This window comes from Pongo pygmaeus, chromosome 17 (assembly GCF_028885625.2).
Source record: "Pongo pygmaeus isolate AG05252 chromosome 17, NHGRI_mPonPyg2-v2.0_pri, whole genome shotgun sequence".
Taxonomy (NCBI): domain Eukaryota; kingdom Metazoa; phylum Chordata; class Mammalia; order Primates; family Hominidae; genus Pongo; species Pongo pygmaeus.
The window spans coordinates 30,025,251-30,097,339 of NC_072390.2; the positions used below are offsets into that span (position 1 = coordinate 30,025,251).

The following is a 72,089-nucleotide window of genomic DNA, read 5'->3' on the forward strand; positions in this document are numbered from 1 at the left end:
TCATTTTGTATAAACATAATGCAAAATATTAACTATTCTAATGAAATTTTTTTCAATAAGAAAGTTTTGTTGATGTTTTACTTTCAGAAAATATAGCTCTTTTATATTCTCTTTTAAAGCATCCAGCAGGACTCATAAACTGCTTCATAAAATGCAAACCTACAGAGACATTGTCCTATTCTTCAAGTCTGCAATATGCTTTAATATTTTCTATTTTTTAATGTAGTAAGTTATTATTTTTATTCCCCATTCCTCTATATCCCACCTTCTATCTTTGTTTTTATTTTCTGTTCATGCCATTTCCCTCTCTATATATATTTTTACCTCACTTTCTTTAAGTCTTTATAGATTGAATAGCACAAAGATTAGTTTTTCAATGTCTTCTTCCTTATTCGGTTTTTCTATTTCCATCTCTCTGTATACCACATTCTCTCATTCTTTTTTTATATTTCTGTTTTACTTCACTTCTGTGTCCTCCTTAGGCGCAATTCAACATCTTTCAGCAGCTTTTAGAAAAAGAAAATAGTTATTTTCGATCATTTTATTTCTGTAATCATTGAAACCTATAAGCCAAAACATTTTGGAAACAATTATAGTTTAATGCTTTATAACAAAAACGCCTCTTTTAAACCTATTTCAACTTCCTTAGGGTTGCTAAAATTATTTTTAAATTTAGTGGATTGAATGATCTATTTAAAATAAGCATAGAGTGGAAAGACTCAGGGAATGGCTGGAGTCAAGGTATGTATGTTACAAATAACTGGGGCAATTGGAATGTTTCGGGATGTGTTTTCAACATTTTTTATTTGCTTAAGCTCAAAAGAGAGAGTATAATAAATGAATGTTAGAGTGAATGGATACAGACTTGGGGAAATCTGAGAGTTATAGCTCTAATCTCCCTGTGGTGATTTCTTTAGGGTCTCCAAATTAATGTTTATATATCACATACATTTTTATTCTATTTTATAATGTATCCATGCTCACTTTTTAATTAAAAGTTTTCCCAAATTTCCAAGTAAAATCATTGGTTCCACAGGAAACTTTTTCCTCCTGTGCTTTCTCATTCATTCAGCACCCCGTTAAGCATCTGGTGGAAGCCCCAACTGTTTGTTTACTATCTTGCTTCCTATCACTATTCCCATAATTGACTAGAAATGACAGTGCTGAAAGTCAGAATGGGGTACATGGTGGTGGTAGCTGACTCTCTGACAAATGGCTGTCTTCAAATGCAGTGGACTGTTTGAGTAGAGAGTGAGTCATTCTGAGTGGAGGTGTTAAAACAGAGAGCAAAATATTATTGAGAACCTCATTGTGGGGTAAGACTGGATAAATGGTCTATCAAAGAGAATCTGGTTCTTATCCTAGCAGAATAAAAGGAGGCTTTCATTTTCCTATCAGGCATTCTATTGTTAAATTGATCATTTATATTAAGATGTAAAGACATAAGAAAAAATCTAAGGCCTGGGGCAGTGGCTCACACTTGTAATCCCAGCACTTTGGGAGGCTGAGGCAGGTGGATGGCTTGAGCTCAGAAGTTCAAGACCATCCTGGGACACATGGCAAAAGCCCGTCTCTAAAAAATGCTAAAATTAGCTGGGCATGGTGGTGTGCACTTGTAATCTCAGCTACTTGGGTGGCTGAGGTGGGAGGATCTCTTGAGCCTAGGAGGCGGAGGTTGCAGTGAGCTGAGATGGCACCACTGCACTCTAGCCTGGGCAACAGAATGAGACCTTGTCTCAAAAAAAAAAAATCTAGTAGCATTATTGGGGTGTTTCAATAAAGCTAACAGAATAATAACCCAAGTAGTAGTAAACATTGGAGATAGTATTGTTGACTGTAACATTTACTGGTGAAATAAATGAAACTGTAAAATAGAAAAATCATTGAAATGCCTTGGTTTTATTGGAAATAAAACAATGGTTCTGACTAAAATATATGCACACAAAAATTGGATTGGGAATATATTGTCCTCTGGCTAGTGGTGTTGGGTAGAAAAAAATGAAGAGATGATTGGAGGATGAAGGGCAGAAAAGAGCTGAGGATGGAGGTGAGAACAGTTGTTTTTTTTTCTCTGTTCTTGACCTGTTGAGCTGGATTCTTACTACCTCCTATTGCTAATCAAATAGCCCAAGGAGCCCTAGGACCATTTTCGGCATGCTTTCTTTCTATTACCATCTTGGCGACTGTTTATCTTGGTAGTCTACGGGAATCCATCTGGGTTCCTTCTTTGTTTAAAACTCAAAAAGATAAGCTCTGATGTTGGGAAAGATACAAGTAATTTCCTTCTTTTTAAAAGGTGATGCCTCTAATACCTTGCTGTCCAAGTTTACTCCATAGACCAGCAGCATGGACATTACCACGGAACTTGTTGGAAATTCAGAATCTCAGGACCTAACTGCTTGTATTAGTTTGTTTTCATGCTGCTGATAAAGACATACCTGAAACTGGGAACAAAATAAGGTTTAATTGGACTTACAGTTCCATATGGCTGGGGAGGCCTCAGAATCAGGGCTAGAGGCAAAAGGCTCTTCTTACATGGCAGCGGCAAGGGAAAATGAGAGAGAAGCAAAAGCGGAAACCTCTGATACTGATAAACCATCGTATCTCATGAGACTTATTTACTCTCACGAGATTAGCTTGGGAAAGACTGGCCCCCATGATTCATTTGCCTCATACTGGGTTCCTCCTACAACATGTGGGAATTCTGGGAGATACAATTCAAGTTGAGATTTCATGGGGACACAGCCAAACCATATCACTGCTGAATCATAACCTTTATTTTAACAAGATCTCCATAGGATTCTTACGCACATTGATGTTTGAGAAGCACTGATCTAACATATTTTGTTTGCTTTCCCATAGGGTGTACTCTACTCCCAGGGTGCCAGTGATTTCCTGGAGTGAGTTTAATTGAGGCTGTTCTCTCTCTTAATTAATCCATTAATCCATCTCACAGCTAATCCTTACAACAAACCTTCAAGATACCTTAATCCTTATATTGCAGATGAGACAGGACAGGTTAAGTAACTTATTTAAGTTATGCATCTAGTAAATGGTGAGAATGTGGTGCCTGGGTCTCAGTCTAACTGATTCTCAAGTCTTTTGTTGTTGTTGTTCCTATACTGTATTGCTTTTCCTTCAACTTAATCATGGGTAACTGTTTATGTATTGGGAGATGAAAGCCCATTTAAACATAAGGGCTGTAAAAGAGAGCCCTTTTGAGTGTGTTAAAAGAAAAACACCTTTCATTCCAAAATTATTTTAAATACTGTTTTACACTTCCCGTGGGATGAAGAAAAGAAGACAGAGTGAAGCATCATTGGAGAAACTTGGCAAAATGGGAGAACTCCATCCTGTCGTGCACACGTTTAATTCTGCCCATCAGCTGACTTGCATCTTGTTGCTGCTGGGGTAGGCCCCATATGTTCAAGCCTGTGTTGAGCCAGGTGCTAAGAGCAGTATTGATTGTATTATGTTGAGGCTGCCCATATGCCTCCATGCAAACTGTAGTTCAAAAGCTGTAAAACTATTTGCATTTTCAACCTATCGGATGGCTTTGAAAAAAAAACAGTGCCAGTCAGGCTATTTGGTTGCTTTATATTTGCCAAAAGACTGTAGAACTTATTGCCATCAACCAATTATTAGGAAATACTTAATTTTCAGAATAGTTACATTTTCCAGGGATAGTTGCAAGTGAAGAAACCCCATAAAACACTGGAGATGACCTTGATTACCTTTGTTCTTGGAAAACCTTATTTAGCTGGAAAAATAGGGGAGAGGCTGGAGGATTCTGGGTGGCTTTAGCTTTGGGTTTGTAACCCACATGGACCTGTTTCAAGCTGGGTGACATCTAGTGTGGGCTGTTCACACTGCACAAACATTATTAGGGAATAGATACCTAAAATGAGCAATGATTAGGAGGATGAAGTGAGCATAAGGCAGTCCCAGTACCTTTAAGGTAGAACTGGGTGTATGAGCAGGGGATGCAGACACAGTTTTCAGCTGGGTGAGGATAGGGGAAGAACTGATATTTCTTGATGATCTCAGGGCTGTTCTCACACTTGCAGGGGGCTCTGTTGGCTCATCCTTGTAAAGGGAGTATGAGTTATCTTTCCTGTGCCCTGGCTGGCCTTGCTTTTTCTAAAGTGATGACCTGGAGGACCTTCAAGCTTACGAGTTTTCAGTGCCGGATTTGCCACCTGGGAGCGGAACCTGATAGTGGCGCCCTCCTTGAGCGCTCCATAGTCACTCTGTCCTTCCCTCTTGCTCTCTTCCTGACGTTAGCAGAGGACTGGGACTCGCGAGAGAGGACTCACGGACCTCCAGGACCTATTAACTTGACAGACCAGCCCCTCTATTCGAGCCAGCCCAACTCGGAGAACTCAGTCATCCTCGAGAGTAAAGAAAGCTCTTACAGTTTTTTTTTTTTTTTTGACAAATCTATCTTAAATGTCAGTCCAATATCCACGGAGGAGAGCCACAGCAGGTAATTAAAAGCAATTAGCTGTCCCCTGCCGGGAAGTTTACCTTTCTCTCTCTAGCTCTTCCGTCCTTCTTCGTCGCGTGAAAGCGGTGGAAGTGCTTTGCTCCCTAAGCAGCAGTGTACGCCGCCGAGCTGGCACAGGAATGAGGGATGGACTGAGCGGGGATTCACTCTCCTCCTCCCGCCGCCGCTGTGGCCGCGGGCGCAGCGGTGCATTGTGGAGGCAGAGCGCGCCGCGGCGGCTGGAGCTACGGCCCCAGGATCTAGTGGCGGGAGCTGTCCGGGGTGCTGACCGTCCCGCCCGCAGCCCGCCCAACGCGCCCTCCTGCACCGGACTCCGCCAAGTCCGGCCTTCTTCCCATCCTCCGTCTGCCTGTCTTTCTCTCTTAATCTAGGGGCGTAGCGGCTGGAGGAAATCATGGTGTTCGCTCCAGGTACACCACACCTTGCTTTTTCACCAAGTGTCTATGAGGGGAGCGGGGTAGAGGGCGGAGAGGAGAGGGAGAAAAGGCCTCTTTACCTTAGGGCCCATCTGCGCGTTTTGGAGTTACTGTCTGTGCTCAGGGGGCAGAGGTGTGCCTCGGCGCGTCGCCTTCGCCCCTCTCCCCAGTCCCGCTCCATCTGTCCTCTAACAATCTCCAGCCCTTCCTCGCCCTCGTCCCACTGCTTCTCATCCCACCTGGCTCCTCCACACCCCATCCGAGCTCAGGCGCCTTAAGAACTGGGACTTTCCCCAGCAGCACCGGCACCTACACTGGCGAGAGAGTGGAGAGGTGGGGCAAAGAGTAGTGGGCTTCGGGCTACTTGCGTGGGAATCTCCTTCACTGCTACTGCCCCCTCCGCAGAATTGGCAAAGTGACCCGGGTCCTCCTGGCCTCCTGAGGAGAAGGAGGCGAAGTGGGCGAAGCCAAGGGGAGTGGGACGAAGGGCAGAGGAGCGGTACTCCTTAAGGAATTAGACCTGAAACTCCGACCGGAGGCTGCAACACAGAGGCAGCTACTGCGGCGCCGCTGGAGGTTGCAGCGTCTTTTTGGAGCAGGCGGTGAAGGACCTTGGTCCCTTTTCTGCTCTTCGTGGCTACTAGTTGGCGAAGAGTCAGATTTGTCTGCGGTTGACCGGCTTGGCGGCGTGTGCGTGCGTGTGCATTTGAGTCCGCCCCACTGGAGCAAGGGAGGCCAGGCTAATCGACGAAGCGGGGAAAAGCGTGGTCATTGTGAACGTCCGACGCTGTCTCTAGGGGTAGATCCAAAGTATTTCTCTCTCACACATTTTAGGATCTGATTTCGTTAAAGACTGCTGTGGAAAACAGGGAGCGGGGAAGGCTGGAAGGGCCTAGAACTCTCTAGCTTTGTTCCTGGGGTCTTTAACTTGAAAGATTGGCATGCATTTGCTGTGGTCCTGGGCTTCAGATGGCTGAGGAGAAAAGGCATAACGCATTTTTTTAAAGGGAAGAATTGAGTCTTTTCTTCAAAAAATTCAATTAGCAAAACTTGAGAAGAGCAAGTCAGTCCCCTCCCCCTCCCCCTCAGAATGCTAGCTGGGGAGGGAGGGATGAGTTTCTGTAGGCTCTGGCTTTACCACAGGCAGTGGTTTTTAGAGGAACGCCTTACAGGAATGCCCAGGAGCTCTTCCCATGCCCATCCTAAATAACTCAAGGGAGGAAATTGTTCCGTATAATGAAGGACATTCAATCAACACTGGAGCAAGGAAGTTGGAAAACAGCTCTTTGCTGCATTTATACAGCACTTAACACTTTACGAAGCAGTTTCATGCTGCTATCTCATTTGATCTCCTAATTACCCTGAGAGTTAAGGAATATCATTCCTACTCTACCATCCCCAGGGAGGCTGGTTCCAGATAATCTTGCTAGTGCCTAATGGAGTTTTCTGACCTCGCATTCTGTCTTTTTCTCCCACAACCTTTCTTCCTGACAAAATGTCTCACTGGCTTCAGGGATAGATGATTTTTGGTCCAAGGTCAGATGTAGCCAGAGACTCAGCATATCCTTTCCATTCCAAGGAGGGGAGGGATATGGTGCTGTCCAAGAGTTAGGGTTGTTGGGTGATGTTAACTAGGCATTTCCTAAAAGCAAGATCGTGAGTGATGGCCAGTATAATGAACAGTGGGGAATTTCTGGAGTAGACTGGCTTGGTTTAAAGAGCCCACAATTTGGGCAGGACTTTACTTTTCCATTTTACTTTCAAGTTTTGTATTAGTGTTTTGTTCTGTATGGAAAGCAGAAGTTATTCATAACTGTCAGAGATGGCATAAATTGACCTGGATAGGATAGATACAGAAACCTCTGGAGAAACTTTTTTTTTGCATTACTTCTTCAATTTTGGGGTTCTCTTGAAAAATCATAAGCATTTGGGACAATAAGAACAGGGTGCTAAAAATACTGTGTCAACTTACCTTCTCATCTATGGATCATTTGTTTTCTAATTCGTATAGTCATGTGTATTATTCTGAAAGAAAAGCAGAACAATGAATTGCTTTTGAACTCCGCCAGATTTTCAGCACTGCAACCTCATTTCTTGCCTATTGCTTTTCTAAATCTCTATAATAATCTGGGAATCCAGATGTTTTGTACTAGTTAAAGGAAATACACTCCCACCCCTTTCTTCCAAGCTAACCTAACACTCAGAAAGGGAAGAAACAGGGTCATGTGCTAAGATCACTCCAAAATTATTAAAAGGGTGTTATATAAGCCAAGATGAATATAACAATAAATTAACAAGGAGCTATTCATAAAATTGGGTCAGTGGGTACTGTGCCCTTCAAAACACATTGTAGCTTTTTTGGATTTTAGCACAGGAGGGCAAGAACCCTGAGGTACAGTTCTGAACTTGCCTCAGCTGACTGGTCTCTCTTTGAATGATTCTCCTAGCTCTTCACCTTAAAGGTAAAGGTGAAGAGCGACAGATATTTGCAGAACAAGTTCTAGTCCAGAAGTACAATGGAATGAGGGGGAATTAGAATGAGACTTTATTAACCCTATTTAGGATTTAGTCTTATTTGCCATAACATATTCTTACATTTTCTTGTTTCAGTTAGTCTATAAATTGTAAAGAATACAGCTTAAGTTGGACAGGGTATTTGGGTTGTTTTTCAGTTTGCATGAGGCAGACAGTTCAATTCTATTTTTTCCTCTTTCCCTTATTATTAGTAGACTGTAATTTAGGAGGGTTTTAATTTTGTGCATGCCAGTTTTCAAACCCCTTAAAGATAAGGGGCATGACTACTAATTTTTTAAGGATTTAATTACTTGAAGCCCATCATTTATTTATGCTTCTGTCTAAAGGAACTATACAAAATTATTAACAGTCAAATGAGGTATAAAGTATACATGTATATTAATTTCTGTGTGAGTACCATATATACCTAAATAGAAGTTAAACTAAGCTAGGCTACATGACTTAGGCTAAAGACTAAAATGAGGCCTCTTGCTTCCTTTTCCTAAATTGCTTTATTCCTCCTCCTCCCACCCCCATAAACTGAAAGTAGAAAATTTCAAAAGCAATATGAGAAAGCTAAGAAGCATACTACCAGGGCCAAAGGAAGGGGGGTGACACAACCAATATGGAGAAATATATTTGTCCCATAATACTAAACTGGTCCAGGTTATTTGGGCTGTGGCTATAGCAATATCTTACATTCAGGAGGAAAAACATTTCTGGGAGGAGTTCTGTACTTCTAATACAGTGCTCTTGGTTTTGTGGGGAAATATCAAGGAATTATTACTAATTTGTAGACAAAGTCAAAGAGGAACAAGGAAGAAAGACCACTGACCATTGGTATTAAAAGTGACAAAGTATGCAAGAGAATGTCAGGATATTTCTTGGCCTAATTCCAGGAAGAGAAAGAGGGAATGTTCACAAATTCAAATGGCTTTTCAGTACCATGGTTTCACCCAAAGAATTCCAGACTCTGAACAATCAGGTTTCTTTTCCTAAATTCCTTCTTCCTTGAGGAAGAGCTAATAAGAAACAGACTGTGAGGTGGAAAGTGAGGGCAGAAGTTACCTTATCCCTGGGCCATTCCCTACTTTCTTTCATGATTAATATATAATTCAGGGATTAGTCTATCTTTCTTGTGGACAGGCCTAATATATACTTGATTTGCTTGGATTGCCTTCAAGTCAGGTGAATTGCCAACATAAAAATATTTCTTTTCTTGCATAAAAATTAGGCAAGTTATGATAACAAGGATTTCATGGAGGAATAAAAATGGTGTAATTGTAAGCAAAAAGACAGCCAGTCTCTTGACATCTAAGCTTCATCTGAAAAGTATTTCGCACCAATATTTCTAGAAAGAACTTCCAAATACATATAAGAAAATATTTATTGCAAGGTATTTATAACTTTTATTCATTTACATAAGCCTCTTAACAAATTCCTGACACATTGATAAATAAATAAATTATGTATTTGACTGTCTTAACTGTGAGGTTTACAATGTGCCAACACAATAAATTCTTTTCTGTTAGCATAGTCTTTCAACTTCTATTTATGTATTATTTTAAAAATTAACATACAGTAAAATTGGCTTTTTTGGCATAGAGTTATATGAGGTTCAACATATGTATAGATTCATGTAATGACCACAAAACAGTTTCATTGCAACTAGTTTTTCTCTTGTGCTACTCCTTTGTAGTCAAATCATTCCCCTTCCCCCTCACCCCGCCAACCTCTGGTGACCACTGATCTCTTTTCTATACCCATGGATTTGCCTTTTCAGACTGTTGTACAAAAGAAATCATACCAAGTTTTAGACCACCAGGACTGCTTCAACCAAATACCATAGACAGAATGGCTTATAAATGATAGAAATCTATTTGTCACAGTTCTGGAGGCTGGAAGTCCAAGTCCAAGATGCTGGCAGATTCGATGTGTGGAGAGGGCCCACTTTCTCATAGACAGCACCTTCTGTAACCCCAGTACTTTGGGAGGCCAAGGCAGGAGAGTTGTTTGAGGCCAGGGAAATTTTAGAACATAGTCCTTGTCCCTACAAGAAAAAGAAAGGAAGGAAGGAAGGAAGGAAGGAAGGAAGGAAGGAAGGAAGAAAGAAAGACAGAGAAAGAAAGAAAGAAAGAAAGAAAGAAAAAGAAAGAAAGAAAGAGAAAGAAAGAAAGGGAAAGGAAAGGAAAGGAAAAGAAAAGAAAGAAAAAGAAAGAGAAGAAAAATTAGCTGTGTGTGGTTGAACATGCCTGTAGTTCCAGCTACTAGGGAGAATGATGTGGGAGGATCCTTTTTGAGCTACGATTGAGCCACTACACTCCAGACTGGGAGACAGAACAGGATCCTTTTTCTAAAAACAAACAACAAAACCTAATTGACTGTATTTATGAGCATCTATTTTTAAACATTTTAGTCTGTTGAATTAATCTATATGTGTGTCCTTTCATTAAGACCACACTGTCTTTATCACTATAGTTTTATACAGGCGGAGCATGCCTAATCCAAAAATCTGAAATCCAAAATACTCCAAAATCTGAAACTTTTTTGAGCACTGACATGATGCCACAAATGGAAAACTCCACACATACTTAACACAAACTTTGTTTCACGCACAAAATTATTTAAAATATCATTTAAAGTTACCTTCTATGTGTATAAGATGTATATGAAATAGATGTGTATAAGAAATATATGTGCATAGGCTATGTGCATAAGATATATATGAAATAGGAATGAATTTTGTATTTAGATGTGAGTCCCATTCACAAGATACCTCATTATCTATATGCAAAGATTCCAAAATCTGAAAAAAATCCAAAATCTAAAACACTTCTTGCCCTGAGCATTTTGGATAAGTGATACTTAACCGGCAGTAAGTCTTAAAACCAAACAGTGTAAATCCTCCAACTTTTTTTTTCAACATTATTTTGGCTACTGTAGTTCCTTTACCTTTCCATCTAAATTTTAGAGTCAGGTTGCCTATATCTACATAAAATCCTGCCTAAATTTAGATGGAATCTCCTGAAATCTATGGATCAGTGTGTGGAGAATGAACCTCTTAACTATGTTGAGCCCCAATTCATAAACAGATATGTCTCTTAGTTTATTTACCTCTTCTTTATTTCATCAGAATTTTGTAGCTTTCAGCATACAGATCTTGCATATTTAGCTATGTTATACATAAGTGTATCTTTTAGGGGGAGCTATTGTACATGTAATTTAAAAACAATTTGATGTCCACACATTCATTGCTGGTTTATACTAGGTATGGTTCAGTTTCGCATGTTGACCTTGTTTTCTATGTTCTTGCTTCACTCTCTTATTAGTTGTAAGAGACAAGTTGTAGATTCCCTAGGATTTTTAAATGTAGGCAGGTACTTTGAAAAAAGTTTTATTTCTTCTTTTCTCATTTTATGCCTTTTTGTACAGACTGGTGCTTCTTATACAATATTAAATAGGAGTAATAAGAAGACATTCTTGCCTTGTTTACAATCTTAGGGGAAAGCATTCAGTCTTTTACCATTAAGTATGATATTAGCTGCAGTTTTGTTTTGTTGTGGATACTTTTTCTTAGGTTAGAGAAGTTTCCTTCTATTTCTAGTTTGCTGAGAGATTTTATCATCAATAGATGTTGAATATTTTCAAATGTTCCCTCATCACCAATTTACATATTGAAACCCTAACCTCTAGTGTGATGGTATTTGCAGTAGGGCCTTTGGAAGATAATTAGGGTTAGATGAGGTCATGGGGGTGGAACCCTCATAAATGGAACTAGTAACTTTATAGAAAGAGACATGAGAGATATTATCTCTTTCTCTGCCATATGGGAATACAGGAAGAAGGCATTCATATGCAAGTTAGGAAGAGAGCCACACACCAGGAACTGAACTGGCTGGCACCTTGATCTTGGACTTCCTAGCCTCTAGAGCTGTGTAAAATAAATGTCTAAAGTTTGAGCTACCCAGTCTATGGTATTTTTATTATAGTAGCACAAACAGATTGGGCTACTATTAGAAAATGACGTGAATTTTTCAATGTTTTCTGCTTGTATAAGACCGATTATATAATTTCTTTTTTAAATGTTTCCTTCACCAGTAAAATCATATGGTTATGGAGTTTTGTTCATAGGGAGGTCACTAACTACAAATTCAATTTTTAATAGATATAGGTTTATTTTGTTTATCTTGAGTGAATATCAGTAGTTTTTTAGTAAATTTGCCTATTTCATTTAATTTGTCGAATTTTCATGAATACAGTTGTTTGTAATATTCTCTTTTCTATTTAATGTACATGGGTTCTGTAGTAATAGCCCCTGCAAAACTCATGTTGAAATTTAGTTGCCATTATAACAATATTAAGAAGTGGACCTTTAAGAGGTGATTGGGTTATGAGGATTCTCCCCTCATGAGTGGATTAATACCACTATTGCAAGAGTGAGTAATTAGTTATCGCAGAAGTGAGCTGTTGATAAAAGGATGATTTCAGCCCCATTACTCTCTATGTCTCACATGCTTGCTTTTGCCTTCCACCATGGGGTGACCCTTGCCAAATGTGAGCACCATACTCTTGGACTTCCTGGCATCCAGAATCATGAGCCAAATAAATTTCTTTTCTGCATAAATCACTAAGTCTGTTGTATTTTGGTATGGTGACACAAAATGAACTAAGACAGAAAATTGATATTGAGAAGTTGGACTGTTGCTATAAAAATACCTGAAAATATGGAAACAACCTTGGAACTGAGTAATGAGTAGGAGCGGGAAGAATTTGGAGGAGCAGACTAGAAAAGTCTGTATTGCTGTGAACAGAGCATTAAAGGTGATTCTTGCGGGGGCTCAGAAAAAAAAGAGAGCTGTAGGAAATGTCTGAAATTCCTCAGAGATTATTTAAATGGTTATGACCAGAATGTTGGTAGAAATACGGATGGTAAAGGATAAGGCCTCAGATGAAAATGAAGAACAAGGAGTTGAAAATTGGAGTAAAGGCCATCCTTGTTATAAAGTAGCAAGGACATGGACTGAATTGTGTCCATGCCTGAGGGCTTTACAGAATGCAGAATTTAAGAGTGATGAGTTAGGATATCTGGCATGGTTACTTTTAATAGCATACAGTGAGATGTAAGAGGAAAGGAATGACTTAAAGACAAAATTTATAATTAAAATGGAAGCAGAGCAGAAAAATTTGAAAAATTAAGAGCCTGGCTATATAAAAAGTGAGAAAAAGTGTGTTTGTTAGAGAATGCTGAGGGCAGAATGCTGTGGCCAAGTCATCGTTTGCTAGAGAGATTACAATGGATAGAAGGATGCCAGTTGCTATTCATAAAGACAATGGGAGAAAGATTACAAAGGCATTTCAAAGATCTTCTAGGTTGCCCATCTTATCCCTGGCTCAGAGCTTTAAGAGGGCAGAATGGTTTTGAGGGATGGGGATGAGGTGCCCTCCACAGGCTTGCTACACAGAGTTGTCTTGGGTCTCTGCTCCCTACATTTCAGCATAACTCTCCTTGGCTGCTCCAGCCATGGCTCAAATGGGCTCAGGTGTAGCTCTACCTGCTGCTCTAAAAGGTACAAGCTGTAAGCCTTGCTGGCATCTACATGATGCTAATTCTGCGAGTGCAAGAATACAAAAGCTGTGAAGGCATGCCTTTTTCCACCTAGATTTCAAAGAAAGTCATAATTATAAGGTCAGCTGAGAGAGAAAGGACAAGAGAGAGAGGGGACCCAAGTTCAGGCAAGCCTTTATTAACCTGCTGGCTGCCCTCTTAACAGTCAGAGAAGGAGCTCTGAGCTTACAAAATGAGGGGTTTATATTGGGAAGGGGAGTTTGGGGGAGTTCTTTGGTATGGCCACATCCCGGAGTTGTTTGCTGGTTAATTTTGCCACATATCACTTTGTAACATTCATGTGAGAATTTACAGGAGGGTGTAGGTAAAATTTGTTTATGCTTCCCATGACATCCCCCTGTGCAGTCCGGATGGCTTGTAATTAGGGTTTGCTTTTTGCAGCAAGGCCTGATAGGTAAAGTCTGCTGGCTTCACTGCGGCACCTAGATAAGAGCTTAGAAATGTAAAGGGGCTCAGGGGGAAGGGTGGGTGGCACAGAGAAGAGTTGCAAAGCATAATGGGGAGGGGTGGGCAGCACGGCGAGGTTTAGGGGAAGTGTCAGCAGTACCAAGAAGCTTTTTGGGGGCAGTTTGTCCCTAACAATAATCAACCTTGGTGCCCAGGAAGAAACTTGTCAATGGGTGGAGCTGCCATAGAATTCCTCAGTAGGGCAATGCCAAGTGGATCCATAGAAGTGAGGCCACCCCTGAGACCACAGAACTGTAGGGTTACCAGCATAAAATGCCATCCTGGGAAAGATGCAGGCAAAAGACTTCAACCCAAGAGAGCTGAAGCACAAACTGAGCCCACCAAAACCATGAGGGAAAGGTTGTCCAAAGCCTTGAGGCCCAACTCCTGTCCCAGGGTGCCTAGGATTCAGGACATTGAGTCAAAGAATATTATTCTTCGGCTTTAACATTCAATGTTGTTTTCTGTTGGGTTTTGGACTCACATGGGGGTCAGTTAACCCTTTTTTCTGGCCTATTTCTCCCTTTTGGAATGGGAATGCCTATCCTATGCATGTCCCACCATTGTATTTTAGAAATAGGTAACTTGTTTTGATTTCACAGGTTCACAGCTAGAGGGAATTTGCCTCAGGGTAAATCACGCCTTGAATCTCAGCCATCTTTGATTTAGATGAGACACTGGACTTTGAACTTTTGAATTGATGCTGGAATAAATTAAAACTTTTGGGACTATTGGGATAAAATGAATATACTTTGCATTGTGAGAAGAACATGAGTTTTGAGGGGCTGGGGTGCGATCCGGTAGTTTGGATGTCCCTCCAAAACTCATGTTTAAATTTAACTGCCATTTTAACAACCACATTAAGAGGGGGGACCTTTAATAGGTAATTAAGTTGTGAAGTTTCTGTCCTCATGAATGGGTTAATGCCATTATTGTAGGAGTCGGTTAGTTATTGCAGGAGTGGGCTCTGACAAAAGAATAAGTTTGGCTCCATTTGTCTCTGTCTCATATACGTGCTTCTGCCTTCCACCTTCCCACCATGGGATGATCCTCACCAGATGCCAGTGCCATGATTTTGGGCTTCCCACCATCCAGAACCATAAGCCAAATAAACTTATGTTCTTTGTAAATTGCCAAGTCTGTAGGTATTATGTTATAGCAGCAGAAAAATGGACAAAGACATTTCCCTTTCATTCTGAATATTAGTAATTTGTGTCTTATCTGGTTTTCCTTGTCTGCTTGGCTACAGGTTTATTAGTTTTTAAAATCATTTCAAAGATACATCTTCTAGTTTCATTGATTTATTTATTGTTTTTCCTGTTTTCAATTTTGTTGATTCCTGCTCTTTATTATTTCCTTTTTTCTTCTTGCTTTGACTTTGTTTTGCTCTTGTTTTTCTTGACTTAAGACAAAACTTATATTGTTTATATTAGATCATTATGTTTTCTAAAACAAGCATTTAATGCTATAAATTTCCAGCTAAGCATTGCTTTAGAGTATTCTAAAAATTTTGATGTTGTATTTTCATTTTCATTCATTTCAAAATATTTTCTAATTTCCCTTGAAACTTCCTTATTGTCCCATGGATTATTTAGAAGTGTATTGTTTAGCCTCCAATTATTTGGGAATTCTCTGGATATATTTTTGTTATTGATTTCTAGTTTCATTCTATTATGATTGGATAATAAACTTGCAATTGTTTCAGTTGTTTTAAATTTGGTAAAGTATGTTTATAAGCCAGAATGTGGTCTATCTTGGTGAATGTTTTACATGCACTTTAAAACAATGTATATTTTACTCTTTCAGGTGGAATGCTCTATAAATGCCATTTTGACACAGTGAGTTGAAGGTGTTGTTTACTTCTTTTATATCCTTACTGATATTCAGCCTACTTGGCCTATTAATTACTAGGAGAGGAGTACTAATGCCTCTAGAAAATATTGAGGATTTTTCCATTCCTCATTTTGGTTTACCACTTTTAGCTTTATGTATTTTGAAGCTCTCTCATTAGATGCATGTACACTTGAGATTGTTATGTCTTCTTGGTGAATTGGCCATTTTATTGTTAGAGAGTGTCCCTCTTTATTTCTAGTAATCTCACTCTCAAGGTTATTTAGACTGATAATAAATACAGTGCTTTTTTTCAACTTTTATTTTAGGTCCAGGAGTACATGTTCAGGTTTGTTACATAGGTAAACTGCATTTCACAAGGGTTTGGTGTACGGATTATTTTGCCATCCAGGTAATAATCATAGTACTTGATAAGCAGTTTTTATACTCTCCCTCCTCCCACTCTCTACCCTCAAGTAGGCCCTGGTGTCTGTTGTTCCCCTCTTTGTGTCCATGTGTACTCGATATTTAGCTCCTACTTATAACTGAGAACATGCAGTATGTGGTTTTCTGTTCCTGTGTTAGTTTGCTTATGATAATGGCCTCCAGCTCCATCCATGTATCTATGGAGCTCCAGCTCCTGCAGCTCCAGCTGCATCCATGTTGCTGCAAAGGACATGATGACACTAATTTTTATGGTTGTGTAGTATTCCATGGTGTGTATATACCACATTTTGCTTATCCAGTCTACTGTTGATGGGCATTTAGGTTGATTCCATGTCTTAGCTACTGTGAATAGTGCTGTGATAAACATACACCTGCATGTGTCTTTATGGTAGAATGATTTATATTTCTTTGGGTATATACCCATTAATAGGATTGCTGGGTCAAATAAGTTCTTTGAGAAATCACCAAACTGCTTTCCACAATGGCTGAACTAATTTACATTCCTACCAGGAGTGTATGAGCATTCCGTTTCCTCTGAAACCTCACCAGCATCTGTTATTTTTGTCTTTTTAAGAATAGTCACTCTGATTGTTGTGAGATGGTATCTCATTGTTGTTTTAATTTTCATTTCTCTAGTGATTAGTGATGTTGAGCATTTTTTATATGCCTATTGGCTACATGTATGTCTTCTTCCGAAAAGTGTCTGTTCATGTCCTTTGCCCACTTTTTAATGGGGTTGTTTATTTTTTGCTTGTGAATTTGTTTAAGTTCCTTGTAGATTCTGGATATTAGACCTTTGTTGGATGCATAGTTCATAAATATTTTTCTCCTATTTTGTAGGTTGTCTGTTTACTATGTTGATAGATTCTTTTGCTGTGCAAAAGCTCTTTAGTTTAATTAGGTCATATTTGTCAATTTTTGTTTTTGTCGCAATTGCTTTTGGCATCTTCTTCATGAAATCTTTGCCAGGGCCTATGTCCCAAATGGTATTTCCAAGGTTATTTTCTAGGGTTTTTATAGTTTTAAGTTTTACATTTAAATCTTTAATCCATTTTGAGTTGATTTTTTATATAATGCAAGGAAAGGGTCTAGTTTCAATCTTCCACATATGGCTAGGCAACTATCCCAGCACCATTTATTGAATAGAAAGTCCTTTCCTCACTGCTTGTTCTTGTCAACTTTGTTGAAGATCAGGTGGTGGTAGGTGTGCAGTAATATTTCTGGGCTCTCTATTCTGTTCCATTGGTCTATGTGTCTGTTTTGGTACCAGTGTCATGCTGCTTTGGTTTCTTGCAGCCTTGTAGTATAGTTTGAAGTTGAGTAATGTGATGCCTCCTGCTTTGTTCTTTTTGTTGAGGATTACCTTGGCTATTCAGGACCATTTTTTGGTTCCATATGAGTTTTAAAATAGTTTTTTCTAATTCTGTGAAGAATGTCATTGGTAGTTTGATAGGAGTAGCATTGAATCTGTAAATTGCTTTGGGCAATAAGGCCATTTTAACAATATTGGTTCTTCCTATTCTTGAGCATGGAATGTTTTTCCATTTGTTTGTATCACCTCTGATTTCTTTGGGCAGTGTTTTGTAATTCTTGTTGTAGAGATCTTTTACCTCCCTGGTTAGCTGTATTCCTAGGTATTTTATTCTTTTTTGTGTCTATTATGAATGGGATTGCATTCTCAATTTGGCTCTCAGCTTCGAGGTTATTGGTGTTTAGAGATGCTACTGGTTTTCATACATAGATTTTGTATCCTGAACTTTGCTGAAGTTGTTTATCAGAACTAGGAGCATTTGGGCAGAGACAGTGGGATTTTCTAGGGATAGAATCATATTGTCTGCAAACAGACAGAGTTTGACTTACTTTCCTCCTATTTGTTGTCTTTTATTTATTTATTTTGCCTGATTGTTCTAGCTAGGACTTCTAGTACTATGTTGACTAGGACCGGCTTTCTTTTGGTTAGTGTTTGAATGATATTGTGGATCCTCATTATTTGTGAATATCATATTTGCAAATTTGCCTACTCCGTAACATTTATTTGTAATCCCCAAATCAGTGCAGCACTTTTGCTGTCATTGTGGGGCATGTGCAGAGTGGCAAAAAAATTGAGCCACCTAACACATTCCCAGCTAAGGTTGAACACTCTCTCTTTGTTCCAGCTCTGATACTATGAACAAATGTTCTTTTTGTGTTCTATTAGTGCCATGTGTTTCATATTTTTGTGTTTTTTGTTAGCGATTTCACTGTTTAAAATGACTCTTGAATGTAGTGCTGAAGTGCTCTATAGTGTTTCCAAGCACAAGAAGGCTGTGATGTGCCTTATGGAGAAAATACATGTGTTAGGTCAGCTTGTTCAGCCGTGAGTTATAGTACTATTGGTTGTGAAATCAATGTTAATGAATCAACAGCATATGTTAAGTAAGGTATCTTTAAACAGAAACATACATTAAACAAGGTTGTGTATTTATTGCTCAATTGTAAAAAATATTGTGATAGAGGCTCATGGGAAACTAACCCTGATTTTTCCTAAGAGCAATGGTTTCATATGGTCTAATTAAGTGTTTGCAGTAACTTTATAGAAAATAACTACTGCGAATAACAGGAATCAACTTTGAATTATTTTCTTTCATTTTTACTTTTAAACTACCTTTTGCATTATAGTCAACACCGGTTTTTTTTTTTTTAAATCTTGCTTTTTAAATCAACTGCATACAGTTTTAAAGGTGGTTTAAGTTGGCTACTGACTGCCTACATGTCTTTCTTCTCTAATTACTATATTTTCTGTTTTCCTATTACCATTTAAAATTGAATTATATTTCATCATTTGAAAATTTTTGTTGTTGTAGTTTCAGAAATTTTAGAAAGCATAATTAACCAAATTAAAACATAAAAATCACTCACAGTATCATTCAACTAATCATTATTAATGTGTTGAATATAATTTCCTATCCTTTGTCTGTATGAATATATCTTTCTCTTTTTGTAACAAAAATTTTATCCTGACATGCATATTATTTTTTGATGTGACTGTTTACACAATGTGCTCTTAATTTTTTCATGTCATTCAGTTGTCTTTTATATATCATTTTTTAAAAAGACATAGAGCAAAAGGTGCCATTATTTATATTTTTCCTTTCAGATGATAAAAGTGAGGCTCTAAATGCCTGACCTATTTTAGTTTGCAGAACCAGGATTTGAAAGTTGGGCCACTTTTTTTCTGTATGCAACACAGTTATTAAATAGGAGGCAACAAACAATTTGCATAATAGAGTTAGGGACAAAAAATATGTGCACTTGATAAAACTGGTCTCTTTAGAAAGAATCTTCTGTATGTCCAGCACCTTTTCTTCAGAGTTAGAGGATATAAGATGCTCTTCTCTCTTGCAGAGAAATGGACGCTGTCCTTGCACAGTTCCTAGATTCTTCATGTACTCCTGGATGCTGCTGTCAGGGATGGAGAGTAAAAGAATAGACAGCCAGGATCACCAAAACTTGTCTAGAAGAATAAGAAGACCTAATAAATTCACACCATGCTTTGTAGTTTTGAAAGCATTTATGTTAACTAAGTGCCACATGCATGAGCTTTCTTGAGGTGAAAATCAATGGAATTGGGCTAGTTATAGTCTCTCGTTCTCTATAAAACTGATGAGTATTTCAGTTATTCCATAGCAATTCAAATATGAAACAAAGTTGGTTGTTGCAGAAGCTTGGGTTTGGGGACACATAGGTCAGGGTTCAAACAACTAATTTCTGTCACTTTCACATTTAGTGGCATTGGGTAAATTATCCAAGCTTGCTGATATGCCTATTTGAAAAATGAAGATCATAATATATGTTTTCCAGAGAGGTAGTGAAAATAAAGATGAATTGCCTAGCCCACGGTAGGCTAAATGAAAGCTATTACTGATGTTATTGTTGTTTTAAAGAGGAATAACTATTAATGTACATCTTATATACATTTGCATGTGGATGATCTCAACATTGGATCATCAGCTGGGAGCTAAACAGTTGATTCTTTCTGTGGAAAAAGACCAACTTACTGGATCCCTATGTTACCTGTGCAGACATTAAAACTTTAAAGCAAAATGCTACAATAAGCTAGGCTGATGATAAAGCAGATGTCTGAGTGCATCCTGAGATGAATAAGTTATGAATCATGGAAAGTTGCTGTTTAAAGGCTAGCAGCTGCATGCTTGAAAGCAGATGGCCATCTTGCTGATCTGAATAATTCTGATCTCATCTATATTTAAAAGCTGAATACGTTTAGGTATGAGGATGAACATATAAGTACACTCAGTGGCCCTGAATGATGATTTTCTGGTGAGGGTATAGTGCATTATGTTTTTGATACTTAATTACTTAGGTAGGGTCAATTTGTATTGTGAGTTATTAAGACCTACATTACCATCCTGTGGTCTTATGTCAGAGCCAGACACATATATTCTTGGATACTATTCTTTGACCATTATCTTTGGTCTTGAATGTTCTTAGGAAGAAGCCACAAACCTTGTTGGTAAAACAACCATGCAGTTACTAGCTAGGGATTAGGAGAGGGTTGGTGTTTTCTTCAAAAGCACTGACTTGCTATGTGACTTTGAGTAAGTTACTGTAACTCCTGTGCCTCTTTTAAAATCTTGTTCCACATCATCATCTTCAGCATCCTTAGAGGTTTAGCATCTTAGCTCTCACTAATGACCTTTACTGGGCAGATGAGATGAATGTAAGAAAAGGCAAGGGAGCTAACATTTGTAGAAGACTTACTCTGTGCCACATGTGTCACATGTACTTTTCAGCAAGGAACAACTTTATATAAGTAAATGCCAAAGTAGAACTGTCTTTCTTTAACCTGTGGCTAAAATGCTGTTCCATATTCCAAATAGTCACAGCTGATGGATTTGCTGCAATGAGCAGACAGAAGTAAAATGCCTTCTCTCAGTTCTTTTAAAAAATTATATTTCTCTTATTTTCTTTTTGAGATGAGGTCTTACTCTGTCACCCAGGCTGGAGTGCAGTGGTGCAAACACAGCTCACTGCAGCCTCAACCTCCTGGTCTCAATCAGTCCTCTTACTTCAGCCTCCTGAGTAGCAGGGACTACAGCCACGTGCCACCATGCCTGGCTGAATTTTACTTTTTTTTTTAGGAGATGGGGTTTCACTCAGTGACCAGACTGGTCTTGAACTCCTAGGCTGAAGGGATCCTCCCACCTCACATTCCCAAATTGTTGCTATTATAGGCATGAGCCACCATACCTGGCTGTATTTTTTTTTTTTCAAACTAAGAGAAGTGTTGCTGTGGCGCTCAAGAAATACAATGAAATTATGAATGTAATATCTCTATTCTGGACAAGTATGATGAGTCTGTTTGGCATTTAGACAGGAGAGCTCTATGGAATCCACATCCTGTGTTGCCTGACAGAAGTTGTTAATTTTTATCTCCATGGAATTTATTTCTAACATTCTTGTGCACTTATTCCTGCCTTCCCATTTTATTTTTGCATTTTGGGGGGAATAAAAAATGAAATTATGTGTTTATTGCCATACTGTAGATGAGATTTTAATCACTCTCCAACCAGGGAATTTAGAATGAAGTTCCCTACAGCCTTAATTGCAATCCGACTCATGCTTCAGAGTAGATTATTTCACCACCTGATCAGGTAATGCTATACAAGTGAATAATTAATAGTTATTTTACTCTAAAAATAACTTATGTCAAGAAGCACAACTTGTAAAGCTTCTCTTATCTTGCCATTCTTTGTTGTGCCTATAGGACAGTGGTAGTTGAGTGGAGCTGTTGGCCATCGGTAGAAAGAACCGGTATGACCACCCCTCCATGTACCTGCCTTAGACAGGGGCAGGTCTCTCCCCATGAATCTGTCAGTCACATGCACCTGTCCTGGGAAAAGAGAAAACAGCAGCTTTGGTGGGAATGGAGCTGAAGGTATCAGTTAAGGCCATAAATAGGTGGGCAGTATGGAGGATAAACATTTTATATAATTTGATTCATTTGTTTCCCAAACATTCACTGCCTATCTTCTGTGAACTATGTACTCTGCTAGGTAGTGGGCAGGACTTTAATATAAAGAAGGACATTAAAGTGTCAGAGTGCTGTGATTGAAGGGCAAAGAACAAAGGAGGTTGGAGAGGAAGATGGGTCAATTCTTTTGGGAAGAAAGTGAGTGTCTTGCTCTGGGTCTGAGTCCTCCTGGGAAGGCTGCAGTGGGGGTGGCTAAAGCTGTGCTCCAGTAAAGAAACCCTTTTCAACCGATAATCCCTTAGCACCACTGGGCCAAGCATGGGGCTCTGTTTGTGAGTGCTGGAGTGTGGGATGGGGACAGAGAAGCTACTGAGGGTGAAAGAGAGTCCTTTTGTCATGTCCTTTTAGGTACGTAAATGGCCTTCAGTGCCTTTAAACAACAATAAAGGTGTCCTCGAGGAAGGAGCATATTAAAGAGCTGAAAAGAAACTTTCTAAGGGGAGCAGATATATTTGATGTGTGTCCTAACTTGAGCCCTTGAAGTTTATCTTCTACTTGAAGTTATCTTCTTTTAATGACCACTGCCACCACCAGAACAGGATGAAGGTGTGCCAGGCTTCTGATTTCTCAAATAACTAAAACTAGAAATACCATTAGATCTAGCAATCCCACTACTGGGTATCTACCTAAAGGAAAATAAATCATTATAACAAAAAGATACCTGCATTCATATGTTTATTGCAGCACTATTCACAATAGCAAAGATATCAAAGATATGGAATCAACCTAAGTATCCATCAACAGATGATTGTATAAAGAAAATATGGTATACATATATATATATATACACATACATACATACATACATACATATACTCAGCCATAAAAATGAATGAAATCATGTCTTTTGTGGCAACATGAATGGAACTAGAGGCCATTATCAAGTTAAACAACTCAGAAACAGAAAGTCAAATACCACATGTTCTCACTTACAAATGGGAGCTAAATAATGTGTATGCATGGACACAAGGAGAGAGGTAATAGACATTGGAGACTCACAAGGGTAGAAATGCAGAAAGTGGGTGCCAAGTAAGAAATTATTTATGGGTACAATCTACTATTCAGGTGATGGCTACACCAAAAGCCCAAACTTCACCACTAATCAATATATTCATGTAACAAAATTGCACTCTTATCTCCTTAGTCTTATTTTAAAAAATGGTGCTTTGAGCATGGTTAGACATGTTTTTTCCTTAGTTTCTGTAAGCATAGCTGAGGTTGACTTTTATTAAATAACACGAAGGGAAAACCCAAAGAAAATTGGCATACCAATACCTTTAAAGGGGTAGAATTTTTATCTGATTGCAAATATATTTTACTTCTTAGTTTCTGTTCCAGCTCATCCCATTACTATCTGTGCTTTGGCTCAGGGATTATCAGTGCTGGGTGCACCTGGAAAGCTCTGGGAAACACCCAGGCTGGTAAAATAAAAATCTCTGGGGGAGTGTTCTAAGCATCAGGATTTTTTAAAAGCTCTCCAGGCAGTTGATTGTGTGGTTGGGTTGAGAAGTTCAGATCTAACTTCTTAAGGGCAGGCACAACAGGCAGGTGGCTTGCCTGATTTTTATTGTCCATCTCCTTGTGCATCTCCTCTTGGCACATCCAAGTGCTCTGTACATATTGTATAAATGAATGAACAAATGATCATGTTTCTTTTTATCTCATAGTTTTCCCATTAAGTATAAACCAAGAGAAGATTCTAACTCTGCTGCTCATATAGGGGACTTTCCCCTCAAGCCTAGCCCTGGTTTGAAGAACACACCTTTCTGGTCATTGGCAGCTCTGCAGGATTGTCACTCTTTAGATACTGAGAGTGATCTTGGCCCTCTTCCTGTTTTTTGAGATGGGCTCTTGCTATGTTGCCCAAGCTGGTATTGAACTCCTGGGCTCAAGCAATCCTACTGCTTCAGCCTCCAGAGTATTGCAGGCTCCAGCCACCATCCATGCCCAGGTTGTCCCACTTCTTCATGGTGAAATCTCAATAATTCAATTACCATAGCATGCACAAAACCATGTATATCAATAAGCAGGAGGGTCTGTCTGTCCTTAGGCAGATGAGTCCTACTATGGTTAGGCTAGTGGATGATGTACAGTCCTCCAAAACACAGGGCAGAAAGCAGGAGCATGCAGCCACCCAGAGCAACACCAACCTGGATGTGCACTGAGGACTTTCTTGCCTGGCTGTTTGCTTACAGACGTGACTCTTAGGTGGACAAAGAGTCACAGTTGAGGAAGGAATAAGACAGGGCCCACAACATTTGTGCTCAGGAATTCCTCAGGCAGTGTTGACACTGTGTCTTCTCCAGTGATGTTCTAAGCAGCTTTTGATGTTCCTTCAGACAATCATCCAGGTCAAATGGAGAAATAGGGGCAGTGTTCTTAGTGTCACATTTCAGAAGGGCATACCACTGCAAATTTCAAACAGGAAATTATTGAGGTAAGTATATTATCAAATTAGGTTCAAGGCTTCTATTTTTGTTATATGACTTAACTTAGAAGCAATTTATATATGGGAAATAAAAACAGCATTTTTATTATTTATAGAGTATTTATACAGTGCATGAGTCTGAAAATAAATATTTAATGTTATTTAATGTGCTAGGTATCTTACTTTGTTTAGAGGGTTCTGGGATTGAATTGCCTAAATGTTTGTCAAACTTCTATAAAAGGTAATTATAGATATAGGTATACATATGTAATGTGTATATATATATATATATATATATATATATGGAAAATAGAAAATACATGTAAAATGTCTTCATCCCCTAAAAAATAAGGCCGGTGTACAGGAATCATGGCATAGGAAAACATTGCTTGGCTTGAAATCAGAAACTTGGTTTTAATACAAGGTTTTTCTACTTACCTGCTATTTGATTTGAGGACACTTACTTCATCTTTCTGAATCTCAGTTTACCTAATTATAGAATAGTAATAATAATTTCTTTCTTATCATATAGGGCTGCAATAATGATTTAAAGAGAAACATTATAAAATCTGCTTAGTAGACTATACATCATATATAAATTTGAGTTACAATTTGCATTTAAGATTTTTAACTTTAATTGAAGGCTCACCTTGCATAAATCTATAAGAAAGAGAATTCTATGATATCCTTAGGCATTTTAATGAGCAATCTTACTGAGCCCACTGCTGCCACTGAGCTAGCTGAGGTTGTGATTCCACTGGGTACTGGCCTTTGGGAACTGCTGCATTTCATTGCATCCCGAGACCAACATATCCTGAAGCCACAGTGGGTGTCTGAGTTGAACTATATGTACCCTTGGAAGTACATGAAGACTTTCCAAGCTGTATATAGGTGCAGGGAGAATTTTAAGGGAATTAGTTTTTCTTAGAATTAGAATTTCCAAGCCGTATACAGGTGCAGGGAGAATTTTAAGGGAATTAGTTTTTCTTAGAATTAGAATTTCCAAGCCATATATAGGTGCAGGGAGAATTTTAAGGGAGTTAGTTTTTCTTAGAATTAGAATTTCTTAGAATTAGAATTTGTTGTTATCGTGTTTTTTCTTAAAGTTGCTTGAGAAACACCTACAGTTTTTATTACCTAGCCATTACTTTTCATAATTGCTCTTTTCTCTTTTTATGAAAGAAAGAGATGTGTCTCATCCTTTTCTAATCTTACATTGTCCTTATAGAAAAACACCAAACATTGGGAGGCCCCAAACATTCAGGAAATGATCTTAAATGTTGGCATCTTATCATAGCACTTGAATCCTACAGTGTCTATAGGACTTTAGACACTTGGCTTCCATAACACTTTTTCATTTGAAGTTCTGTCAGTCTTTATTTACCAGTTTTGTTGTTGTTGTTGTTGTTTTGAGACAGGGTCCCACTCTGTCACCCAGACTGGAGTGCGGTGGCACGATCTTGGCTTACTGCAATCTCCTCCTCCCAGGCTCAAGCGATTCTCCTGCCTCAGCCTCCTGATTAGCTGGAATTACAGGCATGTACCACTACCACCCAGCTAGTTTTTGCATTTTTAGTAGAGATGGGGTTTCACCATGTTGGCCAGCTTGGTCTTGAACTCCTGACCTCAAATGATCCACCTGCCTTGGCCTCCCGAAGTTCTGGGATTACATGCGTGAGCCACCGTGCCCAGCCTATTTACCAGTCTTTATTTGTCAGTTTGGTAAAGACTGTCTAGGGCAGTGGTTCTCAACGAGAGGTGATTTTGTTCCTCTCTCCCTTCTCCAGGGGACATTTGGCAATGTCTGGAGACATTTTCACCTGTCATGACTAAGGAGTACTACCAGCAGGGCCAACTACATAATTTGCAGGGTCCATTGCAAAATGGAAATGTGGGGCTGTTGTTCAAAAAGCAGGACAAGATATCATTAAATGCACTAAAATATAAAGTTTTTCTTACTTCTGTTAATCTCTCTGTCTCCTCATATCATGGTGTTCTGAAATTGCCATTTCATGTTTAACTAAGTTAAAAAAACCCTGTAATTTAAAGTTATGAGCATGAATTTTATTATTCATTTTAATACTGTGCAATACTAGTTTCAAATATAAATTAAGCTCATATGCTGAATCAATAAAATTGTACAAGTTGAGTTTCATAGCTTGCACATGGTTACGTATTTCTTGCCAGAACAGTGGAAATGCATAAACTTACTGTTTTTATTTCACTTCCTGATATGCACATGTTCTACCAACATGCTCTACCTTTGGCTCACTGATGAGTTAGGAAGGGCTGAAAGGAAAAGGAACTAAGTGCTTCTCTGTCTTTCCCTTGCCTTCTATGTCACTGTTTTCAGTGTAAGTTGTTGGCCAATATAGGGAAGTAACAAGAGCAAGAAAGAACATGATAGGGTCCCTGGGTTGTTTATGTTTCCTAGGATGCCGTGATCTCTTTTTGTGTTCTAAGCAAATTATAGTTCTAATAGAAAGCATGGCCTTCCACCTACCCACAACTCAGTTGTTGACGTCCTGTGCTTACCTTCTACTAAGTTTGAGGCTTTAAGTCTCACTGAACTCACATGCATCATGAGCCACTGTAATTCTGTGCTTGTGGGGCATTGCTAAGGCCTTATGAGTATACAAATGGGGAGGCAAGGAATGACAAATTGTACACATCTCCTCTCTGCAGGTGGAATTCCATTGTTTCATTGAATTTCACTTACAAAATGCAAGTCTTATGAAGATAAGATCATTAAGAATTTTAAGACAGCAACGGCAGAGCATTAAACCAAGCACAGAGTCTCTCTGAATGTGAGGCCCTCTGTGGCTACACTGGCTACCTACCCAGGAAGCTGGCCCTGGCTACTGGTATCTGGTCAAAGGAGGCTAGGGATGGTGCTAAACCTCTTACTGTGCACAGGACAGTCCCTCAAATCCAATGACCACCCTGGAAAGGTTAGTATTCTGTCTCTGCAGGGCATCTGAGGCCTGCACATGAGGCCAGTTTCCTCCTCTTCAGTAGAGTTGTTCCCGTGGTGGAGTGAGCTCTGTTCTACAAATGTCATAATCACTCCATCTGAGACAACTGCTTTTTGCCTTTTTTTTTTTTTTTTTTGGACAGAATCTCCCACTGTTGCTCAGGCTGGAGTGGAGTAGCCTAGTCTCAGCTTACTGCAAACTTCACCACCAGGCTTTAAGTGATTCTTGCACCTCAGCCTCCCAGGTAGCTGGGACTATAAGGGCACACCACCATGCTCGGCTAATTTTTGTATTTTTAGTAGAGAGAGGTTTTTGCCATGTTGGCCAGGCTGGTCTCGAACTCCTGGCCTCAAGTGATCTGCCCACCATAGCCTCCCAAAGTTCTGGGATTACAGGGCTTTCTGCTCTTTGAGAGGCTGTTTACTCGGCAAAGTCAGGCCTCCTCAGTGCTTTATACAAGTGGGCAATTTTGCTTACCACTCTTTGCCATCAATTTGCTGATAAGACCAGACAAGGTGGCCTAGCTTTCTAAGGTGGACCTTGACTGCTCCTAGCTGAGTGGTCCTCACAGTCCCTATAGGCAGTATTCCCTTGAAAGGGAATTCTATGAGCACTGCCTCTTCCACAGCACAGGACTTAGGGAGAGGCAGCCCTCAAGAGTTTGGACCTCCCTAGGCAATGGTCCTCAGGATTGTTCTCACCAGCCTGGGTCATCTCCAACATCGAGTCCGCAGCATGACTGCAACTTCCCTGCAAGTTTGAAAGTATTAAAAAAGGATGTTCATGGGAGAAAAGCTGGCATAGGTAGTCAGGAAACCCAGGGCAGGAAGCAAAGAGCAGGTATGGAATGAATACAAGGGGAGGGCTCTGGGGCAAGGGCTCAGAGCATCTTCCTTAGATTTTTGTTGTCACAAGCCAGAAAGAGTACTGGAGTGGATGAGCAAAGATCCCAGTTAGCCCAGAGTTAATTTTCCACCCGCTTTTTGGGGCTGAAATTCCATTTCTCGGTCTCTAATCGCGCACAGCAGATGGCCGAGGGGGGATCATGCCAAAGACAGCTCAGAGACAAGCACTTCTATAGCACTTAATGCTATGGGCGCTATCAGTGCAACAGAGTGTTTAGAGATGACCAGCCCACTGCACTTATGCACTCCTAGAGGTCAAGATGATTCTTTGAACGTCAACTCCAAATTCTCAGCAATTGAAACAGCTTGGTTCATATTAATTATTTATTAGTCAACCATTATGTGCCATACCTAGGCTAGTGCTAAACAGAGAGGACCCCTGCCCTCTGGGGCTCTGAATGTGTTTAGGCACAGAACCAAGAAAAACAACACCCCACCAGTTGTCTTGACTGTGTTTTTTCCTCCAAAGGAAAGCATATTATTTTATTCCAACTAAAATATAACACAACTCAACCCCTGATTTCTGTTTTGGCTCCCGATAGAGCTGCCAGCTGTCTTTGTTGGGCTTTCAAGTCACTGATGGCTGTTCTTCTTTTTGGACATGGGGAAAATGTCAGTTTCTTGAATCAATGATTTGGAAAAAAATTACAGAAATTTGGAAAGCTATAAGATGTAAAACACACACAAAAAAACACCAATAATGGCCCATGATTTGATATTTTTAAAGTTTTGGTTAATTCTACAAAAAGCTTTCAGCAATTGTGTCCAGTTAGTCCCTAGGAAATTTGCATATATTATGTAGCTGTGTGATGGTCAGTAAAAGCAAGTTATCTCCTGAGAAGGAATCTGAGCATTTTCGTGGCCATTAGTAATTAGTACAGTTTATTAAGCTCTTTATTTTGCATATTACAATATCAGCTTGTGGGATTTTAATGATTCAATAATTTTTAACTAACTGTGAAATGAAATATTTCCCATGTATTGTAACTCAAACAATGTTTAAATAAGATTTTTAACCAAATAATTTATCTTGCTTCAAATTATCTAATTATGTTGCAAACTTTAAAACAAAAGGTGTGTAATTTAGATTCCACACCTATTTTCTTCCATAATAACTCTTTTCTTCATTGGCAGAATGCTAATATTAAGTCTTAAAATGTTCCTTAGAGGGGGTTTTATAAATATGGTATAAATTAATTGAGTTAAGCTCCTTAGAAATTGCTTCCCCCAGCAGTAAAATTTCAATTTTTAATATATTTTTAATAAATATAAATAGAAGAGACCAAGAAACAAGCTATTTTCTGATATAGAACTTTATTCCTCCCTAAAATATGTTGTTAGCAATCATTTAGCCTTTGGTAACATAATTTCTTAGAGATAAATACACATAGTTACATAAAAATTATGTAAAAATATATTTTAAGTCATTTGGTTAGATAAGATGCACATTGCAATGCCACAAGAAATCAATATGACTAATTATCAAAGACTAATCATTCTTTAAAAATTTTTTTAAAATTTTAATTTTTGTGGGTACATAGCAGGTGCATATATTTATGGGGTACATGAGATATTTTGATACCAGCACACAATAGGTAATAATCATATCGTGGTAAATGAGGTATCCATCCCTTAAGCATTTATCCTTTGTGTTAAAAAATTCTAAGTATATTCTTATTTTAAAATGTACAACTAAATTATTGTTGACTAAAGTTATCCTGTTTTAATTTTTGTACCCATTAACCATCTCCACTTTATTCCCACTCCCCACTATGCTTCCCAGCCTCTGGTAATGATTATTCTACTCTCTGTCTCCAAGAGTTCAACTGTTTTAATTTTTAGCTCCCCCAAATAAGTGAAAATATGCAAAGTTTGTCTTTCTGCATCTGGCTTATTTCACTTAACACGATATCCTCCAGTTCCATCCATGTTGTTGCAAATGACAGGATCTCATTCTTTTTTACGGCTGAATAGTACTCCATTATGTATGTGTACCACATTTTCTTTATCCATTCTTCTGTTGATGGACACTTAGGTTGCTTCCAAATCTTGGCTTTTGTGGATCATTCTGTAATAAACATGGGAGTGCAGGTATCTCTTCGACATACTGATTTCCTTTCTTTTGGGTATATACCCAGCAGTGGCATTGCTAAATCGTATGGTACCTCTGTTTTTAGTTTTTTGAGGAACCTCCAAACTATCCTCCACAGTGGTTGTACTAATTTACATTCCCACCAAATATGTACAAAGGTTCCCTTTTCTCCACATCCTTGCCAGCGTTTGTTATTGCTTGTCTTTTGGATATAAACCATTTTAGCTGGGGTGAGACGATATTTCGTTGTAGTTTTGATTTGCATTTCTCTGATGATCAATGATATTGAGTACCTTTTCGTATGCCTGTTTGCAATTTGTATGTCTTCTTTTGAGAACTGTCTATTCAGATCTGTTGCCCATGTTTTATTGGATTATTAGATGTTTTTTCCAGTAGTGTTGTTTGAGCTCCTTATATATTTTGGTATTAATCCATTGTCAGATGGGAAGTTTGCAAACATTTTCTTCCATTCTGTGGGTTGTCTCTTCACTTTGTTGATTGTTTTCTTTGCTGTGCAGAAGCTTTTTAACTTGATGTAATCCCATTTGTCCATTTTTGCTTTGGTTGTCTGTGCTTGTTGGGTATTACTCAAGAAATCCTTGCCCAGAATGACTAATCATTCTTTTGATAATTACTTATTAAATGGAAGTATAGCATATTGTTTAAGAGTTCAGCCTGTGGACTTTCTATGTCTCAGTTTCCTCATGTGTAAAATGAAGAGAAAATACTACCAACCTTGTTCTGTTACTGTATAGCAACCCACCACAAAACGCTGTGGCTTAACAACATGACCCCATTCTTTTGGGGGTCATGAATCTTCAGTTTAGAGGGCAGGACTGGACGTGGATAGTTTGGTTCTGCTTCACTTGGCATCAGCTGGGATGACTTGAATGCTGGGGTCTGGAGTCATCTGGAGGCTTGTTCACTCCCATGACTGGTGGTTGATGCTGTTCAACCAGCCAAGAGCTTAGCTGGGTTCTGTTGATTGGAACACTTGCATGTGGCATCCCCATGTGGCCTAGGTCTCCTTGCATCTGTTGTCTGGCTTCTAAGGTAAGCCTCCCAAGGGAGAAAAAGCCAGGTATTCCTTTTTATGACAGATCCTTGTCATTTTTCTTCTACCATATTCTGTTGATTGAGGCAGTCACAAGTGCCCACACAGTTCAAGGGGAAGTTAAAGACACTCTGTTTCTTGATGAAGAATGGCAAGGTTCTGAAGAAAATGGGGAAACAGTCATATTGCTTTGGTCATTTTGAAAAACAATCTGCATGCTATGGTTTTCATGAGAATTAAATGAGTCAACACACACATAAAATATAAGTGTGCTATTGTTATTAATGAGGATGTACAATGTGCCAGGGGACTGTACAATATCTTTGCTTAGCAGAGACTCAAAATTCTAGGGTTGCCCCATTATTTAAACATAAGGAAATTGGAACCCAGTGTTTAACTTGCTCAGTTATCCAATGAAAGAACTGGGGCCATGATATCAAAGTTGTGAATGCTTATTACAGGTCACATTATGGAAAATGGAAACATAGGGTTAGCAATCACATAAATAGACCTCTAAATAGTTAATGAAGACATGGAATGAATGCCTTGTCTATGGAGATCCTTGGAACCTGATTCAAAGACAAATGTAAGTATAAAAGGATGAGTCTTTCCTCTTACTTGGAGTATATTTGTATTCTGCTGCAAAGTTGGTTTTTTGCCTTTATTTTGTGATTGATAGGATCAAATGAATTTCTGCCAAAATTTCTAGTGCCACATATTTTGCCACATCACACATGATAGGCAGCATTTTTGTTAAAAATCAGAATATTTTTGAATATCCCAAATGTGTGAATTAGTAATACAGAAGGCATGTCAGTCTTACTGACAAGTAAATTGTACCCAGTGTAAAATTTCAAATGGTTATAGTTATTAAAACTTTAGGCCATCACAGGCCTGAAAGGCTGCAGGTGAAGAGTAACTGCAACCTGCCAGGCATTAGCTATAATGTTAGGTAGTTTATATAAGCAGGTTTTAATGAAATAAGCATCATTTTGTTCCTAGACAATTATGTATGTAGATTATTATGAAGTTTTATCTTTTTGCTCAGAAGTATGTTAATTGGGACAAAATGCTTTTCTTGCTTTTAGTTTATCTAGATTTTCTAAAATCCATGTAAACTGGAAAACAGTAGTATTTTTAAAAATCCAGATAAACTAAGAGAGACCTCAGAGGAGACTGAGGCTGCCACATTAGTTGCTGGCCTCGTCAAACATTATCGGTGGTAATGGTACTGGACTATGTGGTCCAGGCTATGGACAACTAGTAGATTTCAACTCCTATTCCAATTGTGCTTGGATTTTCGGAGCTGAGCTGTGTAGAACTCACTGGAGAAGAGGGCTTTAGCTGATGAATGATATCTGTCATGGTCTCAGGCAGAGAGGGTGGATACATGTGCATGTGCTGTATTTGCTGTCCTTGCTGTGAATTTCACCTAACTTTTCTGTGATTGTGAATTTTGTGTCAACTTGGCTAGGCTGTGGTCTCCAATTGGTTGGCCAAACACCTGTCTAGATGTTGCAGTAGGATATTTTTAAAAACATAATTAATATTTAAATTATTAGATCTTGAGTAAAGCATATGACTCTCCATAATGTGGGTGGTCTTATCCAACCAGTTGAAGGCTGTAAGAGCAAAGACCGAGGTTTCCCAATAAAGAAGATTCTCTTTAAAACTGCAACATAGAGTCTCTGCCTTATTTCCCAACATGCTTCCCTGAGGAATTCAGACTTAAGACTGCAACTTAAGTTCTTCTGGTATCTTCTCTGGGTATCCAGATTGCCAGCCCGCTCTGCATATTTTAGACTTGCCATCCTTCACAAACACATGAACCACTTCCTTAAAACAAATATTTCTCTATGTATTGATTCTGCTTTCCTGGTGAATCCTGACTAAAACACCTCCTTTAGGTCCCTTATGTAGCTCCCCCATGTCTTTTTGTTGTTGTTTTTGTTTGTTTGTTTGTTTGTTTGTTTTTTAAGGAATTGCCTCATATGAGGAAACAAGCACCTGTTTATTATGCAAGTCATCCAAATGCCCCTGTTTATTATTATATTATGACCACTGTTGGGTAATGGTTTATGAGAGTCTGCCCTGTAAAACATCACCTCTGTTACAAACTTAAATGTTTTAAGCTCTTGAAGGGATGATATTACCTGGTATGTCTGCAAAGTTAACATTTGTGAGTCAAGATTTGGTGGCAGGATCCATAAAGAAGGGTTCACACTAAGACAAAGTTACAAAAAATTTGTAGTGGGCTTCAAGATAAAGTAACACTTTAAAACAGTATAAGGTATGGAAATATAAAGACAGTGTGGTACTGAGGAGGAATGGGCACGAGTTTTGGATCTGAACTGTAATATGCAACTTAACTGGATAAGTGGCCTTTCGAAAGGTGTTTAGCTTTTCTGAGCTCCAGCTTTCCTCTTCTACAATACAGTGGAAATAACATCCAACTTCTTTACAGGTAGTAGACAGTGTAGGTGCTCAAGCAATGGTAGCCACTTTGGCTGTCCTGGTTATTAAGAAAGGTTACATTCAAGCCGCGGCAAAATAATGAAGTAGTTATGTTTTCCTTTATTGCTTCCCTCTGCTCTGCTATAACTAGGTTTCCTTCAAGTTAGCCTTGTCTCTTTACTTCACCCAATGCTGCTTGGAGACTATTCATTCACATTAAGATTTGTGATAAATAAAGCACATATTGTTACCCCTTTGGTAACAGGGCTTAAGAATCAACAAAAGGAGCAAAATTCTGGTAGTAGCCAGAGTGCAAAGGAAGTTGTGTTCAGATGGGTTTGGGTACAGGGAAAGGAAATGGTGGTTTCTTCCATAGCCAGCTCATGCACGTGTCTCATTCTACCGCTTGCATTTAGGGGAAACAGCATTATTTCATAAGGCAATTTAGAGAAATAGATGAGAAAATTCATGAAAATGTTAATCTGTGTCAGGAACAGAGGAAGTATTCAATAAAGGTTACTTAGAAACATTAGCTATTACAGCAGCAGCAAAGGCAGCACTGATTTTACTGCAAAGAATGGCATAGAGCACTGCTGGTGGGGTGAAAGTATGAAAAAGGGCTAGAAGAAAAAGTAAACATGGTTTCTATACTGGCACCAACTAGACTAGACTAGTGAAAAATAAAATATTTAAGAAAAGGCCAGGACAATATCATAAAACTCAAAGCACTGTTACATAGCTATTATTACCACTGTTTGGTAATGTCTCATGAGAGTCTGCCCTATTAAACATCACCTCTGTTATAAACTCAATTGTTTTAAGCTCTTGAGGGGACGATATTACCTGGTATTTCTGCCAAGTTAACTACATTGACATGGCATACACTAATGCTTGCTTAAACAACAGTAACTCCTCCTTCATTCATGTAGAAGAGTCCTGATTTTGTTATCATATCTACCTTTTGCCCATGTGACTCAGGCAGTTGTTCACAAGTCTAGGTTACAATGATGGTTACATTTCCATTGCCAGTGATTGTTTCAAGGGCGGCCATACGATGGAAGAGATATGAAAGGAAGCCTGCTGGTTGGGATGTGAATGTATAGGGGTCATTTCACATTTCACCATTCCCTTCTCCCTATCTGCAGTTAGAGATTTAACAATTTTAAAAAATCTATCTGACTCTTTCAGTACATTTCTCTGCTCACTTGAACTGCCATATTTACCATATATCAAGTATCAGGCTTTTAAACCTGCTCCATTTATCCATCTGTGTCTGTTTTGGTGCTATCATCACACTGCTTTAATTATCATATAGTTTTTAACACGTTTTAGTATGAGGAGTGAAAAATCACGAGTAATGTCCTTCATATATCATTTACTACTCTAAGAGAAGGGAGACCATTCTTTAATAATGTGTGTTAGCATAGTGGATTTCTAGTCACTGTCACCCAAGCCAACTATGTGCAATATTTTGCAGATGGTGAAAAATGTTATAGAAGATGTGATTTTAGGAGCAGAAACATGTTTTAAAAAGTGTCTACAACTGATTCAAAAGGAAACAGATGCTCACATGTTTTTGTGAACTCTGGTTTGGAGTTACTCAAGATGCTTACTGTGATTAATATTCTTGCAACCTTAAATTATGCTCTGTCAACTTCTAAGGAAACAGTTTCAAGTGCCTTATTGATTAATGGTGGAATAACAAGAACTAAATCAGGTTCTGACCTTCTTTTCCTGCATGTTGAGCAGACTGTCATATCTGAAATAGATTTTTATCAACAAACTTTGTTTTCTTCCGCATATTTATCATTGAGATGTTCTTTAAAGATGGTTCTTATTTCATGAAGTATATAGAAGTATGGTGGCTCTGAGAATTGGATTTTCTGCTTTTGGACACAAAACAGGATCTTGTTCTGTGAAACAGCACTGGATGGTGGTCCATGTGCCTATATGGGAGAGGGATAAAAAGGGAAAGAGAGCATAGCAAAGACATTTTCTATGCCTCCTAAGGCAAAATGAGAGGGGAAAAGTTGGTAACTCACTAATGCCTGAAGAGTCAAATTTATTAATTCAGAAAATAAAAACCCAAACATTTTGTTGTGACAAAACAGAAAAAAATGCATTGCTCTAAGACTTGAACCTCTTAATTCCTGCCAAGAATTAGTAATATAATAATGAATTAGAAGAAGACTTATACATAGATGATAATATGGTATTTTAGGTAATTCTACATGTAATTTGGGAGACCTTCACACAAATAGATGCTTATATTATTTTTGGATACATTGTAATTAATTTAATAGAAATCAGGTAGTTTGAAAGTCATGAGAATAATGGCTTTTCACAATCATGCATAGCACATTTTAGAACTTTGAATATTAGATGAATTTTTCCTTCCTAGAAAAGGAAGCTTGAACCCAGACATGACAAGTGAATTGTTGAAGTCACTTAGTAGGTTAGTGTTGAGGCTGGCTGCAAGTCTACAACTTTGTTCTCAGCCCAGTGTGGGTTCCACCAAACTAGGAACTGTAAAATCCTTTTTCACCGCAATCAGTGGGCAAAGGCCGTTTAGAGAACTGTGTGAAGGATCCTGAGCCAAGTTCACTTTCAACAAGCAACAGGATGGATTAATAGTGCTTGCCTTAGAAAAAGGAGTGGTGATACATGAGGCCTACACCTGCTATCCTGATATCATGCCTTCCTTTTATTTTTAGACACCAGTTTGTACCTATTCTTAGCATATCTGTTAAGGATTCCTTTTAGGCCATATGTGACATCTGAGTCAAGCCCTCTATCATCTGATTTTAGGACCAGACATGAAGGTTGAACAAGTGATCATATTAGAATCCTGAGCATTTGCTTTGAAAACTCCCATCTGTACTCTGAAAACTGAGTGTGGTACAAGAGTGTCATTATTTTCTTACTGCGTTTATGGGTTTGATTTCATCTTATAACTACAAGGAGGAGATGAGTGTGGCGAGGAGATGTTGCTGTTGCTGTTCTTTCTTACACCTTACTCATTGTCTCCTACCCCCTTTGGAATTTTGACAGGCAGACCTTGCCACTCTCCAATTACAAGTTAAGCATGGAATAGAGTCAGTAGCTAAGGGACCATTTTATCTGCTTTTATTAGCTACTAATTAAAGTCTTGGGTGATATCTCCCCTTGATAAGTAGAAGATACAGGTTGAAACATTCCAATAGAATGTTTTTCTGGGTTCATCTGTCTCTTTTAATGGGCCCTTGTACCAACCCATAATTCCTCAATTCGTTTTTATGTTCTAGTACCTACTAGCCTGGCAGATTGGCATAAACATAAGAGAGACACCAATTGTACACAGCAGGGAATGAAATAGAATGGAAAATTATTTAATTAATGGCCTAGGAAGGTAGCAGTAAATTCAAATCATAGAGGAAAATGTTATTTATACGTTCAGTTACCTTTAGATATAATTGAACACACATTAGTGGCTTGTACTCCCAACTCTTTAATATTGATTTTAAAAGGCCAGTGATGTGACAATTTTCCTTACCCATCATCACCAGAAATGCATTGTCTGCACCAATTTATTTTTGCATTGTAGGGGGGTGATATAAATGTTATGAGCTGCCTTTGCATAGAGAATGACGCTAGTGTAGTACGCATTACTCGTAAGGCAAGTACTGTAAATATTTTCAAATGTCACAATAAAATTTTGTTAAGCTTCAACCATCCCTTCTCCCATGACCATAGGGGGATACACTGAGGACAGCTTGTGTGACAGAGGTGTTTTCTGTCTTCCTGGGAGGGACTCAGATTTCTGGCTCATTCTGGATTGTAGAAATGACCTTGACATTCTTAGCCCTATAAAAAACAGATGAGTTCATTGGTTAGAGATAATAAAGTAGAAATTACAACACATTTTTTAGTTGCTTTTCTAGAGGTAAATTTATTTTTCAGTGAATGAAGCATTCTATTGGTAAAATAAATACAAAATTGTGATATATCTTCAATCCACCTGTAGTGCTAAGTTGTGTTAACCTTACCCCAAGTCACAAGAAATGAACTGCTTACTCTTCTACTTTGCTGAATTCTGGCCTGTTAAGGCAAAAGAACTTTGTAATAAGTGAAGGGACTAACCTGTATGTTTTTCATCCTTTCCATCTTTGTATCAATTTATCTATTCCCCTGGGGTAACATAATTTTATATAAAATCATTTCTACATGCATTTTAAATTCAAATATCACTTGGGTTTTTTCACTGTACTTTTTTCATCTTGCTCTAGATTGTTTGCAAATGGTTAGAGAATATTTTCCACATACAGGTGTAATAGCTACCTATGATATATATTCAAAAGAGTAATGGTCATTTCTGTTCACTTGATAGAATTACAACCTTTCCCCAGTTTTCTACAAAGGCATAATAGTTGTATTATTCAATTTTAAAAATTAGTTGCCCAGTACATGATGTGATGCACATAAGTATACCAGATGGATTCAAAAGATATTGAGTCATATTGTTCAGCCTTCTGAACACACATATTGATAATATTATTTATTTGCCAGCATTTCTTTTTTGTCATTTGCAAATGTTCTACATCGATTCACCTGTTAATGCTTCATGAGGCTTGGAAGTGTATCTTCTGATTTTTTCTTACTTCTTGGAAGCCATTTCAATTCAGTCCTATTAACTCCAATTAAGTATTGAAATATATTGCTTGAAGGCTGCCAAGAAGACAACATGACTTTAACATACAAGGAATTTCAAGCATATATGGGGGGAAATGTTTCCATAGATAAGAGCTTGTAATTTGACAGTGTTTCTGACCAGTAATTTTTTGGCTTCACGATAAAGTAGAATTTGAGTATTTTCCACTTGGTTTATTTCTATCTGTCAACAAGCCAAAAATTATTGGAATAGCGGTTCCATTTCCCTTTAACAAAAAGTTATTTCTTATATTGCACACGAACCTGGGTGCTTTGTTACATTCAACATAATTAAAGAGGAAAACCCTGGAAATGATACTAATCTTCATAATCCTGGTTTGAGGCCTGGAAAGGGGATAGATAAGTAATATTCAGAATTTTCAAACTAATGTTTAAAACCTTTTTGAAGATTAGTGCTTGACTCTTGTTTCTCTAAATGCAGTGCAGATTTGGCAATTAGCTGGTTAAGTACATGGAAAAGGCAGAACTTGCACTTTGGGGCATGAATCATCTGCTTCGTTGTGCCCATTAATTAAATAGGCTGTAAAATAGTCACTTAGCTACCAAATTTCCTCACGGTCTGTGGGTATAGGCTGAAGTTAGCATTGAAGAACAGGGTGGCTGCCTGAAACCTGCACCAGAATTACCTGCAGTCATGGCTAAATATGTACATTCCTGAGCCGAATCCCAAACCTACTGAATTGGAATCTCTGTGGGTGGAGCCTGAGAATCTTCATTGTAACTATCAGTCCTAGGTGATTCTTATGGATACTAGATTTTGAGAGTCACAAACCAACAAGAAGCTCCATGACCTGCCTGAGGCTGTCACTTAGACCTGACCTTTCCTGTAACTGGTCACCCTCTTTATCACTTTTCCCTTTGTTCTCTGCTTTCCAATGCCTATCCCAGGGCTGAGTGAGCCCTTTCCTCCTCACACTTCTGTCATTGCTTATTTATTTTTTATAAACAGAAATATGCAAAATGAGAATTTGTAACTCACAGTAGCTTTTGAAATCAGCCCAGCAGCTACACACACACATACACACACACACACACACACACACACACACGCATCACATTGAACTCTTCATAGAGTTTGAATATTTACTACATATTTTTATCCTTATATTCATCCTAGGCATTTCTATTGTGATTCAAAGATGAGTTAAACTAGGCTAGGGAGTTAAGACCTGTTCATAGTTCCCAGATATTCTGTGCCTTTGGTGAACATTTTGAGGACCAGGAAATGTGGATTTTCTCAATATCCCTAATGCCTGACATGTTGCCTGGCCTGTAGTAGATGCTGAATAGAAGTTGAAATGACTCCAGGTATTATCTACCTCCTCCAGCAGATCCAACCCTCCAGGACATGGGCCAAGAGAGCAGTCAGAGCAGCAGGATTTCTAGCTTGCTCAGAATCCTTACCTAGGGGACCAGAAGAGTGAGATCCACCTTTCCTAGCTCTGGCTTCCTGATTTCTGGAGTTTTCTTTCTAAGAGAAGATTCTAGTAAATAGGCCAGGTGAGAAAATGTGGCCATGCAACTGTATCATTTGTTATTTTCACTGATTTTGACCTAAGTCCTTGTAATCTCTTTAACAGTATATAGACTCAAGTTAGCCCTTTTACGCATAAATCCTTCTCTTCTCTTACAGTATCAATTGTTTTTGGTCTGTGGTACATACGCCTCTCAGATCTCCCAAACACTTGAAGAGCTCCATCCTTTATTACTGTTCCCTTCATTTGCATGTGGCTATTAGCAAACAAATCCAGCAATCTATGAAAAGAGTAATAGGTCACACCTGAGTGAGTTTATCCAAAGAATTAAAGATTGGTTAGCATTAGAAAATTGGCCAGTGTGCTTTGCAATATTAATAAATTGAATGAGATTAAATAATACGTTTATCTCAGTGGATGTGAGAAAACATTTGACAAAATTTGATAGGCATTTCTAATTAAAAATAATTCTTAGGCAGCAAGAAATAAAAGGGAAATTCTTACACTGACCAGTGGGACCTACCAAAAGCTCCAGAAAATATCACACTTAATATTGGGATAGCAAAATCTTTTCCTTTGAGATTAAGAACAATATAGGAACACCACTTTTTTTTCAGTATTTTAATAGAGGCTCCAACCAGCGTAGAAAGGTGGATAAGTAAGTAAATAAATAAATAGAAGGTGGAGAAATTGAAAGGAAGACAGCAAGTTGTCATCACTGGGAGATGCAACCATTGTATATGGAAGTTTCAACAGATTGTTAGAATTAAGAGAAGTTGATGAGTTTTCTGAATTTAAAATCAATAATTAACATAAAAGATTTATTTCATTTCTATACATTAACAATAAACACTTAGAAAATACAATTTAAAGAAAAATATAATTTACTATGATGTGAAGTACCTTGGAATAAATTTAACAAAAGATGTACAATACCTTTGTAAACATAATTTTTTTTAATTAAAGGAGATCTAAATAAATAGAGAGATACACTATGGACATGGAGCAGAAGAACAAAATATGGAAAGATCTAATTTTCCCAGGTGAAGCCAGTGAAGCTCCACGGAACTATGGAGTCCCAGCCAAAATCCCAACAGGTTTTTAAAGTTTTTGAACCTAATATTTTGATTGCCAAATTTACATAGGAATTCAAAGGGCCAAGATTAGCTAAGATATTATTCAATAAAAATAATAAAATGGAGAGACTTGCTGCTCCAGATATTAAGGCTAATAAAGTACTAGTATTTAAGACAGAAAAATGGGTGCAAGTCAAGTAGTTCAAATGGAAAAGAATAAATAATTTAAAAACAGCCCCCACATATATGGATACTTGGTTTATAATGAAGGAGGCATGGCAGGTCAGTAGAGGAAGGCCAAACATCTCAAAACATAATTCTGTGGCAATTCACTATTCATACGAAAATACAGGAAATCAGGTCCTTACCTCACACCATGCACAAAAATCAATTCCAACTGGATTAAAGTCCCAAATGTAAAATCAAAATTGCAAAGTTTTCAAAAGACAATAGAGGAGAACAACTTCATGATCTCAGGACAGAGAGCTCAAGACCACAACAAATTATTAACAAGAAATGAATAAAAAACCCATTTGATTACATTAAAATAAACTTCTTTTCATTAAAAGAAACACAGAGGTTCTTTTTTCGAGCCACAAAGAGGGCCATAGAAGTATCTGCTGCACATATAATTGACAAGGAATATATATAAAAAAGTAAGAAAAAGGAAAACAACCCAGTAGAAAAATGGGCACATAACTTAAACGGGTACCTCATAAAAACGGGAATCGTCATCATAAATCAATCTCTGAATAAATGTTCAACCTCATTAGTTATCTGGGAAATGCAAATAAAATCCATGAAATATAATTGCATGCTTACCAGGTTGAAACTTTTAAAATGATGACACATACTAGGTATTGGTTAGAATTTTGAACAATGAGAGGGTTCTTTGCTAAGGAGAGTGCAAATTTGCTGACCTCCTTTGGATAACAGGTTGGCAATACTTAGCGAATTTGAGCATGCTTATTATTCTCTACAATGCAGACGACTCCTCCTATTTCTAGATTCTGGAAGTTCCTGCACATGTGTACGCAAGGCCAAGAATGTTAGAATCATTCATAATAGCTAAAAAACTGGAATCAAGCCAAATTCTATTACTGATGGAATGGAAACATTTTGGTCTATTCATTAAATGGGGCACTATATAGAAGTAAAAATGATCAAACCACAGATACAGACAACAATATAAATTTGTGACAAAATATTAAAGAAAAGCATGGAAATGATTGTGAGAAAATTCTGGAGATGATTTATCTTTCGCAGGATTAAGGGGACACGATTGGAGAGCAGCACTCAGGTGGCGTCTAGGATCTGGCCAATGCCTAGTTCTTAAATTGAGTGGTGGCTAAACAGACAAACCAAATAACAAATTATGTTAGAAGAGTCTGTGGCTGAAGAACTTAATGTTTCATGAAAAAACAAGATGAATTGAAAAAATGCAGATGTTATTTTCACTAAATAAGGCAAAAATGACAGCACAATGACAGTGTTGTCATTGTAAGTTCTTGCATCTTAAACTAGTCATCTCTTATGTCTTCTATAATTAATTTCTATTTTACCATAGTTTGCTTGCTAGAAACTTTTAAGCCACTATCTACAATTTCAGTTAGATAACATGTAATTTAATTTTATTTGAAGGTAGCTAATTTGCATCCTCAAAGGTACTGTTTCACTTTTCCTTCCTTCCTCTAACTCTTCTTACCTCCCTTTCTTCTTGTCTTCATTTCTGGTTCTCAGACCAAAAGCTCAATACATTTGACTTGGAGATTTTGAATGTGGCAGCCGAGGCTCCCTGAGACACAGGGTGAAACATGTGACATTAATTTCCTGTCACACAGTTCTAACAAATAGTTCTAAAGTCTGGGTTTATTTTTCTTCAGCTTCTTTTTTTCTTCTGAAATATCACTGGAAAAAAAAAAGACATAAAACATCTGATCTTATTTTTACTTCCTTTTCTATTTCCAGCCACCTGTTCTCTCTTTCTAATTAACCCCAACACAGTAAAAAGAGCCAAGATTCTCATTCTCATGGTTATAAAAAAAAAAGGTACAATAAAAGAAAAGCCACATATACTAGGATAAGGGGAACTCATGGCTGGAGCAAGATTTTTGTATTTCTTTATCCTATTTGTAGGTGAAGCAATGTTGACTCATATTCCCATTTATCTTCTTCAAAAATTAATCAGAAGTTTTCACCTGTATTTTGTAGTTTAGGTGTGAGAAAACCAAGGCTTGTTCAGGTGAACTCAAAAAGGCCCTGAAATGGGATTCAAACCCAGTGCCTGTAAGACAAGGGCTTTCTCAGCACAGGCTCATGACTACAGAGCCTCAGAGTGTTGGCAGGACTTGGTTCATTACATACCAATGTGTGCAGGATTCAGGAAGTTTATAAGCTTGAGGAGAATGTTGTCATGCCAAATGGTTGACCAACAGGAACAAAATCATCTGGGAACATCACTGGACCCAACTGAAAAGAGCTTATTTTCACACTTCTTTGTTCTGTAGTGTTTGAAACCAAATGGAGGGAGTGGAGAACTGACCCCTTTAGAAGTTTGCAGGCATGCAAAGGGAAGAGGAGGAGGGAGAAAACAAGAAGCTAGGAGATGGCAAAGATGAACTGGGTGTAAGATTTTGAAACTGCTAATTGGCCTAGCCATATGTGGCCTGGAAATTGGAGCAGCCTTTCTAATATTCACGCTCTAGTGTGTTTTCTGCACCATCTCTCATGCAGAGGGGCTGAGCTGGCACCAAAGGAGTGTCTCCTCAGCTGCTTCCTCTTGTGCCTTAACTCTCACTGCAGCGAATCAGCAAAACATAGCAAAGGAGACCAAGAGCAGAAAATTAATGAGAGCAGAGAAAGTGGGGGAAGAAAGAACAGACTGGAAAACAGTGACTTTCACAGCCAATCATTGAACCATACTTACAGATTGTGCACTGGGCACACAGGGGACAATGTTGAGTTGAGAACAAAGGTGGTCATCCTCTTAAGAGCAGATGCTCTAGGGGACACAGGCTGCAACAACCTTGTGAGGGCTTGCCATTATTGAACCCATTTTAGAGTGAGGAAGCTGACTTGTTCAAGATCCCACAGTAAGTTGTAACAGAGCTGGGCTTGGTGTCTCACACCTGTAATCCCAGTGCTTTGGGAAGTGGAAGCAGGAGGATCACTTGAGGCCAGGAGTTTGAGACCAGCCTGGGCAACACAGTGAGACCCCATCTCTGCAAAAAGATTAAAAATTAAAAAAATTAGCTGGTGGTAGTAGCATGCACCTGTAGTCCCAGCTACTCAGGAGAATGAGGTGGGAGTTCAAGGCTGCAGTGAGCCATTATCATGCCACTGCACTCCAGCCTGGGTGACAGAGTGAGGCACCATCTTTGAAAAAGTTTTAATAATTTTAAAAAAAGTTTCTAAGTAAAAAATTTTTAAGAAAATAAAGTAAGTGGTAAAGAGTCATGCATACACGCATGACTAGATTTTATCTTTGTTGAATTGAGTACAGAGTCATAGGAAAGTCCACGTCTGCTAAGTGAGAGGAGGAGTCAGGGCATGAGGCTGCACAAGAGACAGGGACTGGTCATGCAGGGCCCTGAGGCCCATGGTGAGAGGTTGAGCTTGCTTTCCAAATGCAATGGGAGGCCAAGGAAGAGTTGTTTGCAGGTGCATGACAGATTGGATTTACATTTTTAAAAAGTTACTCCAGCTGCTGTTTGAGACAGTGGAGCAAATGGAAGCACAAACAGAAGTGAGGAGATACATTTATATATTTTCCATTTTGTGCCGAGAAGAAAATAATCTTTGGGCTCTGTGTCTGGACACCAGCTCCTTGCTTTCCTTCCTTATCCTGAAGACGGAAGCTGCAGCAGGAAGGTGTCATGGAAGGAACTCTGGCCCAGGGTGTGGAGCACACAGATCTAATCCCATGTGTGACTCCAAACAATATTCTGAGCCTCCAGTTTTCCACTTAAAAAATAGAATTGACACTTCATCTTGGTTAATCATTTCACATCTTAAAATATTTCATGATACTTAAAAATTGTAAAAAAATCTTAGTTATCACATTGTTCCTGAAGGTGAAAACTCAGCCTGCCTTATGCAAACCTAGTGATGTTGGACATTTAATTAATGTTTATGAGTGACTATTTAGGAGAGACCAGAAACTGAGGATAACTGGAGGAAGGCTTCTAGTTTCACACCATGCCCTGTCCCCTACCCCCATTACAGCCTTGAAAATTCATCATTAGGAATTAGTTTACAACATCTGCCTGCCTTTTATTGCTCCTTCTAATGCCTCCAGCCTGGTGTGAGAGCAAGAAAGATCCTGAGGCCATGGAGCTGCTTTAAAGCACAGCTATGCCTTATTTGCCCCTCAAAGTTTCTGCAGTTGGAATACACTCTCACATAACTCCTGCAATTTTTCAAATGTACTGAATATGGAGGCTGTTGTGATTAATAGTATTAATCATCTGAAAGCATTACTGAATTCATAGCCTCTTCTTGTCATTGTGCTATGAAGGGATATGGGAAATATTTTGACATTACAAAGGAATCATCTTCAAAAGGTTGGGAGCTGTTCTTTCAAGGAGAGTAGAAAGGATTTTACTTTACAGCAGAGGATAATTTTCCTCTGGTTAGCCCCCTGAAACTCTCACTCTATACTCATTTCCTCCACGGACTAAATATTACTTTTGAGAGATTATTTAGTTAAATTCTAGACTTGCACTTTCTGATGACTTGTCACATCTGGGAATGTGATTCCTTCTTTGGCAGAGAAATGGTGATTGTGAAGATTGCGCTGTTTATTTCAGGGAGAACAGTGGCATACGGTGGGGATGTTTTTTTGTTTGTTTTTGAAGATTCCTTTAAAATCACTCATAGTGCTCATATTGGTTCCCTCCCTCCTTCCTTCCCAGGAAGGGAGAGCATGTCCTCACCATGCCTGGGAACTGAGAATCTTTCATTAAATATTTAAGAGATCTGGTAATACGGTCCAGTAATTCTTATCTGAGTGGGGACAGGAAACCTCTGGACTCCATTTCCAGCTGCATCAGAACTCTTGGGAGAACGAATCTATAAATGGCCTAGTAAGAGTTTTTGCTGTCAGAAAGTGCTGTGGATGTACTAGTTACTCTAAGTATGTTTGATAAAATAAAAACAGCCCTTGTCTCACGAGTTAAGGATTTTCCCTATCTTCCTACCTCCAATGTCCTGGTCCCGCAGGAGGCCACCACTAGGACATAGCAGAGGCTATGGAAGGTCCTGCAGTGGGGAAGAAAGTATGCAAGCCTCTGGCTGCCAAAATTTGCCTTGCATTCTATTAGGACCTTGGTACTGTGGCTTCCTTTAGCACATGAGATCACACAGTGTCCACTTTTGCTGCCCCTATAAATAGCAGACTCCTGCATCTGGGAGTCCTGAGTTCGGGCCAGCCTGGTGGTTTGGTGGCTCTGGATTGCTTTTCCTGAACTTTCTGTTTGTCAGCTGAAGAATGACGCGGTTCATACATTTGGAAAGGAGAGTTTGTTTCTCATAGAGGGCTACAGCCTGCAGGGCAGCCATTCTGACCGTCTGGGCAGTGTAGCCGCGGACGAGAGGCCAGAAACAGACACTTTCAGGGAGGGACACAGGGAACAGGAATTCTGGCTGAGCAGGCCAGATATACATATTCAATAAACTACAGGAGGAGTCATGAATATTTATGAAAAGAGAAACCTATGCATGCGCAATTGAGATTCATACCTCTCCCGGGTCCCGAGTTCAAAATACAACCGAGTTAGCAAGAGCCCAGGGTGGAGTTTTCAGCCCCCTGACATCAAAAGATGAAGCACAGGATGCAAAACCCTCACTGCACAGCCTGCATAGACTCACGGGAGCCACTCCATGGTCGATGGCCTCTTATCCCAAAGGAAGTCTGGCCCGTGCAGTGGCTCGCGCCTGTAATCTCAATACTTTGGGAGGCTGAGGTGGGCGGATCACTTGAGCCCAGGAGTTCGAGACTAGCCTGGGCAATGATGGGATGGGAAGCGGGACAGGTCTTGTTATACCTCCTCCTTCACCAACCCCGTTAGGCCTTCTTCCCTAAGGGTTAAACAGAAATCAGCCCTGTGGTGTGGCAAGACACTATCTCTACAAAAAATACAAAAAATTAGCTGGGCGCGGTGGCGGGCGCCTGTAGTCCCAGCTAGTTGGGAGGCTGAGGTGGGAGAATCGCTTAAGCTCAGGAGGTTGAGGCTGCAGTGAGCCAAGCTAGCGCCACTGAACTCCAGCCTGGATGACAGGATGAATGCTAGTTGGTTGTTTTGTTGAAATGTAAAAGAGAGGGGCAGCATCAGTTGATTGACTGACATCAGGTGGAGTCTCTTGAGAGGGCTAGTTTCTGTTTAACCATTAGGGAAGAAAGCCTAAAGGAGTTGGCGAGGGAGGAGATAGAACAAGGCGTGTCCCACCTCCCATCCCATCAGGGTCCAGAACTCAGTTTCCCAGGTTACTTTGGGGTCCCCTTGGCCAAAAAGGGGTCTGTTCAGTTGGTTGGGGGAGGCTTAGGATTTCATTCTTATTTCTCATTTCATAGATTTTCTAGAGTTCCTACTGACTGCAAGAAAGGAGAAACTCTTGGGAGGAGTTTGATTTCTGAGTCTCTTGGGGGTAAAAGGAGGAAAACCTACATTTCTGCTGAATTTTGCAGAAATGTATGTGGTGGTCAGAACAGCCTTTTAAGTCTCTCTCAACTCATAACACAGTCTTGGTGGTTATCTACGTGCTCAGAAAAAGGAACTATTTAAAGGATTTCCAAGATAGTATTTTCATAAGCATTCTCTGTGCCTCTGCCTCCAGTGAAAAGTCTTTTTCCAAGTATGTGTTTCCCTGGTGAAAACCACTTATTTTAATGTAGCCCAATTTGTCCAATTTTTTCTTTATGGTTGTTGCTTTTTGTGTCCCGTTGAAGAAATCTTTGTCCACTCCCAGGTCACAAAGATATTCTTCTAAAAGCTTGATTGCTTTACTTTTTATAAATTTATTTTTTAATTTTTCATAGAGATGAGGGTCTCACAATGTTACTTAGGCTGGTCTCGCTCTCCCAGACTCAAGTGATCCTCCCGCCCCAGCCTCCCAAAGTGCTAGGCTTCCAGGTGTGAAGCAGTTTTAATTTCATAGCAAAACTAAGCAGAAGGTACAGAGATTTCTTATATGCCCCCTTCCCCCACACATTCACAGCCTCCCCTTTTCTACATCCCCCACAGAGTGGTGCATTTGTTACAGTTAAACCTACACGGACACATCATAATTACCCAAACTCCACAGTTCATATTAGGGTTTACTCTTGGTGTTGTACATTCTATGGGTTTAGACAAATATGCAATGACGTGTCCATCATTATAGTATCTATCATACAGAGTTGTTTCACTGTCCTGAAAATCCTCTGTGCTCCAAATTATTTTACTTTTCAGATCTAGATATGAAATCCATTTGGAAATTTTTTGTGTGCAGTATGAAGTAGTCACTTTCATTATTTTTCTGTATGAATAACTGCTTGGCCAAGCCCTAAAGACTGAAAATACTGTCCTTTTCCTACTATACAACAGTGTCATGTTTTCCATAAATCAGGTGTTCCATATATCTGTGTGGTTGTTTCTGTACTCTTTAATGTACTGGTCAATTTTTGTATCCCTGTATTATTATCACACTTTCTTAATTGACATAGCTTTGTAACTGGTATTCATAGGTGGTAAATTAGATCCATCTTATTCCTTGTTTTGTTATTTTTCTTTCCTTCAAAACTAACTTTGCTTTTTCTTGACCAAAATAACTCAGTAAGCATCTTGATTCCTAGAGTAAAATTGTCTTTTCCTTTTCAAGTTTTATTGGCACCATTTTTATGGCTTCCTTAAGGAATTACAATCCAGTAATATTGTATCATTTAAATTATGTTCTAAAATAATTCAGCAGCTCTGCACATAAAAGCTTTCCATGACCCTGTTAGTCAACCAGCCACTTATCTGCCCTGCCCTTCAAGGCCAGGGAAAGAATTCACTTCCTTTTCCCCTTGGCCTTTCCAAAGTCCATCTGTGTTTCAAGGCCTTCTCCAAATCTTGCATATTCTTGCCTTAATTATGTAACTCTCCTCAGACTACTGAAGCTATGCTGGGTGGCACAGATATGAGGAAACATGGCTGCTTTACTCTCAGAAAAAGGCTCTGATACTTCCCCAGGACCCCAGGCCCAGGCTGGCCTCCTTTCTTCAGCGCCATCGCCTGTCTCCCTCCCTGGTGGGCACCAGCCACTCAGGCTGCCTTCAGTTCCTCTCTGGCCCTGCTCTTATTACACAGATCAGGGACTTGCCACTCAGGGGTGGATCTTTTTGCCTGGAATATTCTTGCCTTCCTGCTCCCAGCACCTTCCTTTTATCAGTTAATGTTCATTACTCCTTAAATCCCCTCTCTGGACATCTTTCCCTGACACCTAAATTAGATGAGTTCCCTTTGTGGTATTGTAATCATAACAGGTTCATTGTCTGATGCACACAGCAAGTCAATACGTGGAGACACTGGGTTGCAATAGAGGAAAACAGGTTTAATCCTAGAGCTGCTGATGAGGAGATGGGAGGAAACCTCAAATCTGTCTACCCAAGGAGACGGGCTATATGGATTTTAAGGGTGTGGGGTGGGCTGAAGTGTGTGGAGATAGTTGATTGGTCGAAGAGTGCAGGGTGAAGTCATGGGACAGGAGGATGAAGATGTTGCATTCTCATACCGATCCTGTTCCTCTGTGCGGGTTGGCATCCACTATTTTGCTAGAATTTGGGTTTTGAAAAACTTCTTAAGTGATCCTTAAACAAAAACCTCATTATTGTAATGTCAGCTATCCTGTCTATAGGAACAATGGGATGCACTGGCAGTATCTAGTGTTGAGTGACTTTCAGCATCAAGTAAGCGGGCCAGAGTGCAGCCTGACTGATGCTTAATTATAACTATATTTCTGTCCAGAGCCTGGCATTCAATTCCTGTCAACCTTGTGGGGATGGTTTCAGTATGCTCCCCATGCTCCCTTCATAGCACATGTCATAGCTCCCAATTATAAACCCAGTTGATTAGCTGGTTAACATCTGACTCTTCTAGATTGTAAGCTCACATAGGGTAGGGGCTATGACTGTTCTGCTCAACATTTTAGTCTCCAATACCTAGCCTAGTGTTTGTCATGTAGTAAGTGCTTTGTAATTCTTTTATGAATGAATGTATGTATGAATGAAACATTTTGGCCTAGTGGCCTATGTTATTCTCCATAGTACCATACGTGTAGGTCCTCCATAAATATCTTTCTGATTCATGTCATCTTGTTGTTTAGGACATTTTAATAAAGAACTCCATATAATTTATAAGAGTAGCTGGCTACATTACGACATAATGTGGCTGGCCATTGTAGGTAGAGTCAGGGGTGATTCTTAATTCCCTGTATCTGATTTGATAAGGGTGGCAGTGGTAACAGACAGTATCACTCAAATATGACTTAGAAATGTCCTATGCCTGCTGATAGCTGTCTTGCTTTCTGCATCTCAAATCTACCTAAAATGCTTCTGATTTGGTATTGATGCATAGGGGAATAGCATGCTCAGTTGGGCTAGCAGCAAGCTGGACACTCAGGGGCTGTGGCTTTTCATTGCTGGGAACTCATGTAACTTTAGCTTGCTTGGTAGCAAAGCAGGGCTCCTGGGTTTGCTTTATTTGCAGTTGGTGTAGATGAGCGAGATTTAACATCTGGTCCTTCATGGAAAATTCCTGTAGTTCCAGAGCTGGAAGAAAAAAACTATCATTCTATTATTAAAGGGCCCAGAATTAGTTCTTGTTCTCTGTGTTCCATATGCTCGTCATTGATAAATGATCATACTATCTTTGCAGTCTCAAGCAATCAGAAGGGGAGATAAAATAACTGCTCCCTGGTTACCAGCAGCAGCCCTGTGTATTACAGTGTGTGTGCAGGGAGTGGTGCTGTAGTCCTGTCTTGCCCTGGGAGGAACTTCTGTAATTTGCATACTTAGTGAGTCAGTGGGGAGAGATGAGAGATAGAGATGCCATTTGTGTTACAACCTCTGGTGCCCTATCTGTGCAATCTAGGAAAAAATCACTAACCAGATTCTGTCTCAAAATGGAACACTGACCTTTTCCAAAACCTACCTCACTGGAATATAACAGGGCTAATGTAAAAGAAGTAAATGACACTTAGGTTTTGGGGGGAAAATTGACGTAAGTTTTTATCAGGAGGGTCATACAATGGTCATCAGAAGCACAATTTTAATGGTTATACATAAGAAATTAGACCAATTATTAACCATATTGCAATTGAGCTCCTTAGACACCTTCCACTGGGGAAGCATGAATGGGATATGGGGCAGAAAGTTCTGAGGGGCATGGTGGGGAGCTGTAGAGCTCACAGTGGTCTGTGGAAGGCTGGATCCCCATGGGGGAGCACTGGGTGATCACAGAGAAGCAGGACCATGTGGATGCCTGGGGATGAGGAGAGGCAAGTAACGATCCGAGGTGGAAAGACACTGAAGACAAATTCAGTTACACCACATTCTCAATTTTGGTTTATTTATATTGGGCATTTAAGAGTTTATAGCCAATTAAATCAATTCCTCATTTTTTTGTGAAACACGAAAATGATGTTGTAAATGCTAATTAGGCTAGAGGATGTTTGCATCATTTAAAACTAGGCAACAGTCTGCCTACGACGCTAAGTGATTCATTACATTGAAGTGAATTCAGTGCATATAAGTCAATGGTGAGACTCGGAGGATTTGGGTGGCTGGCCCTGCCTTCTGTTGGTTGTAGTGTACTTCCTCACATGGTACTTGTATTATTATAAGAGACTCCATCAGGAGTTTCTCAAATATCTTGTCCTTACAAGTGAATGCCGCAGGAACACCAGGAGGTGTGAGAGTGATGACGCACAAAGACTAATCTGTGAACACCTGCTCTCCAGGATGCTTTGCCAAGGCAATGGGGCTAAGTGGTTCCTTCTTCCTTAGGTGGGAAGAGTTCCCACCTCTTGATCCAAACTTTTTGGCCACAGCAAATTGGGCCAGAATAAACCTTGTTATTCAACCTATGGCTGGCTTAAGAAGTGGCCTGGAGCCTGGTGTGGTGGAGTGTGCCTGTAGTCCCAGGTACTTGGGAGTCTGAGGCTGGAGGATTGCTTGAGCCCAGGAGTTTGAGACCAAGCTGGTTAACATAGTGAGACCCCATCAAAAAAAAAAACAAAAAACAAAAAACCACTGCCTGGTATAAAAGTGCTGCTTTATAAGGATAATGGTGATATGGTTCTATTAGGCTCTCTCTCTCAGGAATTTCAGCTGAAGATATGGCAAAGGTCAGTCAGTTGCAAGAACATTAGCCAGGACCTTAGCTGGAATGACCTCAGAGGGAAGGAGATATGTACAGTCATGAAGCAATGCACGTCGTGAATATGCAGAAATAAGAGTGAGTGAATGCATAAAGTCAGAGAGACTCCTGAAGAAGCGGAGAGGTGCTTGGTTGGTAGCAGCAAATGGAGAGGTGAGGCTCGCTCCTGGCAGAGGATAACCTAGGTGGTGCAATAACTGCAGCTATACTGGATTTTTCCAATTTCTGAGTTGTAATATGAAGCTCAGCTGAACAGTTCCTGGACACTTGGCTATGACATTTGTATCTCTATTTTCATGGTCCCCTCCCCTCTACCACAGCTTAAGGTAACGGAGGAGAATATTATTCCTCGCATACCCAAGAGCCTAACACACAAGTAGTATGTGTGCTTTGTGCAGCTTTTTATTTTGCATGTATTGTCTGTTAAGTGCTCTGGATGGCTTTTCCCCCAACCTTAATCCCTCTCTTTCTCTGCTCCAGGCTTCGCTGCTCTCTTTGTCCCACAACCTCCACTGCAGGTAGATATGTATGACCCAAAACGAAGTGGTAATGAGGGCAGTGAGAGTTAACATGCATCTAGTTTGGGTAAGATACTCTTTCTAGGAGCAAGCCTAAACCTTTTGAAATTGTTTTTGTTTGTCCTCACACTTACACACTGTATAGTGGTAGTAGACAGAGCAACCTGGGTTTCACATTTGTCTTGCTGCAAGTATATACTGTATTCTCCCTTTTCAATGTAGCCTTGGCTTTGCTTGGAAGTAATTTTTTAAACTCCTTAATGGCTTATTTGTTTTAGCATTAGAACCTTCTTCAATTTTGTTTTTATTTATTTTACTTTTTTTTTTGTGACAGAGTCTCACTCTGTCACCCAGGCTGGAATGCAGTGGCACGATCTCAGCTCACTGCAACCTCTGCCTCCCAGGTTCAAGCGATTCTTGCGCCTCATCCTCCCAAGTAGCTGGGACTACAGGTGCTCACCACCATGCCAGACTAATTTTTTTGTGTTTTAGTAGAGATGGGTTTTCTCCATGTTGGCCAGGCTGGTCTCAAACTCCTGAGCTCAAATGATTTGCCCACGTCGGCCTCCCAAAGTGCTGGGATTACAGCTGTGAGTCACTGCGCCTGGCCCCTCCTTGAATTTCAGAAGGACATATGGCTGCCCAGCCTATGAATGTATTTCCTAGCCTCCCACATAGCTAGGTGTGGCCATGTGATTAAGTTTCTCCCAATAGAATGTCAGTAGAGTGATGGTTGCAACCTTTATGACAATTTTTTAAAAGGAAATTGCTTGCCCTCCATTTTCTCTTTTGCTCCCTTTTGGTCCCACATGGGATACTTGTTAATCAGCTTCACTCAGGTAAATGAGGGCAATATTTTAAGAAAGGTCAGAGCAGTAAGATGTAGGGAAGTTAGAGTCCTAAGATAACCCATGCAGCAGAGCTACTTACACACTGGAGTATCTCTGAACTGTTACACGAGAGAACAATGAATTTCTCTTGTGTGAGCTGTCCTATTTTTGAGTTTCTTGGTAACAACAGCTTACTATTCCCTGACTAACATACAATTGTGGACACTTAAAAATGCTTACTATGTGTTAGGGACCACACTGAGTGCTGAATACGCTTTATGTTGGTTAATTCTCCAACAACCCTCCTAAATTAATGACACTTGCCCATTTTACAGATGTGCAAACAAGCTTACAGAGGTGAAGTATCTAGCCCAAGATTGCATGAATGCAAGTGGCAGAAAGGACTTGAAATGTCTGAAGTGATTCAAAACACATATTCTTGATAGCTATGCCTTTGTGACTCTTCATACAGAAAATTTTCTATTCTTCTTGGCCACTTCATAGCTTCAGTCTATTGTAATTCATGCCTCCAGACTCCTCTGCTCAGTTTGGTGTAGATTGATCATTTTATCCTGTTTTTTAAAATATTGTTCTTTGCACTCAATAGGATTATCTTGCTTTGTTCACTAGATTGCAAATCCCTCAATGGATGGATAAAAATGCTCAATAAATGAAGATCATATGTCTTAATGGATAAGAACTGTCTGGTCTTCCAGAATTACTCAATATTATCTTTTGTGATATTTCCTCTTAGGTGTATAAATTCTGTTGCTAATTAATCAACCCCAGTGAATGTCATTCCTCCTATTTTAAATACATCTTCATGGTAGTGAGCATATTTGTGTAGAGGAAATATCCAAAAAGATGATTTTAAATAAGAAATGATGTCCATTCTGTTTACCACTATAAATATAAATAGGTGGGATTTAGGGTTTTCCAGATTGCACTTCAACCAAATGGTAGATTCGTGATCAGTCTACCATGTATGAGTTAGTATTACATCTGCTGCACAATAAAAAAAATACAAAATTGCAGTTGCCTTAAACAAGGTATATTACTTTTTTCCAACATAAAAAGAGGCCTGGAGGTGGGCATCTGAGAACTTATATGGTGGCTTCTTTGTCATTGGATCCCAAGCTCCTTCTTTTCCTTCTGAAATCCCTGAAAACAGTTTGTATTCTAATGGTTTTAATGTCTCTGGTCCTTGTAACAACTATCAGGCCAGAGTTGCAGGCAATAGGATGGGGAGAGGACAAAAGGCCTTTATGTGACTTTACCCTTCTACATCCCTTTTCCAGAATTTTTACTAAATGAACTTCCACTTCCACCACAGAACTTAGCTATGCCTAGTTACATAACTAGTCAAATAAAATTAAGATTTTGTTTTTAACTAAGAAGGAAAGCAGAGAATCAGTGCTGGGTAGACTGCCTTGCCTTCTAATTAGAAAGTTACCACCATTCCAGATTGGGGGTTGACAAACAGGCCCACAGGCCAAATCTGGCCTGTGGGCCTGTTTTTTTGTAAATAAAGTTTTATTGAATGAAAGCCATATGCACTCATCCATAGCTGATTTCATGCTACAACAGCAGAGTTGAGTAGTTGTTCCAGAAATTGTATGACCCATGAACTTAGCCTATCTCCTATGTGGTTCTTTAAAGAAAAGTTTGACAATCCCTGCTCTAGATCACCGGGCAGGGAGGGGGGCAGGTTCTGATGAAAAAGTTTGCCAGTGCTTGCTCTAGATCACAGTGGGCAGCTTCAGATAGTTTCACTGGTTGTGATCCTGTTATAGGAGCAAAGTTGACCTTGATATGGATTCAGTCATCATCTATTCTCCAGCCCCAGTGAGGTTGTATACAGTAGGCATGTATTTGGGTGCAAGTAACATAAAACCGGAATAATGTTGGATTAAACAGAAAGGAAATATTTTCATAACATACATGAACGCCCAGAAGTACGTGGCCCAGGGCTGGTACAGATGTTCAGTGTTGCCTTCAAAATTAGTCTGCTTCTTTCTCCCCAGCCATGCCCAGAATGTTGGCTTTCATCTTCATGCTTACTGGAAGATGAATGCAACACCTGAAGGCGTTAATGTCTGCATTTCCTGAAGGAAGTGGGGAAGGTGCAAAAGGGCAAGGGTCTGTTCTTTTCTAGAAACTGTCTCTCTAGCAGCTGAGGATCCTAGGATTCAAACAACCATGTAAGAAAAATATTGGAAAAAACCCGATAAAAGAAATAACAGTGCAGCAGTGAAAAATAATACAATTTTTAAAAATATAGTGTAACAACTATTTACATTACATTTATATTATATTAGGTATTATAAATAACTACAGATGACTTAAAGTGTATTGGAGGATGTGTGTAGATTATACGCAAACACTAGGTCATTTTATATCAATGACTTTGGTATCCACAGCATGTCCTGAGACCAATCCCCCAATTGTATGTGCTCTAGTGGGCTTCTCATAGTTAACTGGTCCACTCCAGTGTGTTCTTACAATCTCACTCTTCCCTCCCATCTTTCTCCCCTACCTTTCCCTCTCACATTCCTGAAATTAATTTCTCTCCTTTTCCCCTCCTTTTCATGTTTTTGGCTAGGTGAGAAACCTGGAAATGAGCCTGAAGAGGTGAAGCTGCAGAATGCCAGCAAACAGATTGTGCAGAATGCAATCCTGCAAGCTGTGCAGCAAGTCTCCCAGGAGAGTCAGCGCAGGGAAGAGAGAATCAGTGACAACCGGGACCACATCCAACTGGGCGTTGGGGAGTTAACCAAGAAGCACGAAAAGAAGTAACATGGTGGATTTGGCTCTTGACATGTGCTTGGTTTCTAGCCTTCCTCTTAGTATAGGACGCATCACCAAAATGTTGCCAGTAAAGCAAACCGAAGTGTCACCAGCACCTAGCTGTAGAATGAATTCGCACTAGCCCCTGGCTGAGAAGTACTGTTTTGAAAAAGTGCATTAGACGATTCTGTTCATATTTATGCAGTGCCTCTGAGTCATAGTGTGGCCAAATATGACACTGTAATTGCAAAAGTAGTTTTGCAGGCCAATTTATTTCTAAAGTTCTTTTATTTGAAAAAAAGAATTATATGTCTTGTTTATTTACTTCTGCCTTTTATGCGTTCCTTCTGTGAATTTAACAAGCAGTCTTTTTGCTGAAATACTGAGTACAGTACTGTTATTTATGATATATTAAAAAGACATGCTAGAAAGGTGAGGGAATGGAGTTTTAGTTACCTTCAAATGTGAAATCGAAGGCTTTAAGTGGGTTCAGGTCTGAGATCAAATTAAGCAAAGGGAAATTCTAAGGCTGAGTCCCTCAGGATCATACCAAGGCATTTACTAATATTTATGTTATTTTAAGAAAGGGAGGAGTTTAGGCTTCTCAAGAACTCAGTCTTTCAGTCTCAATTCTCTGAATGATTTCATAATTGGTGTTTATGCTCTGTGTAGAAATCTTTTGGGAATATTATGGATTTATTTTCTCATCTCAAGATTAAATAAAATAAGACAAGTGAGTCTACACATGTGAGTTGCCAATGACTCAATTCCTTTGCAGCCTCATGGAGAATGGCTAGAATTGTAGATTTCTTCAACAGCTGCCTATCGTTACGAGACTTACACTTGGGGCTGATTATGGGATATAACATCCTTGGAAGGGATCCTGGGGTCCTTACTAATGCTGTTTTGCCACCAGGCTATGCATTTCCATTAGGACCTTACTAACTTTTCCCATCCACACATTAAAATTTTTTTTTGACATTATGAAAATCATATAGGTCAGGAACACATAAGAATACAATGGGGACAGTAAAGTGACAGTGTTTTGAATGCAGTGACAGAGATATGTGTGTGTACATGTGTAATAAAGGTATCTGTGCAGCAACTGGATCAATCCATGCTCCACTTCTGTGAGGATAATGCACATATTTCTGGAGTTTCTACAGTCCCATTTCCTGGGCTTCACAAAAGTTATTGAATTGGTGCTAATGGGGACAGAGGAAGAATTTGACCTTGGTTAAAAACCTTCTGGTTTCAGAGTATCGATATCTACGTTTGATTTTTTTTTAAAGCAAAGTATTCGGGTATAAATTGTGACTGATATTAAGATATACTTCTAAAATTCCAATATGCTACAGTTTCTAGAATAAATAGTTGGATAATAGATAATGAATGAAAAATATCTTACCAGCTTTGTTATGCTATCTCCCACAGTGCACAGGTGGAATAAATTCACAGGAAACATGGAAGGAGAAGGAAGCAGAAGTGCTTAAAATTTAAAGATTGTTTACTCACAAGTATTTCTTTTAGCAGAATTCATGCCAAGTGAAGAGTGAGTTTAAGTCGACCAAAAGTCATATAACTGATGTGATATAATTGCACAGCATACATAGTGAGAATGAAGGTATTCAGGGAAATTATTTGGGAGTGCCACAAATAAAATAAATAAATAAATCTAATGCTTGTAGTTTGTAAGTGATCTGATACTATGTCTACTCAGATATCTGGATATGCCCAGCCTTTGTTTTTGCTGTCAAGTGACAGAAACATAAACATACTATTTTTCCTCTCTGATGTGTCTGTACTAAAAAACTGGGAATTTTTGGAACATCTTATTGACCTCTGTGTCTAAATGTTATTTATAAATAAAACATATACAGCTTTGAAATATTTTAAGCAAAGTTTTCTAGACTCTGCTGTTTGGCTCATTTTGTATGTGGATCTTACCATTATTTGGCACCATGAGGCTTCCAAGGCTATTTTCAAACCCCTAGACATCACGACCAGGGGAAGTGCTTCCTTAATGGGCCCTTCACTGTGACTGTGTGAGGACAGCCATGGGATGGTGGGTCCTGAGGCTTGAAGAGAAAAGGATGTATGCTAAGAAGTGGTCTTTTGATCTAAAAAATTCAAGGTAAGTGGGTCTGGAAGGTAGAGTGTCTGCCATAATTTTTGAGATGGAAAATTGACAGCAAGGAACAGAGATATGACTAAGTTGTTGGGAGGACAAAAGGAAGTTCAGCAACCCCTGTCTTCAATAGGTAGGTGCCATATTGGCAAAATTCTAAGAAAGCTCAGTCATAAAAATAAACGAGTTAAAGACCTATAAACTCTTACAGATCTTTCAGTATGAAGAAAAAGTCACTAGATTTTACAAGGGGCCTACAGAACTTCATTTGACATAGGATTAAGGTGGATTTCCACTTGATTATTATCATAAACCAGATCACAGCTTTTAGTTTCCGAAATGAGTGGGAACATTTACTTAGTGTCCTTTATCTTTCTGATTTACTACATACACAGGCTTCCCATCTCTGTGTGTTCAGCTGTTCATCTTTTCTGTTGCCTGCCCCTAGGGTGGAACTAAAGAAAGAAATCCTTTCATGTTACTTTGCTCTGCTGTAATCATCTGTTCAGTGCAAACAGTATTGTAAATTGATGCAAAATGACTAACTGGTTCGCTTCATTTCTTTTCTTATTTACTTTTTAGCCATTTAGGTTTCCTTTATGGTGGAATTTCAGGTTACAAAGAAATGAATCTATCATTTAAAAATAATCATTGAATTTATGCCATTCAGAGATGAGTAACCGGCCATTTTCAAGGCTGTTTTAAGGTTTCTACGATAAAACAATACAAAAGAGAGGGATCTTTAATTTATCCACTGTAATAGCTTAGTCTAGTAAAATACAGTAAAAGAATAAAATATATGAAAAATCTGAAACTAGTTTAGCCTCTATAATATCAAAACAGATGTAGAGACAGGAAAGAGGAAATTATAGTAATAATATCTTTCTTGAGCATGTGAAAGTTTTCAAAAGATATTAGTACAAATTCCCTCATTTATCTCATTGCCACAACCTCAAACTAAGGTGTAGTCTGAGAAAATCTTGATATACATTGGCTGTGTCCCCACCCAAAATTTCACCTTGAATTGTAATCCCCACAATCCCCACATGTCAAGGGTGGGACCAAGTGGAGGTAATCAGATCGTGGGGGCGGTTTCCCCTGTGCTGTTCTCATCAAAATGAGTGAGTCTCATGAGATCCGATGGTTTTATAAGCATCTGGCATTTCCCCTGATTGCACTCACTCCATCTTGCTGCCCTGTGACAAAGGTGACTGCTTCTCCTTTGCCTTCTGCCATGACTGTAAGTTTCCTGAGCCCTCCCAGCAATGTGGAACTGTGAGTCAATTAAACCTCTTTCCTTTATAAATTACCCAGTCTCCGGCAGTTCTTTACAGCAGCGTGAGAACGCACTAATACAGATCTTATTCTCCTTTTGCAGATAAAGTCACATTGAGGCTCAGGGAGGATAAATATAACCTAGATGGGGAAAGTGAGCACTATTATGCACAAAAATACATGAAATCAGTAATCTCAAACTCTGTGAGCATCTGAACACAAAATTTAATAATATAAATTCTAGGGATTTTAAGAATATAAATTCTAGATGTATCAGTGCTGCATAAGAAATTTAACAAAAATAGTAAAGAGTCAGTGAAAATATTCAATAGAAAAAACTCAATGCCATTCAACTAAAATGTGGTAGCTAAGGAAAGAAACAAGAAACTTCAGAGAGAACAAAATAGAAGACCACAGTAGGGTATGAGAAGACGACTAATCTTTCCTCCATTCCTCAGAAACCACATTAGTAAGTACACAAAATCCTGATCCAGGTGTGAGAAAAACAAAGTGAGTGACTTTGTCCTTTGTCTTCTGGCTACAGTGTAGTAGAAATGGCTGTTGGGAAGAAATAGGTGAGATAGGAGATGGGACTCCTCTCAGATGAAAGTGGCAACTTTGGCTAGGTGCGGTGGCTCATGCCTGTAATCCCAGCACTTTGGGAGGCCGAGGCAGGTGGATCACCTGAGGCTGGGAGTTCAAGACCAGCCTGAGCAACATGGAGAAACCCCAGCTCTACTAAAAATACAAAATTAGCCAGGCATGGTGGTGCATGCCTGTAATCCCAGCTACTCAGGAGGCTGAGGCAGGAGAATCCCTTGAACCTGCGAGGCAGAGGTTGCAGTGAGCCGAGATCAGGTCACTGCACTCTAGCCTGGATCACAAGAGCAAAACTCCATCTCAAAAAAAAAAAAAAAAAAGAAAGAAAGAAAGTGGAAACTTTCCCTTACAGAAATTTAAAAAAAGGAAGAAAATAGGGGAAGGAAGGAAGGGAGGAAAGAAGATAAATCCCCACAGCATATTCTAGGAAAATAGATACAAAATGCTCAACAGCAATACTACCAGAATAAAAGAAAAGTTATTATGTTCTGGGCTGCGATCAAGTCATTTACGATGGTAAATTTTCATGCTAGCATCAGATTACTTCATAGCAACATTGAATACTCTAATGTAAGGGAGAAATGGCTATAAAGGAGCACTGAAGAAAGGAAAGTATGAAGGAAGGATATTATTCCCAGCCAAGACATCAATTAAGAATAAAGGCAAACATTTAAAAAAAAACTAAGCATTACTAGTACTCAAGATTTCTTTGTGAAAAATCTGCTTGACCATGAATTTCAGCCAACTAAAAACTGAATAAAAATAAAGACTTTGGGAATAGAGAGGCCAACGAAAGGACTAGTGAAGAGCAGTATCTTCACCTAAATATGAAGTGAATAATACATAATTGTGAAAATTATGGCCAAAAAGAAGTATGTAAATTGTTATATATTGATAGCATAAAATATAACCAAAAAAACCAGGAGGTAGGCAGGGAAAATAATGTCATGCTAATGACTTTATCTGTCAGAGAGGAAGGATAATTTATGTGATCTCAAGTTGAATGATTTAGTTAATGAACTCCAAGGATGCCAATCCCTTATTGGATTTTATAATTCGTCTTCTTAACCTTTGAGGAATGTTTTGGAAACTACTATGATACAGAGTTATTTAAAGTTTAGCATTTCTTTAGCTTCCACTTAGTATTTTTTCTTTCATTAAATTAAAAAGAAAGTAACTATTCTATTGGTATCCTTTTTTTTATTTTTATTTTTTTGAGACAGTGTTGCCCAGACTGGAATGCAGTGGCTTGATCTCAGCTCACTGTAACCTCCGCCTCCCAGGTTCAAGCAATTCTCCTGCCTCAGCCTCCTGAGTAGCTGGGACTATAGGCACGTGCCACCACACCTGGCTAACTTTTGCATTTTTGTAGAGAGGGGGTTTACCATTTTGGCCAGGCTGGTCCTGACCCCCTTACCTCAAGTGATCCCCCCGCCTTGGCCTCCCAAAATGCTGGGATTACAGGCATGAGCCACCACACCTGGCCTTTTATCTGTATATTTTTACTGCGTCCTTTTCCACTGGAATAATCCCTTGAAACCATATGTGTCCCACTGTTAGTTTATTCTTCCGCTGAAGCTGATCAGGAGGACTCTTGCTGCATGTGAAGACATAGGGTGACTTTCTTACTCAGAAAAGTAATTCCTTTGATCATTCAACTTAGGCCACAGGTTGTACATAGTCTAAGTAATAAGAGAACAAAAGAATAGCTTTATTCCTATGGTGTTTTTCCGTTTTTAAAGCAAGTTACTATTCTTTTCTTAGCTGATTTCTACTTAATCAATTAACCAGTGCTTTCACTACATGCCTGACACTTGTGTCTAAGAACTGATGCTCTTGCATGAATGCTCCACTAATTGAGTTATATGTGCAGCCAGTGTTGTTGCCGCCCATCTGTATGCCCTCAGCATGTGTCATTTCCCTATTCAGAGATGGCTTCTGGCTGCAAATGGCTGTCACTTTTTGCCTGTGGGCCTTTTCTAAGTACATCTGTGTGCTCAGCCTACACAAGGGCTTGGCCAGAAGTACCAGAGAGCTAAGGCCCCAGGACAGCCTTCCATCAATAATGGGTAGGAGATGGCCTATAAATACTCTGGCCTTCTCACCGCTCCAGTGGGCCAACTCTGAGGCATGTCCCATGGTCTCCCATTTGTTGAAACCTGATGAAGTCCCTGGTGTGCAGCCCCTTCTCTCTCATTTCTCCACTTTCCTATTGATGTGCCCTATGAGCTACTTTCTCTCAAATTCTTGCCTCAGGATCTATTTCTAAGGGGACCAAAGTTAAGACAATGATGTTACAGTGCTTCCTATCAAAGAAAACTGGGGTTACTAATTATTTGTATCGTGTTGCAGAAAAATTGGACCAGGCTTTCTGAAGAGACAATCTGCCTCAACCAGGTATTGAGCAGTAGCTGATGTCTTTCAAAACAAATGCCAAAGTAATTGACTGTGAATTGGTTAAGAAATCAGATGTGTTGTGTATTTTAATTTTATTGTAGCCATCTTAGCTGGCTTGCGATTGATTTAATCTCAGTGCTGTTTTCTAAACTGGCTAATTTAAACCCATTGAATCCACAGAAATATCACATGAACAGGTACTGGAGGCTGCTGTACTAAGGAAAAGTGGTACAGAGACTATTGCCAGGCCATACAACTTATAAACCTAAAGAACTGAGATTTAAAACGTAGGAGACAAATATCAAGTCCAGTAATTTTATCAGTACCTTCCCTCCTGAAACTAGATATTTTCGGCAAGTTTTGGCAAGTCATCCCTTTAAATTTATTTACTGCTTTGCTTATGCTTTACAATTAAAGGTTCACCTCTGAAATCAGAAAAAATAAATACATGTAGATCTAGAATTTGTTTCTAGTTTTGCAAAATTTAAAGTTTACAGTAATATATGAGAGTTCCAAAAAAGGCAGTATTGTTGAAGTCAAGAGCTCATCACTCTGAGTCAAGTGATCTGGGTTCCAACTCCATGTAAAATTGCTAAAACACTTTGTGATAGTCCTTCAAAAAAATGTATCACAATAGACAATTATATCTCTATTTTTATATTATTTAATTTATCTTTCTACAACTAAGGAGTAGGCTTCCTGAAAGCAGGTATAGGTCTTTCTTGATTAACCTGTATCCTAAGCAAAGAGCAAGCACTTGTTGACCAAATGGATGTTACCTGTGTGATGCTAACAAGCTTTTTGATTTTTCTGAGCCTTAGTTTCCTCATCTGTGAAACAGAAGTTGGCTAAGGTGACCACTAAGCTTCTTTCTAGTTGTAAAGTTAAATGATTCTGTGGTATTTTTACTGAGGCTTTACTTCAGTGCACAGCATGATGAATTTTTATATATGAATATAACCAGGTAAATACCACTAGTTTAATATACAACATTTCCTCCACCATAACACATTTCCTTAAGTCCCTGCCAGTTGATACCTCCCCCAAACTAAACAATATCTGACCTATATAATCATAGATTTGTTTGTGAACTTCATATAAACAGAATTATGCAATACACACTCTTTTAGTGGGGTATTGTTTCCTAAATATTTTGTCTGAAAGATTCTCTCATGTTATTGCAAACAGTGGCAATTTCTTCTATTTGCTCTCTTGTTTAAATATACCACTACTCACTTATCCATTCTGCCATTGACTATTAAGGGTCTCCTCCCACCAATTTTGGCTATTACAAATCAAGCTGCTGTAAATACTCTTATACATATCTTTGGGTGGATACATGCTATTTCTCTTGGGTAATTTCCCAGAAGTAGAATTTCTGGGTCACAATGTATATATATATTTACTTTAGTAGATCCTGTGAAAGAGATTTCTAATGTGGTAGTTTTAGCTTATCCTCCTGCTAGTAATATATGAGAGTTCCAAATTGCTTCATGTGTTTGAGACAAGCTTAATCTTTATAAAGGAATTTTGTTTCATAAGCATCATAAGGTTATGGGAAATTTCACTCTGCCTTCAAAGCCCTTGGTTCCCTGGCCTACAATGTGTAGTGCCAGAATTCAACAAGAGTCCTCTAGGCAGAAACTGGCCTCATTTCCACTCAGTCCACCTGCCTGCCAAAATCCTTGCTGATATCATTTTCCTCCAACTTCACCCAGATAACACACTCTGGAAGGCCCTCCCCTGATGCTGCAATCCCAGTTCATCTAACTCTTATTCCCTCTACTCCAATCTGCTTTATTTAAAGGCTGCTTTTTGTCATTTATTCACTCTTTTTTCTAACTGCAGGAGCATTGGACTACATCTTTTGGAGAGCAGAAGTCCCCTGATTCTATGAATTCCTAATCCACACACTTCGGTACTAGTAATAATGTACCAGTTACAGACAGAATTTATGATATTGGGATCAAATATAGGAGCTAAAATCTGACTTTCGCTTTGATTTGCTTTAGAATCATAACCTTGAAAGCAACCTTGAGAAACTACTTACTCCACTGATATGCTCTCTGATATACAGTGTTTTCTGGTGAGGAAATTTTGCCAGGATCATAGTCACTGAAAATTATGCTTGACATGGGTAATAAAGGAGCCCAATGTTAATAGGCAAAAACTCTTCATCTCTTTTCTTTTTCATCCATCTTTTTGCTGTCCTCCTTTAATCCCTCTACACCAATCTCTTCTCCACCTCCACCAAGCTTCTGCCTCTTCATTCCTGAAAAATTTTAAATACAACCATGAAAGAAAAGAAGTGAGTGAAAGAAAGAAAGGAAAAGAAGAGAAGAATGCTCAGATGAATGTGGAAAAGAGTAAGTTTTTTGCTCGATGTAGCAATGTGTATGCGTGTGCATGCTCACAGGCACCATACACAGGTATATTTATGTGTATTGGGGTGTATTTGCTTTCAAGCCCAAACATGTACATTTAGCATGAAATTAAGTAAATTTTTCATAGTTTTGGTCTAAATGAAAAGTAACCCCATTTTGTAACCACAATGCACATAAATATTAAAAAGAAATATAGTTGACCCTTGAAAAATATAGGTTTGAACTGAGCGGGTCCACTTGTACATGATTTTTTTTTTCAACCAAATGTGGATCAAAAATACAGTATTCATGAGATTTGAAAACTGTGGGTATAGAAGGCCAACTTTGTATACTCAGATTTCACAGGGCCTGCAAGTTTTGAGTATGCGTGGAATTTGGCATAGTTGGGGAGTCCTAGACCCAGTCACCAACGCATGTAACTCAGCATGACTGTAATTTGCAGAAAATGTAGGTATTGAGAACCTCAATCTTTTTCAAAGATAGGCACTCTGTGGCATCAGAACAGTTAAAACTGGTGCGCTTAAACACCAATTAAACAATTAAAATATATGATTTCCTGGAAATGCCAGCCAAACTTTCAAAGAGGATTCTTTATTTGAATTGAGTGATGAAGTCAATTTTGCTATGGTTTTAGGAAAAAAAAAAACAAAATCTCACACAACAAAAATACCCTCCATCATTTTGTAAAGTAGTTTTTCTTTTGTAGTAGCTTAGTATTCTGGTTTGTCTCAAATGGTTTATTTTTATTTTCATTAAATTAAACATTTATTGAAAATTAGCATTTATGTTGAAATACTATAAATGATTATAAATCACTCTGATGCTGACATTTGTTCAAAACTAATTAGATTTGTGACCTTAAGCAAATAAGCTTACCTTTCTGGTGCTTGTTTATATTATTTCAGAGAAAAAGGATCATGATACCAGTTCCATTTTGGTAACAGAATGTTGGTATCATCAAATTAGGCCCTGCGGAGTTCCAAACACTAATGAGTGGAAAACTGTCTAGGCAAATGCATCCCTTAACACAGCTAGACAGCAGTTACAGAATTACTATGTGGTTTCTTCACCTAGTAAATCAATCAAGATAAGCGTCTTTCCTAGACTAGTGGTAGAAAACCTGAATATTCTCCTCTACATCTGATTTGTGTTTTTTCTTAATCGTTCTTTTTTCTTGCCTTCCTACAATAGGGGTAATCTCCCACAAGGTCTTCTCATACCGTGGGCATAATAGGGTGAGAATTATCAAAAGATTGATCCTGTGCAGGAAAGTTACAAGAAAATGTAATTTTTTTCTCCAATCCAATTCTCTTTATACTTCTTTCCATAAAGCTACATCCAATCTCTTAAAAGCTGTATCCCTTGGTTAAAGATCTAGTTATAAATCTCTGAGGACTGCCCCTTGTCCTTGACTCATGAAAACAAAACAAAACAAAAAACACCTCTTTAGAATTGGAGAAAAAGTGTGTTGAGCTCCTTATAGAGGGAGAAACATTTCATGTTAAGGGAGTTCATTTACAAATATAAGTGTGAACGGATGTGCTTAGAAAAGTTCAAAGTACCACACAAATTCATTGCATTGAGAACTTATGATCCTGGGCACTATGTAAAAACCCTTATTTTCAAGATGGTTTTACAATGTAGGAAAGGGAAGAAAGGTAAATGTTCTTTATGCAAATGCTTACAATATAAAGTCAAAACTAACAGACTTAATAAAATACAAAATGGTGAAGGAGACCAGAAATTTTCCATGGAGAAAAATATATTTCAATGGAATATTTAAGAACTATAGAAATGGAAGAAAAGAAAAACCATTGTTTTAAATAGACTTTCTGAATTACTGTCTTTAATTTTTTTTCAGATTTCATATAACAAAAATAATTTGTAAATGGTAATGTTAAATAACAATTATAGGGAGTCATTGTTTTGGACTAAGCTCCTGCACTAGGTCCTCAATAGATCAGACTAAAAATAAAAATGAAGTCACCAATGCTCACTAAACCAAAAGTAAGTTGTTATCTGATCTTTTAAGAAATCAGGAGACATAAACAACAATTTTCCAAACAGGCCAGTTTCAATGTTCGGTGGGCTTAATAATGAAATTCCCTCTGTTTTAATCCTTGACTAACCTGAAGTAATCTTATGTTAAGTGATCTATTATTTTTCTATTTTTCTGTCTGGCCATCCCCACCTGAAGAGGAAAGTAACTTTGAAATGACCAATCTGCTTTTTTCCTTTGTATTTGCTTTCTTCAATCCTTTTTCTGTCTATAAAGTCAACAACGTTTACTCACTGGAACACTTATTCTATGTTATGGAATGAAGTGTTGGCCGATTCTAGGATTGCAATAAAGCTAATCGAGATGTTTAGACTAAATTTGTTGTAATTTTGTTCTTTTGACAGTAGCCTTCCTCTTCCTGTCTGGCTCCATCTCCCACCAGCTTCCACCCAACAATTTTATACTCTAGTAGTCCTAAAATACTTGCAATTTCTCTTTGATTTCACTTCTTTGTATCTGTGATCATGCAGATCTCTGTCTACCACAATTTCCTCAACCTCTTTTAGCCTGGAAACTTTTATTCACTTTTATGAATCCCTTGAGCATCTTATCTTTCTGGAAGTATTTATCACATCTCTATATTTTCATTATTTCAACCACTTAGTCCTGTCTAAACACAGTCTTTTGTGTACCGAAAGCTCCCAGAGATGGCTTTATCTTATTACCTGCCATATATTCTTGCAATTATATACTGAAGAGTCCATCTCCCCTGTTAGGATTTAGCTTATAAATCCTTGTAGGGCAAGCACCATGACTTAATAATAATTTTTGTGCTCACTCTATAGCACAGTGCCTTAAACATGATTCGTACTCACCAAATGTGGAATCGAGTTGTATTTTCAAACTTTCCAATGTGTATTCTGAACTGAGCTGCTTTTTAGGCATGGGCACAGATGAAGGTGAGGGGGTCCCTTTTAGTCTGGTCTTAATTTTTTTATTTGTATATGCAATCATGGGATGCAAGGGCAATTTTGCTACATTGATATATTGCATTGTGGTGAAGTTAGGGCCTTCAGTGTATTCATCACTGGAGCAAGCACAGTCTACCCATCAGGCAACCTCCCATTACCCATCCCCTTCCAACGCCTCCAGCCTGCGAGTCTCCATTGTCCATCATTACACACCTGCTTCCGTGTGTGCACTTATTTAGCTCCCACGTCTAAGCAAGAACATGTGATGTTCATCCTTCTGTGTCTGAGTTGTTTCACTTAAGATAATGGCCTCCAGTTCCGTCCATCTTGCTGCAAAAGACATGATTTCGTTCTTTTTAAATGGTTAAATAGAGGCGGTTTCTGTAGCCTCTACCACCACTTCCACCATCTCAGAGCTGGCCGCCACCACCATCACCTCTGCCGCTGCCTCCTTGGGACCCTCCTCAAGCTCATCCTCTGCCCTCTCTGCCCCTCTACACATTCTGGGCTCTCGGTCCTAGAGAAGAAGCTGTAGTCCATCTTCCTCGCGGCCCGGGGCGCAGCCATCGGGTCGGCGGCGGTGGAGCTGGCCAGGCTTAGGCGGGAGGGGCGGCCCCATCAACCAGCCTCTCTGCCTCCCGGGAACCCGCAGCTCGCTGCTCTCAGCCTGGAGCAGCTCAAGAGCCAGGCCCCCATGGACACCAAACCAGCTTACCAAAACCCGAGGCGGAAAGCTGAGCATTCGGTGTCTGTACACCTGGATGAGCAGGACTGGAATCCTACCATGCACAAAAGTCTAATGGGAAATGATCAGAGGCAGAGTGAGTTTCAGTCAGGGACATTGGAAGCTGGAGTAGACAGGGTTATTTCTCAGACAGTGGATCCAAAATTAAACCACATCCTCAGGCCGCCAATGGAAGGAGCAATTCATGAGTTTCTGGAGGCCAGGAAAAAAGGCAGCAGCGCCAGCGCCCCGACCAGAGCCCAAAGGCCAGGACACTCCAGCTACATCCCCAGAGCACTTCCTAAGGATATCCCTGACACCTTTTGAAAGTTACATTTGATTATTGGTGAAGAAGTGGCTTCGGTTGTATAAAAGTGTGTATTAACCAGACTTCTGTAGAGGGACAGAACTAATAGGATAGATGTATATGTAAAGGAGAGTTTATTAAGGAGTATTAACTCACAGGATTGCAGGGTCCCACAACAGGTGGTCTGCAAACTGAGGAGCAAGGAAGCCAGTCCCAGTCCCAAAGCTGAAGAACTTGGAGTCTGATGTTTGAGGGCAGGAAGCTCCAGGACAGGAGAAAGATGTCAGCTCAGAGGCTAAGTCAGCCTACTCTTTTCACGGTCTTCTGCCTGCTTTTATTCTGGCAGTGCTGGCAGCTGATTAGATGGTACCCACCCAGATTAAGGGTGGGTCTGCCTTTCCCAGTCCACTGACTCAAATGTTAATCTCCTTTGGCAACACCCTCACAGGCACACCCAGGAACAATACTTTGCATTTTTCTATCCAATCAAGTTGGCATTCAGTATTAACCATCACAGAGTGCAACTTCAGAATTAAAATGGACCAAGGTCTCACCGATTTCAAGATTTCAGCCTTGACTGTGGGCCATGTCCAGTTTGAATAGGGAGTGAGTCTGGCAGTGGGGAAGTTGACCTAGTGGTCCCCTGCATTGTGCTACCATTTGGCCAGCTTGTCCAAGAGTGCAGCACCCAGTAGACTACAGAGAGACAAAGGAACAATATAGCAACCTGGGGTTGTGCTGAAACAGACTTTTATACTTGAACATGGAGACTGTGCTTTATTTTATTGTTTTTTAATTTTTGGACGGAGTTTTGCTCTTGTCTCCCGGGCTAGAGCACAATGTCACGATCTCGGCTCACTGCAACCACCGCCTCCCAGGTTCAAGCGATTCTTCTGCCTCAGCCTCCTGAGTAGCTGAGATTACAGGCACCTGCCACCACGCCTGGATAATTTTTTTGTATTTTTAGTAGAGACAGGATTTCGCCATGTTGGCCAGGCTGGTCTTGAACTCCTGACCTCAGGTGGTCCACCCACCTCGGCTTCCCAAAGTGCTGGGATTACAGGTGTGAGCCACTGCTCCTGGCTGAGACTGCGCTTTAAACTGGATACTTTAGGGTTTGTGCTCTGAAATACACAAAAGCTACAGTGAGAGAACATAACCAGTCCCAAAGATAATTTCAAAGAACAATGACAATAAAGGTTGGCTGGGAGTAGTACTTGACAGTGCTTTTTTTGATATTGTTTCCCAGAGTTGCAAACAAGATTGTACAGGCCGCATAGCTTTAAAGTTGTAACTTTCTTGAACATGAATCTTCTGGACAGTTTCTTTTCCTTTGTAAGAGGTAATAAAACATGAAACCCTAGAATGTGTGAGGAAGTTCAGACATTTTAGGTATAAGGAAGCACATTTGCAGGCTCTCTGTCCAGGGCTGCTTCCTGTTCTTCAAGGGCTACTGAGTCTTGGGTGTGTTTATTTTATTCTAACATTTGTGTTTTTTAGAAAAGCAAATGGTAATAAATGGCTTATTTTTTATAATAAGAAAAAATGGCTAAATAGTATTTTGCTGTGTATATGCACCACATTTTCTTTATCCAGTCCTCCATTGATGGACACTTAGGTTGATTCCATATCTTTCCTATTTTGATGCTGCAATAGACACACAAGTGTAGATATCTTTTTGATATAATGATTTCTTTTCTTTTGTGTAGATACCCAGTAGTGGGATTGCTGGATCATATAGTAGTTCTGTTTTTAATTCTTTGAGAAATCTCCACACTGTTTTTTGAAGAGTTTGTACTGTTCACTCTGTTGATTATTTCTTTTGCTTTGCAGAAGAAGCCTTTTAGTTTAATTAAGTCTTATTTGTCTAATTTTATTGTTGACACCTGTGCTTTTGAGGTCTTAGTCACAAATTATTTGCTTAAACTAATGTCTAGAAGAGTTTTCCCTAGATTTTCTTCTAGTATTTTTACAGTTTCAGGTCTTACATTTAAGTCTTTAATCCATCTTGAGTGGATTTTTGTGTATGGTGAGAGATAGGGGTCTAGTTTCATTCTTCTGCATATGGCAGTCCAATTTCTCCAGCATCATTTATTGAAAAAAGTGTCCTTTCCCCAGTGTACATTCTTATCAACTTTGTCAAAGATTAGTTGGCTCTAAGTATGTGGCCTTATCTCTCAGTTCTCTATTCTGTTCCATTAATCTATGTCTGTATGTCTTTTTTTAAAAAAAACCAGTCCCATGCTGTTTTGGTTACTATGGCTTTGTAGTATAATTTGAAGTCAGGCAATGTGATGCCTTCAGCTTTGTTCTTCTTGCTTAGGTTTGCTCTGGCTATTTGAGTTCTTTTTTATTTCTTCTGAACTTTATAATTTTTAAAAATCATTCTGTGAAAAATGACACTGGTATTTTGATAGAGATTGAATTGAACCTGTAGATTGCTTTGGGCAGTACGGCCATTATAACAATATTAATTCTTCCAAACTATGAGCATGGGATGTTTTTTTCATTTCTTTGCGTCATCTACAATTTTTTTCACCAGTGTTTTGCAACTTTCCTTGTAAAGATCTTTTACCTCCTTGGTTAAATATATTTCTAGATATCTTATTTTTTTGTAGTTATTATAAGTGGGATTGCTTTATTGATTCAGTCCTCGGCAAGATTATTATTGTTGTGTAGAAACACTACTGATTTCTGTACATTGATTTGTATCCAGAAACTTTACTGAGTTCATTTATCAAATCTAAGAGTTTCTGATAGAGTCTTTAGACTTTTCTAGATAGAAGGTC

The 72,089-nt window shown here is 39.0% G+C and overlaps 1 protein-coding gene across 2 annotated transcripts; it reads left to right on the forward strand.

The window, feature by feature from the left end:
• The first annotated feature begins 4,218 nt into the window (after nt 1-4,218).
• On the forward strand, nt 4,219-59,175 carry AKAIN1 (A-kinase anchor inhibitor 1). Of its 2 annotated transcripts, none has more exons than XM_054461180.2 (2): nt 4,219-4,486; nt 56,331-59,175. In XM_054461180.2, the coding sequence occupies exons 1-2, from the start codon at nt 4,450-4,452 to the stop codon at nt 56,522-56,524; spliced, it is 231 nt and encodes a 76-aa protein (XP_054317155.1). In that variant the 5' UTR covers nt 4,219-4,449; the 3' UTR covers nt 56,525-59,175. The 2 variants fall into 2 exon arrangements, with proteins under 2 accessions (XP_054317155.1, XP_054317156.1); XM_054461181.2 differs by lacking the exon at nt 4,219-4,486 and adding an exon at nt 4,595-4,917.
• Nucleotides 59,176-72,089: the final 12,914 nt, after the last annotated feature.

What these genes read in the sequence shown, in the direction of transcription:
- AKAIN1 (XM_054461180.2), top strand. Translation starts at nt 4,450, where the DNA reads ATGTCAGTCCAATATCCACGGAGGAGAGCCACAGCAG. An exon ending in ACGGAGGAGAGCCACAGCAG is followed by an intron (nt 4,487 to 56,330) that starts GTAATTAAAAGC and finishes GTTTTTGGCTAG; the next exon opens with GTGAGAAACCTGGAAATGAG.